The 72089-nt window shown below is 29.1% G+C and overlaps 1 protein-coding gene and 1 long non-coding RNA gene across 2 annotated transcripts; one reads left to right on the top strand and one right to left on the bottom strand.

The window, feature by feature from the left end:
- Positions 1–27919: 27919 nt before the first annotated feature.
- Positions 27920–51994, top strand: LOC132927361 (uncharacterized). The gene is made up of 4 exons (XR_009661709.1): positions 27920–28270; positions 28429–28493; positions 51077–51197; positions 51264–51994. It is a non-coding gene; the product is annotated as an uncharacterized LOC132927361 (long non-coding RNA).
- Positions 51995–64578: 12584 nt separating this feature from the next.
- On the bottom strand, positions 64579–69162 carry LOC132924758 (uncharacterized). Its single transcript, XM_060989204.1, has one exon. It carries the CDS (start codon positions 69160–69162, stop codon positions 64579–64581), a length of 4584 nt encoding a protein of 1527 aa, XP_060845187.1.
- Positions 69163–72089: the final 2927 nt, after the last annotated feature.

The raw sequence follows: 72089 nt of genomic DNA, 5'->3' as shown, positions 1-72089 counted from the left end.
GTTATTTACAAAAAATGGCTTAAAATATAGTACAAGGTAATCCTAACAAAAAAAAAACAGAATTTAAATAACTTAAGGTACGGCATACAAAATAAAATTGAAAACTAAAACTACAAGATTGTACATTTATACATGTATTTTTTTTATTCGATAATTAAATCACGTGTCTTGGAATGTTTTCATAGTAAGTATAGTATAATTCTGAAAAAATAAAAATTGCATTAAGTTGATAATTAAAATAGTAACTGCATATAATATTTGATTATTTATATGAGTAAAATTAATTACAAAAAAGTAATAATAAATATATTTAAGCTAAATTAAGACAGTTGATATTCACATGCACTTTGTATAATGAACCTCAATAGTAATCAATTGATAATAATTAAAAAATTAAAGATAGATTTAAAAATGGCTAATTATTTTAATTTGCTGTAGTTTACCTATTTCTTCTAATGAAAAACTCTTGGATAATTGACATCAAACTAGTGGTTCACTGATACCACACGACTAAAAGTCTTCTTTAAATAAAATTGTTATGAATATCGTGAGTATTCTAAACAAACTTTTTCTACGATTCTTAGTCCTCTAATGGATTTAGCAAGATACATGTCAGAAGTGTAATTTTCTTAAATCCATGAAAATTATTTTTGTAGGTATACATATACATATATATCAATGAACCTTCACCTAAAATAAAATACAATATTAATGTTCAAAATATAAGCATATTGGACTACATGATTTTTTATTGGAATTTATGTTGAACAACTGTTTTAAGTATAGGAATATTTCCTTACATTAATTAATGGTAAATGAATAAATAAACTAAGTACTAACCTAATACAATATCTAAATTCAGGAAAGTTGTTATTTACAAGTAAGCTACATTTAAGTAATATATTATTGGCATATCTGACAAACATTTAAAAATTCTTATAATTTAATGATAATTCAGTAATCAATTGGTGGTTGACTAACAGAAACATATTGTACGTTTTGTCACTCGCTTATCTGTATCTGTTTCTAATCTCATTATGTACTTTTTTTTTGAGATATGTGCACATGGGGGGGGGATAGTATGTCATGTGAGCTTATGTTTGTTTTTAATTTTCATCACAGCTATAGCAAGGTTTCTACAAAAATTGATGATAAAAAAACATGACTTACCGTAACAGATAAAAAAAAGTGAAATGAAATGTCATTTTTTCTACTTTTATTCACTGTACCAAATTTATGACATAAAAATTGGTCTGTGACACTAGACATGAGTTCTCAGAATAAACTAGTTATCCTGAATGTGTGGAATTTGTAAAGGCTAGAAGTATGACTGGAACATCTGCAATAAGTTCAATAGTGAAAGTGAATCATAATTCATAATGATAATATGTATTTGAATAAATGAATTCCATATTCAAAAACTATGTCATTTATTCTTACCGCAATGATGACTATTGATGTAATGATTTTAGATAAATGTCAATTAATGTCATAAACAATTACATGAATCTGATATCCTCACATACTCCAAACATTATATATGATTTGACACATATTTTATTGAAACCTCACTAAAAGAAAGCTTATTCCTCTGTTAAACGTATGATAAAAAAAAAAAACTGATAATTTAACAAAAAAAATAACTTTTTCTATTAATTTAAAAAACAATAATCACTGGATCCCAGTATGTGTATTACTATATTCAATTGCAATTTAGAATGATATTTTATTGATGTGTTTGATATCCCTTGTCAAAAGAATGGTTATAACCTATAGGTTATAGGCATGTATCGAAGCTGAATATTTACTGAACAATGAGCACAACCAGTTGTATCATACTCAACTTTTCACAAAAAAAACTCATTCAGAGTGTTTAGACAACTTTAAGTATATTAACTCCCAGTGAAAATCAATGGGTATAAAAATTGATTTTTACAACATAGATTTTTTATCATGAGTTTATAACACTCATGATAAACGAATCTATATATTCTGCATCGACATTTACATCCACTAACCTTTTCACTGTTAGCTCGTATGCAATTAATTGTCTAAACGATAACATGTGTTCCTGAGAAAAATTGAATGTGACACCCCTTGCTAAATATTCAGCATACGTACATAAAAAAACTCCACAATCATACCCATTCTTCTGATGAGGGATATTTTGTACAGTTAATATTTTCCAACCTTCTGTACGTAATGGTGATCCATTAATTTGGAGATGTGCGTTATTTAAAAATTTGAATATAGTCTCTTGACTTGCAATATTACGACCATGGAGACTGTCATAATATTGAACTTCTTTGGATTCAAGGTTTACACAGACCAAGGTCCAGTGACTTTTTAAACAAATAGGAAATAAAAGTTTTTTTTTTGAAAATAAATCAAATTTTAGTTTTCCTACAATACGTTTAACACCATCATATCCTCTTAAACAGAGGCTTACAAAAAAATATGAGTCAAAGCAATAAACGTTTAAATTACGTTCATTGATTAAATTCATATAATCGTTTATGACTTGATCACTTAAATAAAATTGTGTATGAAGAAAACGTACGTTATCCATACTGCTTTACAAACTAAAATAATTAAAATAAAATTAGAACACAATTTAATTGTTTTAAACATGTTAAAACTAAATACATTACTAACATTTAAAAACAATCAAGTATTAAATTTAAATTATTTAAAATAAAATACATTAATATGTATTATAATATAGGTCTTAATTAAAATTTAATATAGGTATCAAACTATTATTGATAAATGATAATATTTATCAGTCATTATGCTTGGTCCGTAAATACATAATCAACAACATGAATTGATTATTTATAATTGTTTTAGTAAAATAATGGTCTGTGTACATTAGGACTGTCTATCGATATAAATATTGTAGAATGAAAATTATAACTGAACTCATCATTGTAAAAATTATCACAAAAGCTTAGTCTTTTTAGAAATATTAATATAGCCAAAATATTGGTATATCTAATGAATTTTTAATGTTTTATTATTAAATTACTCATTATTTACTTAACCTTGGGTAAAAAAAATATAGGATAATTAAGTCATTTTATAAACATAATAATAGTAAAAAAATTTCATGATAAATATCATTGATAAAGTTTGAATAAAAAATTTAATTCTCAACTTAAACTGATTAAGAAAGATTGGCATTTGACAAATTAGTTGAATTTTATTTACAACCAGTTCAAAGGGCTAATTATTTTGTAGAATTTAAAATTTTGAAATTAACTTTCAAGCAATGGAAATGTTAATACCAAAATTGGATTAAGGCACTTATGAGCTGTTTGAAGACATATATTTCAAATATACATTTTTTAAATATTTTGTACATTGTCGTCATCTACAGCTACTCCAATAAGATCTGTTTTCTATCATAAAAAGATTGAAAAGTTATCTTAGATAACTATAAATGAAGCAATGAATTTAGAAAATATTTAATATAAAAGTTATAACCTAACTATATTTTAAATCTGATTTGGGTATAGGATAGGTTAAATGGACTGGCATTGAAGTCTATTCTTAAGGACACACCCTTCGATATGGATGAAATTATTAATGTAATGGCGCTAAGTCCTAGGCAATTAGATTTTGGTTTGAAATCTCTCAATTTTAATTACAATAAATAGTTAACAGTCTATAAGTTCTCATGTGTTATTTTCATAACACTTAAATATAATTTTAATATATAATTTTTGTAATTATGAATAAATAACTAGGTATGTCAACAGTTCTATAGTTTACTAGTGAACTGCTTATATATCCAGTTAGTTAACCATGGTTTTACTATTATAATTAAGTTTATGATATAAATTAAATAAATAATAAATAATTAAAAACTCAAAATGTATACATGGACTTATAAATATGGTATATTTATTTAATAAAAAGTAATTGGGGAGTGTGAAGAATTTACCCACCCCATGACAAATTTCTAAATACATCTCTTACGGTTTGAGAGCAAAGACAATTTTCATACAGTAATCCATTAATAAAACTATTTTCGGTAATTAATCTATTAACCTTTTGAATTTTTTATGTTAGTTTATAGTTTTTGAGAATTAATAACTTGTTAATTACTTGTTTATTTTTATTATTTATAACTTATTAATATAAATTTATATTCATGACATGATATGTTTATTTTTATTCCAATAGATAAAATCATTAATGAATTGTTTATATATTTTTTTCATATGCTGTAAGAAAATCGAATTCACAATCAAGGAAATCATATTATCTATTTGAAAATATATGACTGGTGCTGAAAGCAGAATAGAACAACAAACTGAAAATACCATTAATTCTTAAATACAAAGTTTTTTTAATATAATATATTATCAATACATCAATGTATTTGAAAGAAATTAAGAAAATAAGAAAATTAATACTATTTATATTATGAAGTAATTTTTATACATATCATATATTATATTTATCTTTATCATTATATATTAACTGATTATATAGAGTGAATTCCATTTAATGTGATCACTGGTTTATGGAATCAACAGTTTATTGGAATAATATTTGAATATCCCAAACCAGATCTTATGTTATTAATGTTAAATTAAACTTTTATTAGAATCACCAAGTACCGGATAATTGAATTATTTTTAAGAACATTCTTATCGTTTTATTGGTATTTTAAACTTTCACTAAAAAAAAACAAAAATTGTTTTGAAAAAGTTAAAAAGATCTATTCAAAAATATGGCAAAAATGTTACTTTTCAGTTATTATTTATTTAATTTTAAATTGGTAATTAAAAATCATGTATATATTATATAAATTGAATAGAGATTTTAATTTCAGGCTAATATGAAAATGAAATTAGTAGATTCTCAAGTACAATCAAAAATAGATAGTTTCTTCACTTTATTTTGAATGTGTTTTATTTTAATTTAATTTTAAACATATACATATAAATATACTCATAAAAAAAAATGTTTTACGGAATCAATCGGTTAATAGAATCAAAATTATCTTAACCAATGTGATCACATTAAACGGAACTCATTAACAGTAAAATTATGTCTAAAATTACGTTTGAATTGTATTTGTATTTGATATTTTTTTTTTGTCAATTTATTAAAATGATATTGATTATGAATTTTAATAGTTCGGAAAATTATTCCGCATACATCGGTGGTTGTTTAAAAAATGATAGACAATATAATTTAATTAGATAAAAAAATTTAACATACCTTAAAATTCTTGCGAGTGCAATCAGTAAGCAACGATTAAAGGCTACCGTCAAGAATGCGTGTTCAGCGAGAAATGAATACTAGGGAGTAGGTACCTCGTGACTATAGTCCGAGTCACGAAAGTGGCGGGTGGCCGCCGCCGTACCCCGAACCTCGCCCACCGCGTAGAGAGTGGTTCAAATTCTATTGTTGCGATCCGGAACGGCGGCGGCGCGGTAAACTATATCACGGACTAAGATATACAGGACTGGACACGACATGGTTGGAGGGTGTGGGGGGTTGACTACGAAATGTAGTTCATCAGGCGGTGTTCGGGGGGATATTTTCCTTTTAGCATTACTAACGCCGTCTTGGTGGATATTTTTGGAACTAAATTTGTAATAATGTGATCTAGTTCCATAAGTCGGCGCTAATAATGCTAAAAGGAAAATATCCCCCCGAACTCCGCCTGTTGTAATACATTTTGTAACCACAATATTCATCCCGTATCCAGTTCATCTTAGTCCGTGTCTGATATTCAGATTCTGATGCCACAATTATTAGTGAACCAGCAGTGACATCAATGTGAAATAAAAAGTTATTACAGTGATGCAGACGTCGGCACTAGCTCGCTACGCTCGCTCGGACAAAAAAAACGAAAATGCGTATATGGGTTAGAGAGAGATAAAGAAAACGATAGACAGAGAGAGTGATTGAGTGAGAGTGTGTGAGAGAGTAAGAGTGAGAGATGAGAGTGAGAGAACGCAATTGTCCCAATCCCGTTTGTACTCTCAATTTATTCTTGCCGCCGTCTCATTTCGTAGACGAGTAATATTTTCAAATATTTATTAAATAAAATTATTTCATGTTATTACATTATTATTATTCAATTATCGATTATTAGCTTGTATATAGAACGTGTATTTAATATAATTTTATAGTGTACCGTGTACCTAAGACTTAACTATTTTCAGTCACTGATTTAAGGAAAGGCGCGTTATTGCGTTAAGATGCTTTAGCCACCCACCTTTGGAAGTGTAATATTTAATTCATCTTAATATCTATGCAGTACATAAGTCTAAAATGTTAACAGATTACATTACGTATTTCAATTAATGATATACTATTACTATATACGTGTCATCCGAGTGTCCAATTTAAAAAAAAAATATAATATAGATAATGAGTATAGTATATTACTTAATTCACGGATTAAAAAAATGAAAATTACAGATAGATAGGTTTGATACAGATTTAAAAAAACAATTTACTACATGTTCCATAAGACTATATTACACATTAAAACTTACCAGTATCGTAATTATGCGTTGGGTTGGGTGGTAAAAGGGTAACATTTTATTTCATAATTTTCGGATTAGTAGAAAATATATATTTATACATGGGTATTTGTATAGTAGAGCCGGGCCATCATTAGCGGCGCTTCTAGCGAAATAAAAATTTGCGCCCCCACAAAATAAAAAAATAAATTTTTTTAAATTTTTTTTATGTAACCTTAAATGTTTTTTGGTGTTAATGACACCGGTGTGATTATAATTTTGATATACTTTCTAGTTTTTTATAAAAGATAAAATTATTATAGTCAATTTCGTAAAATTTGTTTTGCGCAACAATACTGCAATGCGAGATGTGAACTCAATAATTTTACTAAATTATAATTTATAATATTTATGCAACAACAAATATATTCAATTTTAAATCACACCATCGTCTTAAGCACATAAATATACTTCGGATTATGGAAAAAAAATTCTGAAATACAATTTTAAGTTATTAATATCATTGTGTAAATCAAACTACTTTTACGCGTAAAACATAGGCGGCTACTCGGTCGTCGGCACTATGACGTCACGCGGCTATCCATCTACTCATTAAACTCTCATTATTTTGTTAAATAATCATTTTTTTAACTTCAGATTTCAATCAAAACATTTTTCATTGTGTTAACTACAATAATACACCAATAAACTTAAAATTAAAAAAAAAAATAGGGTTTTGATGTCCTCTAATCCAAAAGTACGCAAATTTGTGCGAATAAAATAATAATGAAAAAATAATGGGAAAAATGATACAATATTAATGCTAACAATTTTTCATAATCGTTAAATTTTAAATAAATTCTATTAGAATATTTACCTAATTACCATGTTCTATTTCAGGCTTCACTGTTTAAGAGCGTAGATTAGGTAGGTATAACTCCGTAATGCGCGTTGTCATTCAATCGAATGTCTATTGTAAAATAACCGAATAATTATTATTGTAATTTGTAATATAATAATACGATTGTGTGTGTGTATATTGTATAGCTTATTTCAATATTTTAATATAATCTTTGAAAATATTATTTTGGTCGATTTAAAACTGATAACCATTTTATATACATAATATATCATAGTTGTTCTATTTTTATAATTGTCGGCCATGGGAAACGTTTACATTATTATAAATAAAATATAATATTCCTTTTACGATAACATTCAATAACAGCCATCGTCGATCGTCGCGTATGAAAATTAATTTCTGTAGTAAATGTGTTGCTTAATTATAAAAATTAAGTGTTAAATATATAGCACAATTAATGAATTAACACAGTATTAATCAACTCGCATCTAATAACAGATATTAATATATTAAAATATTTTGGCTTAGATTTTCAAATTCAAATTTTACGATATCAAATTTTGCGCCCCCATTCCTACTTGATATTTTGCGCCCCTGGCAGACGCCCACCTTTCCAGGCCCTAGGCTCGGCCCTAATGTATAGTACGTTACACGAGCCCATTTCATACTTATCGCCAGTAATTATTTATTCTCAACACTCAGACCACAGTGATCTTTTTAATGGTTTATGATTTGAATGAATAAACATGAATACCTTCAATTAAATTTATTGAATTATACTTTTATCCGGAACTATATGTAGCTAGCTGTTAAGGTGTTAGATGTTAATGGTCTCTAGCCGATTACAAAAAAACAGAGAAATAAATTTTATTAAAAACACATTACAGTGATCACACACACACACTCAATGTTTGCATGTTATATATTAAAGTGTATAATGTATTGTAGATGACAACGACAAGGCAGGTTCGATGTGTAGTGTCATCCCTTTTAAACACATAAATAAAAGCACGCAGTACATCTGACTTGCACTGATAATACATAATATATATCCATAATCTCTATTTGTATACGATAGTCTTAATATAATCCATCATAAACGCTATTTCCGATGAGTTGATAAGTCATTGTCGATAATTAATATACAACTAAAAGCAGCCAATAAACTATATTAAGTAGGTATATAAAGCAGGTATCCCGAATGAAAAAGTGATCCAGTAACTACCGTAATAAAATCGTATCTTTATGATATATATAATAAAATTAACTTTATAAATTAGGTATATACCATGTATTCATGTACATGCTTGTACGTGCGTATAATGCGGTATTATTAAGTGCTAACAATAACTAAGCAATGATACAAAATACAATATCAATATTTATTTAGATATTGAAATAAATTGTACTTTTTGTTAAATAATTTTGTTAGACTTATCTTAAAGACTTATTTATTTCATTATATGTAATATATATAAATATGGTCAAATGGACCATAATAATGCGTACTCGTCGTTGCGCACGTTGGGAGTACAAAAATGTATACAGTTTATAACATTCAATTCGGATTCCGGATGCGTGCTGGGTAGGTATATACTCGATACACTAGCTGTTTGTAAAGAATATTTTCGACCATCATTGTGTGTAATATACTATAATAAATAAAAAAAAAAAAATAAAAAAAAAAAAATGTACTATATTATAATATGTGTCAATTGTGTTGTAGGTACACATCAGGCGACGATTTCTCTTTCGATCTTAAACAGAAAGAGACCTCTGAGTAAGGTACAGCCACACACGTGTTTCGGTGAATTTTACCTTACCTCTTATGCTCACAATAATAAATTACTGTGACCGATGAAAACGTTCGGGTACCTACTAAAAAAAAATACGATGGGCCAGGAACGGCAAATAGGCAGGGCGCTCGGTTGTGCATTGTACTCGTCACGCACCATTAATAAAATACATGCCGACCGATATGAGTTTGTGTGTGTATTTATGTATAATCGTAATAGGAAGTGACCAGGGTTGCCGAGCAAATCCTGCATGTGAGCGTTTATGTATGGGTGGTGAGTGTAGGCTTATACTAGTGAACAAATAGCCAATAGTTAACTCGTATAAAAAAAGATAACTCAAATGTAGGTATATAGTAATAATTATTAAATAATATAGTGCAATACAATAAATAGGTTACGGCTCTTTTGGCCCAACGAGTAAAATATATTATGTAAAATAAATAGTCCGACTAAAATGCCGGTTTGGCACAACCTGCAGTATAGTAATAATAATAATACGTAATAATTAACAAGTGCAAGTATATAAAGAAATTACATTCAGAAAAGTATAAATAGTAAATATAATAAATACACGGCCCTTATGACCCATAACAGAATAAAATATGTGTGTAATAAGGTATAATTATATAATAATATAAAAACAGCACATTATCGGTGCACATTATAGCTGCTACCTAGCAACAATAATATTTATAATACAAATTGATACACACAACACACAAATAATTATTGATAATATATATAAAAAAAAATAGGGCCATTAGCGCCGATACAAAATTATACAGTTTTTGTGGCGATTCGCGTACACAATATAATAAGTAAAACAAATTAATGTGATGATTCGAGCGAACACAAAATAGTGGCGAATATCGCCTATATAATTTAACAAGTATTGGCGATTCATTTTCACGCCCATACAAAAATATATTATAAAAATAATAAAATAATGCAGATTTGTACCTATGTATATGATAAAAATTAACCTTTAGGGCTCTCAACTCACAATAATAAGGAAAAATAATAAATTTTCTATTAGAGTAAATACCAAAAAAAATTTGAAATCACATTATATTATTGTATTCACAGATGTTACCGCGACAACATACCGATCGAAAAGACCAGGTAGCCGTGTTATTCCGCGCACCCGGCGAAACGGTGGCGAACGATAGTGCGTCTCAAAATAATATAATTATACTATCATGAGTACATGACGCAATAATAATAATTAAACAAAAATTAAATATATAAAACATTAAGCAAATATGTTGTACGTGTCACACAGCTTCATAATTTAATATCATCATAATACTATTAAATATGCCATTCTCGATACTTAATAAATATATATTGTATAATTTACTTAATTCATTGTTGATTTTTATTTCTTGTTGTGAAATGTTTCATTAATATCGTAACTTACATTAGAAAATTGCATTTTTATTTTATTTAACACCCTCAAAAGGATAAGTTCTCGTCTTGATTCCATTATAATTTAATCGTCGATGTTTACCAAATAAGAAATTATATTAATATGCATTTTCACATCATGGAAAATATGATTACTATCAACAATAGTTAAATAAGATACGCAGACTCAAGTGTACTAAAAAGTAAAAATAATATAACCAATATTTTAGATACCGATTAATCGTATAAACATATTATAGCCTTTGATAATTAATAATAAACAAAAAGGTAAAGAACAAAAGAACGTCGATACCCTTAGCCCCGTCATTTATATTTAAAGATACCTAACTATTAACACCTCTTATATTATTAAAAGGTAAAGTTTCATCAATAAGCAACATACAAGCTTATTTTTGATTCTTTACATTTTTTTTGATTTTAATATTAAGTATGATAAAACTTGTACTAGTTGTACTACATTTCAAGATATATTTTATAAAAATTAAACTATTTGACTATACTATTTTATGGACAATAAAATAAATGGTTGATTTTATCGTAGAATAAAAAAAAAATCTGGAACCCGTAAAATATCCGAAAATATTTTGTCCGAACCGTATTTTAGCCGAAAAATATTTAATCCAAAAAAAGTCTACATTACGCATTGCCCCATTGGCCCTTACTCATTTAAGGGGCCCCGTAAAAACGAAAAACCACACTTTTTTTTATTTAATAATACCTGTATCATATTTACGAGATTACGGAACAAAAGTCAATATGAAAAATAAAAATTAAGTTGTAGGTATTATATGCAGTATTAAAAATAAAATTATTTGGTGGATTTTATGGTCGTGGTAAATAAGACACAAGTACTTGATAATTGTTATAAATTATTATTAATTTTAATTAGTATAAGTAGTATAACTGTATAAGTAAAAAAAGGTAGGCAAGTGGGTGTCGATCTGCTTTACAGTAGGTTACAAGTGAGTCACTATATATACTTACTGGATTATTGTGTTAAATTTGAATTCAACGATATAATATCATTCTATATGAAAAACGAATCTTATCGAAGACAGACAGTCAGCCTTGATATATTATAATATATATTTTTAACTACAAAATAATTTAAAATTTGACAAATTTTTTCAAAATTCAAACTTATAAAAAAAATTGTACCTATTATTTTTAATATTTTTCAAATGCTATTGCAACGATTTGTCTACAGGAGACTTGAATTAAATTTTCACGCTTCTTGACCCAACAAATTTAATAACTAATTTATTAATAACTATGGAATAAAAAATTGAAAAAATTAAAAATGTCCGTAAAGAGCTCAGAAAGAGTGAAAATGTTTTGAAAATTTTATCAAGTAAGCAATTGATAAAATAGACATATAGTGTAAATTATTTAAAATATCTAGGTACATTTATTTGTTTTTTTAATTACAACAAAATAAGAAAATCGCTAGGTACATGATAAATCGAGTGAATACCAATGTTGTAAAAATTTGAACTTTTCAAACACTCATAAAAATTATATTTTAGTTTCTGATAGAGATGATTTTTTTTATAAAATTAGACAAACTTACGAGGAATCTTGTATTAAATTTTCAAAATTTTATATTTAAACAGATAAATTTTTATGAATTTTTAACAAAATAATTTGCACATTTTCTTCATTTGTTCGTATTTTATATTTTGTCAAAATTCGAACTTTAAATGGTTATAAAAAAAAAATGTGATTACTGACTATGTATAAAATGTATTATTAATATTTTTCAATCATTATAATTTATATAAGGCGCCTCGTCCTTAATTTTTAAGTTTTTATTACCCAACAAATAACATTTGATTGACATTCATAGAAAAAAAATAAAAAAATTGAAAACTTAAAAAGTAAATAGTTAAAAAATAATTTTAGTATTTTAAAAATGTTATCGTTCTTAGAAAATTCTATAATATAAACAACCAGTTAAAATGCCTTGTTTCTATGGTCATTTGTTTTAGAGTTACACCAAAAATCAAAATTGATTATGTGATTTTGTCAAAAACAGATTTCGCGTGAAAATGTCCGTTTTTCCCTGTTCTTTAGAAAATTACTAGGAATTTTTTAATTTTGACCTTCCCAATGCACCAACTTGTTTTCGTGTATATGTCATAACGTTTTGAAGGAGTAGAAATAATGCTTTAATTTTTGACTTCAGCCCCTCTTTGAAATGGAAAATGAATCTAAATGATACTTTGGTGAGTTAAATTTCCAGTAGTTCTCAAAAACGTCTAAAAAAAACCTAAAAAAGTAACGGGAAAACAAGCATTTTTACGCATAATCAATTTTCGAAAAAAATCAATTTTTTTATTTTGCTGTAACTCAAAAAAAAAATCATTTTAAATACTTGAAATTTTCACCAAGTATAAATATTTTGACTTTTTAAGCTATTTATTGACAATTGAAATTTTCGATGTACCTATATCTTAGTTTATTTTTTTGAAATGCCAATAAAAAAAATTTAGCACTTAGCGTAGTAAAAAAAAATTCAAAAATTGTTAGTTTCAATTGTTGTTTATAAGCTAAGCATTTAAAGTTCAAATGTTTACTAAATATGTCAAAATCGTGAAAATTTGCAAGGAATTTTTAAGTTGAAAATTCATAATGTTTTAGTGATTTATATCTAAAACCCAATACTAGGTTCTCTATAACATTTTCTTCAAATCACTGAGAAAAAAAACTCCAGCGGCAATGCAAAAAAAAAATGTACGAGCGTTTGAAATCGATTTCGTATACAAAATGATTGATTGCATTCAAATTTAACGCATTCATTATGGTGACCTACTCTCCATCACTGCTATACACAGCAGAGCGATACTCGCTTTTCCACCCTTTTTAAATTTAAATACGGAAATTGTTTTACAAATTTTAATTATTTAAAATAGTAAATATGTTAACGGCAAATCAACGATAATATATTTTTAATATTTTTGTTTTGTTGTTGTTTTTGATTTTCAATAACTCAAGTTAAAATTATTTAGCCCCCCCTCACCATAAAAAACCCCTGGCTACGCCTCTACATTAAAATTTCGATAACTCGAAATATTTGTAGTTAGTCTTTAGTCCGTGAACTTTGAGTTACCGAGAGTACACTGTAATATTGTATTATCATTTTCACGATAATATTTTCAAAAATTTTAATTTGTTTTGAACTGTTTATGGATATATACTCTGCAGACTGCAGTTTCCAACTTTTTAGGTTTTTTTTCTATAAATGTCAATAATATGTTATTTGTTGACTTGTTGTGTAAAAAAAGTTTGAAAATTTAATAGAAGGCTCCTAACAAAAGTTGAAAAATATTAATGATACATAGTCACATTTTTTTTTATAAGCATTTAAAGTTCAAATTTACAAAATATAAAATACGTAAAATTGAAAAAAATGTGCAAATTATTTTATGTTAGAAATTCTTAAAAATTTTTCTTTTTAAATCTATGATTTGAAAATTTAATCAAGATTCCTCGTAAGTTTGTCTAATTTTTTATAAAAAAAATCTCTGTTGGAAAGTCATATTGAATTTTTATGAGAGTTCGAAATCAAATTTTTACGACATTGGATATTCACTCCATCATTTCTCATGTAACGATTTTCTTATTTTATTGGAATTCAAAAACGAATAACTGAAAATACTTGAAAATTTAACTAAATGTTTATATTCTCATTTTCTATACATAATAATATTCTTAAAATATTTTGACTCGTTTTGAGCTATTTACGGACAATTTCAAATTTAAATTTTTTTAGTTTTTTTTTGTTTATAAATGTCAATAAAATTGTATTCGTTGGGTCGAACATCTTGAAAATTTAATACAAGGCTCCTTATATATAGTGTTAGAATATCAGTTAAAAAATATTAAAAATACAGTGTTTATTTTTTTATTAGCATTTAGAGTTCGATTTTTTACAAAAGACGTAAAAATAACGAAAATGTGAAAATTATTTCGAATTAGAAATTCATGAAGAGATTCCTCATAAGTTTGTTTATTTTTATCAAAAACAAAAATCTCTACCGGAAAGTCAAATTAAATTTTTATGAGCGTTTGAAGTTGAAATTTTTACGACATTAGATATATTCACTAATTAACTTGATTTAAAAAACGAAAAGCCTTAGACACTTGGAATGTATACCTATGTAGGTATATTTATCAATTACTATACTTGATAAAATTTCAAAAATATTTTGACTTGTTTCTAGTTGATTACGAACATTTTAAATTTTAAAATTTTTGATTCAGAGCGGAGCAATAATTAATGTATTGGTTTTACAATGCGTTGTTTTTATATACCTATATTTTTTTATTTTTTTGGGGGGTCAAAATTTAAATTTCCCAATAGTTTTTAAAAGCGCCCAAAAAAACAAAATAAAAATTAAGAAAAAACGATAATTTTTACGCAAAATCGGTTTTTGACAAAATCTATAAATGAAAAAATGTTCAAAATATTTTGATTTGTTATAATATAAAAATCCAGTCACTTTTTTTTTTTATAAGCATTTCAAGTTAAAAATTGAAATATTAACAAAATACGTAAAAATGAAAGCAATTTACAAATTATTTTGAGTTATAAATTCATAAAAATATTTCTTTTTAAATCGGAGATTTAAAATGTAATACAAGATTCCTCATCAGTTTGTCTACCTTTATCAAAAAAAAAAAAATAAATGTTTCAAAAAAGTCACATTAAGTTTTTATGAGGGTATGAAGTTCATATTATTACAACATTGCAGGATATTTATTCGGTCTCTCATGTAGCGATATTCTTATTTTGTTGCAATTCAAAAACGAATAACTGTAAATACAAGACATTTTCACTGAATGTTTATATTAGGATTTTCTATACATGAAAAAAATTTCAAAAATTTTTTATTTGTTTTGAGTTGTGTACTGATATACTCAGTTACCAACTTTTTAGGTTATTTTCTATAAATGTCAATAAAATTTTCGAAATTAATTTTTTTATGTTTTTTAAAACAATAAATTCACAGCCCTGATTATAACATTTTTTATACTTATTTTATGTAGGTATTATATGTTTAAAATTAAAATAAGTAAATACACCAATATTTATTAATCAAAACTATTTAAAATGTTGCTAATATTTATTTAGGAGATTAAATTATCGTACAAAAATTGTTTCATGTCACTTATAAGTTACAACGTAAAATACGCAACACTTATACTAAAAAATCTATTTAATCGTAATGAAATTATTATTTTATATGTATTTTAAAAAGTAATTGGGTTAGAAATATAAATCGAGTTCTGGTGTATAATAATTTGTATGCTTAATTTATTGGTTAATATTTTTAAGCAAACAGGAGCTTTAATTAAAAAATAGGTTTGCGACTTGCGAGCTGGTATGATCATACAATTTTGATTATTATTATACTTATAAAAATTACTTATATGATATAAATTTCTGAAAATCAAATATTTTAATTTATTTGAAATACAACTCCTCTCATTAATTTTATTTTTAATGCTACTCTTTAATGCTATACCTTCACTTCATCTTCTTTGTTTAATAAATTTGTTAAATTTACCTATCTTAAATAATAAAAATGTTTTAAGAAAAAAATGTTATCGTTTAAATAAATTTATATATTGAATTTTTATCATAACATATTTAATTTTATTCATTTAATATACTTAAACGAATGTTATATGTTAAATAATTTTATAAAAAAATTAATAATTAAAAATAATTATAATTAGTTAATAATTAGGATGTTTATGCATTTGCATGATATTTCTTTTATAATTTTTTCATAATAATTGAACATCTGTGAATTCCATTTATATTTAAACTATAGTAATTTAGTTTATTGATGTGATCGTAGTCATCAATATAAAACTATTTTTCTATAAATAATTAAGAATTGAATTTAGAATATAAAATAATACATTAAACTCTGTGTATGTATCAAATTCCAAAGTGTTGATTTCACAAAATTTTTATAATTTATACTTATTTATACATATACAAAATCCAAATACCACACTGTCCTATGTTTCTATTGTTTCTCTTAAGCTTAGAACGGCCAGAACCCATGAGAAAAGTATCTATACAATACTTATACACCGGGTCCACAGGGATAACAAAATTAAAACAAAAATATTTGATTTTTTTAAAACAACTTAGGTACCTAGTTCCGTCTGATTTAAAACTTTAATTTTTGCTGTAGATGTAAATTATGTGGTTAATACTGGAAAAACTACATATTTTTGTGATGGTGAACCATATGAAATTAATTTGAAAAGAACGAGATACAGTTTAAATCGCAGACTTAAACCCGATCACATTGTTGGAATAACAAAAATAGATGAAAAATTGACGTTTATAATAAAATGGACAAATGCAAAAGATGAAAAAGTAGATTTGATTGATGCCAAATTGGTTTATGAAAAGTGGCCCAGCTTAGCGTTGGATTATTGTCAAGCCCGTCTTTTTTATAAGTACATCACCTAGGGGCGAAAAACAGACAATGGGATAAACCTAAGGTAAATCTGGAGCCATATAATCACATAAGTATTTAAATTTGTATATATAATTGTTTTGTATGAATTTATTTATTAATGTATAAATAATTTAATCTTATTGCCTTGGTCAATCACTATGACGTTGTCCTAATAAACACATTTAATAGATATATATAATTGCAATAATATATACATTATTATATATCATTATTTAGATTTATAATAAAATATTTACACAGCTGCATAAACAATAATATATCTTTATTCATTAAAATAACTTTAGATTCAATGAAACTAACAAATAATAAATTATTACGAATTAAGTTAATCTTAGATTTAAATAGAATATTACTTGCATAGCTGTACAAACTTTAGTCATTTGGTCAACAAAAAAATAGATAACAATTAATTAAATTACTCTTGGACTTAGTAATATGAATAATCACAATCTTTGCAGCTGTGTCAATATTAGTCATTTAAGTAAATAATATATCTATAGCAACGCTGCAATCTACAATGTAATTACAAAGGCGGCATATCAACATCCATAAAAAGGCACACGACATTATATTATATCCTTTTCACATTTATTTATAGTTTTGTTATTAATCATTTTCTATTATTATACCAATATGTATATTTATTGTGATCGGCCGACTCCAGTCTAATATAATATTAAAATTACAATTTTGACGAATAAAACAGTTTATTTTTGATCTGTAATTTAACTTTTATATTAATTATTAAGGTAATATTATATTATTGAGCAAATTAAATTTATTTATAGCTATTTCTAAACTATATAATTAACGTTGTATTGAGAATTATAATATGATATTTACCAATTTTTTGTGGTTTAATAAAAACTATAGGTACCTGTGTAAAATGTTTATACGTAATATTAATGATACGTACAGAGCAAACTTTGAAATGTGTCTGACACTTAAATAGGGCACTAATCTGACCTAACTTGCATCGATTTGATAGTGAAATATGATTAAAACAGATAATTTTCGAAATACATATATACATGGTTGTTGTATACAGCAGATGGTAGAATAAAATAATACGTGCAAGCGTTTCGTATGGTGGTGCACATTTTACCTACATAATATGTTCGAAAGTGTTCAGATTTCGTAGAGAATTATCTCATCACTGTGGCCATTGGCTTAAAACGCTTTTTAGGATTTGAAAAACTAGTCTGGTGCTACTAATTATCGTGCTCACATAAACATTTAAACGTGTATACGATATAAATATATTGATATATCATATATATATATATATATATATATTGATATTACCCAATCACACTAGGCGATTTTATTAAATATACTTTAAAAATTAAAACGTATACATATTATATATTATATAATAACCATTTCTTTCTGACCTTCAGAATATAAAAAAATATAATACGTTTTTACGTTTCTATTCCGTTATTAACAATTTATATGATTTTAAATTAAATATTGTGATATTTTATAGATAGCGTGTTTAATACACGTCCAAGATATATCTTTATTGATTCTGTATAATGAAACAGTCAGTATTTTTTTTCTACGCATGAAAAATGTTAAATTGACGGAGTGACGGCGGATGTAGGTATTGTATACGCATTTATACATATGGGCAGATGGTATATATACGCACTATTATTTCGTGTACCACCTCAGCAGGATGTCATTTCAACATCGATGTATTATGGCACATATTTTGGCGAAGTCTGCAGTGGCGTCGCAGAGACGACGTTTTTGTTAACATTCTGTATAGACGCCAATGGACATATTATTACAATTTAGGTATATAACAATAATAAGTAGGTGGATGTATTTCAGTGTATATTTCCGGTCAAAAATAATCAATAATGGATCTAATAATACAATACGTACGAATGTGGTATCTTTTAAATCGCATGCCCTTATATGGTGAAAAAGAAAATGTACATTCGATTATATAGAGCGGAAATTCCTATGTATAAGTATGGTTCGGTGAGTACCACTATACCTACCTATATTGTAACTACAGTCTATAGAGGAGTTATAATGGATACATTTAATGCGATAATAATATGATCGAACTACAGCCTATATTTTTATCAACTGGCGTCTGTTGTCATAATGGTACGACGTTTATGTTCTATATATTTTATATTAACTCATGGGAAAATGTTCATCATAAAACAACCATAGGAGTAAATAACATATTTAAAGAATTTAATAATATAAAACTTACTTTAAATATAAATAAAAATGTATTTGTTGCCTTTTCTATTTATAACTTATCTATTCCGTTCAATGACTATATTATTCACTCTTGCAATACTAGTGATTTAAACTTAAAATTATGCGACTGCCAAAAATGAATATGTAAGTGTCACTCGAGTGAAATATTTAGGTCTAATTATTGACTGTAATCTCCGTTGGAAATTGCATGTCGAAAATTTGGTCATGAAGTTAAGATCTATTATTTCCAAACTCTTTAAACTGAACAAACTTTTACCCACAGACATTTTGCGTATTGTATATAATGCACTATACAAATAAATATTCCAATATGGTTTATTACTTTATTAGTTTGGGGTGGCTGTACTGACAATGCAATTAGGCCTTTCGTGATACAACAGAATCTTGCTATAAGAATATATTTAAATAAAAAGGAATTATATAGTTCGATCACTACTGAATATAAAGTTTTTAAAACTCTACCGCGACCGGTCAGATATCTATATTCTATATACAAGCAGTTCTCTATTATGTTTCAAATTGATAAATTTCGTATCCAAAAAAATAACAGAAAGGAAAATAGGTCATATGACATGCAAGTAAACTACACTAATAAGAGTATTGGAAAAAGTTTGTGGACTATTTAGGTCCAACTAATTTTAACTCATTGCCGTTGTATCTAAAAAAATATATTTCTAGTAATGTGAATAAGAATAATTATATAACTAATAAAAAAGCTATTGCTAACTATTTGTTTCTTCAACTATAGTTGTATCTTATCTAGTATTTAAGTATTTTAATATTGTTTGAAATAATAATTTTAGGTTTTGTTTTAGTTTTAATACAATTTATACTTATTGTTGTTATATATAGACTTACTTGTGTGTTAAATAGGAGTTTAAATATTTCAAATATTGCTTAAGTATTTAATTAAAGTTAATCTTTATCACATTTTTTTTAAGTTTTAAATATTATATTGTATACTAATAACTGATCTACCTCGCCACAAGCACAGCTTAAGGAGGTGGATTAAAAATAATGATAGATACATTGTTACATTTCTAGTTTTTAATGTGTACATTTTTTATGTATTATGTAATGTACTCATGTTCTATTTTTCTTAAATATAAAAAAATTAACTATTAAAATGAGTTCATTATTATGTGCTTTATTTATGAATTTATACTTAGAAATGCTCTCAAAATACACGTCTATATTTATATTAAATTCGTATATATCTATAAAATTATAAAACGCTAAAATTGTACCGTAGATATTATAAAAATTTTATAAAAATTATTTATTTACCTCTATATAATAGGTATTGCAGTCAGTTGAAACGTAAGCGAAATCCAAAGCTATTTTAGTGGTGAGTCCAAGTTATGCCTGCAGTAGCCAGTAATTCTTCAGGCGTGAGGCATTTGCTGGTTGACAAAAGTTCCTAGTTGCGGCATATACGCATCTCTGAATTCGCACTTCTCCTGTATTGGTCCTGCTATAAGTAGTCTGAGCTGGTGCTGTAGTACTTTTCTGTAAGAAAAATATAAAATAAACTATAAAGCATTAGTGTTTAATCCCTTTATTAAAAATAACAATTAATAACTATATAATTTTGGCCGTCGTTCAGAACCACACCCCTATATACCTTAATAAATAATATTACTGCATATTTTCCCCAAAACAAACCGTTCAATACCGCACCCATTGATATAATATATTCATAATGTATTAAATAACATTATATCGCTTAATATCGCAAAACCAGTTTTGTTTTACATCATGTTTAATCAATACCTACCACAAATCATTAAAAAAAAACTTTTAAGATTATACAGAAAAATCAGTTCTACCTATTCCAGTATTAAAACAAAATTACAATAATATAATAATTCACAATCTGGATTATGGTTGAAACTTTTTTTTGGTTTGCCACATTTGATTCTTAAGGCGTTTGTACAGATTATGGGTATTTGTCCATATGAAAAACAATTTTATGATTTTGCTGTTTAATTTTTAACTGTGAAAAATGTGTAAGGTATTGAACGGTGGAAAATGTGCGGTTATGAACAGTATAAGTGTGTGGTTATGACGGCTGTTGATAGTTTTCTATTCCTATTGTTTAAGTAGAAATAATTACTAAAGTATAACAAATAAAAAACACCTTATCGGTCATTATCAATATACAAAAAGTGGACAAGTGGGTATCGCTCTGCTGTATAGTAGAGATGGAGAGTAGGTCACTGGTCACTATAATGGATGTGTTAAATTTGAATGCAATGACAGGTATCATTATTGTATACGAAAAACGATTCTGAACGGAGATGATTTGTCAGTCAATGATAATTAGTAGGATATATTATATTATTAGTTATTATTACCTATATTTAAATTGTAATATATCGTTATATTTTACGCGATTTCGTAAAAAATTAAACTTCATACGCTCATAAAAATTTTTCTATATTGACGCTGGAATTTTTTTTTACAAAAGTTTTTACACTTACTTAAAGAAACTTATGGATAACCTTGTATTGTGTTTTTTAACCTTAGGTATAAAACTATAAATCACAAACATTTTATGAATTTTAAATTTCAAAATTCCTTGCAAATTTTCGTGATTTTGATGTATTTCGTAAACATTTGAACTTTTAATGCTTATAAAAAAAAATTGTGAGTAACGATTTTTGATTTTTTTTTTTTACTACTATAAGTAAAACTTATATTAAACCTTGTATTAAATTTTAAAGATTTTTTGAAAAGCCAAATTTTTTTTATCGGCATTCAAGAAAAAAAATTTAGAAAAATCGAAATTTCAATGGTTTATTAATATTAAATATAGTTTAAAAAAATTCTAATTATTTTGAAAATTTAATTGTTAGTATAGAAAATATTAAAACAAACATTTTGTGAAAATTTCAAGTATTTTTAATGATTTGTTTTTAAACTGGTTATATGCGAAAAAATTCCCGTTTTTCCGTTACATTTTTAGGGGTTTTCTTGACGCTCTTGAAAACTACTGGAAATTGTTTACTTTTGACCCCCCCAAAGTACCAACTAGGTGAATTTTCCTTTTCAAAGAGGGGCTGAAGTCAAAAATCAAAGCATTATTATTACTTCAAAACGTGATAACAGACACAAAAATTAAAAAAATAACACATCTTTGTACGAGTAGAATTAATACATTCATATCACTCCGTTCAGAATCTAAAATCTTGATTTGTATTAAAATCCTGTATTAAATATCTTGATAAAAAAAATACAAAAACATACAGATATAACGGAGACTCAACTTTTTAAACGGTAAAAAATGTAAATCCAAAAGGTTTTTTGTAAATTTACCTTTTGATGCACCGAATTTACCGGTAAAATTTTACAACGTAAACTTACGAGACTCAAATCACTATAAAATATATGAACATATGAGTAAATGAAGTAGTATTTTATTATTTACTGCCGTTTGCCTACTCTCAAATTTATTACTATTAAGAGGATGTCAGCATAGTATTAGTTATATTATCTCTCTCTAACCAACATACCAAATTTTACGTTCACAAAAATGACTATAACCAGTATAACCATATTCATTTCTCAAATTAGAGTGAAATGACCTATTATTTAAAGTTAAGAACATTATCTAAGGCATCTCATAAGCGTTTTATTATATTGTTATTTTAAAATTGTAAATTGTTTATACCATCTTAAAAAACTCATAACTCGCTTTAAAATAAAAATACAATAAAACGCTTATGAAACTTCCTAGATAATGTTCTTTACTTTAAATTCTATAATAGATCATTTCACTCTACTTTGAAAAATCAATATGGTTATAATCATTTTTGTGAACGTAAAATTTGCTATGTTGCGCGTGGGTTAGAGAGAGATAACTAATACTACGCTGGCATCCTCTTAAGACTTCTATAAATTTCGGGGACCCAATTTATTAATTGAGGCGTCTGGTGGTGCTGAGCAGTGAGCACCCCTGGGCCCTGGTTACACGCTAGTAGTGGCACTGAGCAAGTTTCCCGGTCTTAAAATAATAAACATATCATTTTTTTTGTATACAAAAAAAAGTATTTATGATGAACACATAATAAATGTATAATAATATTTTATAATAAATATTATATAATGCTATTAATAGTATTATATTTATTAATATTATTGTATTATAATATATTATGTATAATTAATAATCGTCGTAGTATTAATAGTAAATGTGTTTTATTAATAATATATTTTTTTTTCTAATATATTTATATTATAATCTATTAATCTAAGCATTACCGGTTATGGGCCTTAAGTCAAAGTGTACTAGTCTAAAAGTAAACAAAGTAAATTAGACGTATAATATTATATTATAAGACTTTAATATAATTACAGAATTATAAACGTACTTTTGTATAATAATAAAATAATAATTTGTACCAAAATATATGTAACAGAACTCAAAAATCTTGTGAAAAGTTTATTTTAATTTTAGTTATTTTCAGGTTAAATTTATTCATTTAAATTATTTATTTAGTATATATTACAATATAGTCGTTAGAATATACAAAAAAATGGTGTGATATTACGCCTTAGTAATATATATTACTATGTAGTATATATATTGTATATTGTATATATATATTACTATGTAGTATATATATTGTATATTGTTTATATATATTACTATATATAACTATATAGTTATGACGAAAGGTGGATTCAAAAATCGGATATATCTTCATCTTTTTCCATGTCTTTATTTATAGTAAAAATATAATAGTTAGGTACAAAATATTAGTCGAACGCTGGGGTTGTTATTGGTAAATTATCAATAAGTCAATATTTCCGGAAAAACGAAATATTGACGATGATTATCCATTTGGTGGAGTGATTGCCAATTGGTAGTAATATTGTTATAGTTTGTAAATTAAAATGAAATATTGTCAATTAGGTACCTATTATTTTATTTTATTCAAATTATAAGCATTCGTTTTTATTCGTTTGCTCATTGCTTCGTGATTGTTGTGCATCGAAATTCGAGTTCATCGAGTATTTAATGTTTATCGGGTTTATCTATCTGGTATAGCTTGCAGCCCAAAGCGCAATTGTCTCAAAGGTACATACCATAATTATTAATATGTTAATATTAGTGTATACAATTATTATTAGTGTAACTGCAAAAGATGTACGAAATGAATTTATGAATTATTTTGTATCAGGAGATGGAGAACTACCTTGGCAATACAACCGTTGTCTACTAAACATGGAAACTAGACCTTTAAATTTTGCTTAATAAATAGTATTGTAGACTGTATTACCTATATAGTAAGTAAGTAAATTTAAGTTTATTTTGCCAATATATCATATAACAACATAAAATAATACAAACAATATAAAATTATAATACAATAAAGTCAAAATAATATATTGACTCACTTCTAAAAAGCTAAAAGCTTGTGCTTAGAAGTGAGAGTTTCTTACAGTATTAAATATTAACAGAATTATTTAAAATTTATATAACAGTATAACAGTATAAAATCTAATTCAAATTACAATTACAAAATTACAAGTAATAATTAAGTGTAACATTATCAAACTGGTTAAGCTTAATATATAATTTTAATGAGTTAATATTATGTAAATTCATAAGATTTAAACTTAATTTACGACACAACAATGTGCATTTGGAAATAGTACTCTGTGAAGTTACTGTCTTATAAAATCTAATAGAATTAATATTAGAATGACACTTATTTCTAGTATTATAATTATGCTCTATGCCATAGAGTCTATGGTATTCAAACAATGTCTATATTTATATATAAGTAAAAGCAAAGATTTATAATATAATATTGATATAGGTTGAACATTAAAATCAATATATAACTGTTTTGTTGGATACAAAAAAGGCTTTTAGATAATAAGTTTTATTAAACTATTGATAGTTGTAATTAAAGGAGTCAAATAATCTTTTTAAGTACCACCCCAAAAGGGCAATCCATAGTACACTAAGGACTGAACTATAGATATATACATAATTCTCAAATGTTTAAAATCTAAAACATATTTTAAGCTTTTAAAGTTATAAAATAACTTCCTAATGGTATTAACCAACTTATTTATATGATAATTCCATTTAAGTTTATCATCAAATATTAACCCTAAATATTTAATATGATTTACTCTTTGAATATGTTGACAATTACAGGATACAATTTTGTTTTTAAAATTTAAGGAATGCGAACAAATGACAAGATTATTCAATGTAATTGAATTAGGTCTAAGATTAAATAATATATAATTAAATTTTTTAAGATTTAACTTTAAGAAATTATTATCATACCAATTCTGTACACTATCTAATGAGAGATTAACTTCATTAAATAGTACTTCAATACTTTTATTATTAAAAAGCATAACCGTATCATCAGCAAAACTATAAATATCACCTTTTATGGAAACATTAAGAAGGCCATTGACATAAATATTGAACAGTAAAGGGCCTAATACAGAACCCTGTGGGACACCAATTGAAATATTACTTAAATTACTGTAACCCTGACTATCTGAGTTCTATCGCTTAGGTATGAATTGATTAATTTTAAGATATTACCTCTTATCCCAGCATAGTGTAACTTTCTTATTAATAGATCAAAATTTACAGTGTCAAATACCTTTTTTATATCAAGAAAAACACCTATTACATAATTACTTTTATCAATATTATTATAAATATAATTAGTAATATGAAATAAAGCGTCATTAGTGGATATTCCCTCCCTAAAACCAAATTGCTTAGCAGAATATATATATATGTATCAGTTTACTAATTATTATTATAATTTATAATAATTATTTATTTATCATTATTATCATTATATGTGAATTTTTTTAAATATTAATAAATGAAGTTGCAATTTATAATAGATAAATATATGTATTATTTTATTAACCCTTTCACTATACCCACGAGTACCCCAAGATACATACAATTACAAGTGTGATAACGGAACTACTAATAATAATAAAAAGCTGGAATTTGAAAAATATTGTAGCAAAATTTATATGTTATAATAGAATTTCAATGAATACTGTTAAGTTGCAATATTATATAACTTAAAATTTTAAATCTAAAAAAAAGCGTGGTCAAGTGGGTATCACTATGCTGTACATTAAGTTTAAGTTTTTTTATAAGTATTGTAAGCCATACTTATGGAAAATCTATTTAAAATCTATTTTTTTTTTCAAGTATCTTCGACTTAAACTAGTTATATTTTATAAATAATAAATAATAATAAAAAAAAAAAATACTAATACTAAAAAAAAAAAAATACAATTACTTAAAATCGTTTGAGGATAAATCGTTAATTTTAAAATGGTTCAATAATTAAATCGATATTATTTAAATATCTTTACCACTATTTTTACTTATCTTCACTGTTAAAATTATCATCAATGCTGATATACTTTTTTTACATGCATAAACACATTTATAATAATATCTATTGATATATATTATTATAAACATTTTTATTTATATATTATATGGTGTTTGTTGTCGAGTAACGAGTATTTTATACAATATTTGAATAGTTTATACAAAATAGTATTCTATTCCTGATTTTTCATTCTAATTATGGCTAATAAATTAAAACCACAAGACATTTTTGAATTGCTGGACGGTTGCATATGAAATATATATATATATATGAAATTTTATTGTACCTACTGACTACCAATGAAACTTGGTATTCGTTATCTAATAAGTGTATTTAAAATATTCGTTTTTTTAGTTAAAAATTAATGCGGTAGCCGGTGCCCGGTAGTGAAAGGGTTAAAATGTATATTATTTATATATATAACTTATTTATTTACAATACTTACAATAGTTAGATTTCTGACTGTTTTTCTACCAACATTGGCCTCGGTGGATAAAAATTTCAAGGATTCGAAGCATGCTCAATGCTAGTTTCTCAAACCTTGTAACTTTCTTTGGATTTCACCTTCACTTGTGTTAAATGACACAGCTAATTGACGAACAGCATCTCCCCTAGCTAATTTATCTTTGTACCTTACATCTTTGGGATTCCATAAACAGTTGGCACCAACAGTGTAAGAAATTTGGCCTCCGTGCTATTGACGACGGCAGATAAGATGGAAGTGCGACTCGTTTACCTCCACTCGCGAAACAGAGTATTATATAATTATAGTCTTAATATATTATAATTATATTATTGTGCTATCAGCGGTCGACCACTGCCGGAGGTTACCGGTAAACATATTCCTAAAATATCTATTACAAATTACAATATTAATATTGAGCCATGATTAGAGATGTGAGTTTGTATTATACAAGGTATTATACACATAGTATAAAATAATTTTATACAGACAGTATAAAAAAAAAAAATTAAGGCGTTATTTTTAGTTATTACACGATATTAAATTATTAATATCGATAATATAAAATATAATCGATGATTAAGATATTAAACTATTATCATTTATTATCTTAACATGTTTTCCCGTTACGATGTCGTATGTGTACTCATTCTAAAAATATCCATAGCGGCGTAGTTTTATCCTTATCGAATTTACGTACATTATTATATTTATATCTTATAGGTTCTATACGGTATTATACAAAAAAAAAATAAAATACAGTATTTTAACATCTCTGCCCATGATACTATGACAGTATGATTGTATCTATTGTAATTTGTATTACTGACTGATTTCTGTGTTTGCCGTAGTGTCGTGCACCTAACCTCGTCCTCGTGTATGAAATAATTTGTTTGCTTAGTGTAGAATTAAATACAGCTATGATTTAATACTTAATATTGCATAATACAATAATACATTATGGAAAGGAAACCAAAGGGCAGAGCTGAAAAACTTCGTTTAAAAAAACTGGTAAATTTGCAGGCTATTGCCAATGAGTCAAAACAAAATTTATTTTGAACTTATTCGTTGGTAAGTATAAAGAATTGAGTATACTGTATACTATACTTATATTACATCATATATTTTAATATTAAATTGCAGATTAAAATAAAATCTGAATTCATTTTTCTCTTAATATTATTAGTGTATATCTAATTACTTTTTACTATGGTATTCCCAATATTTAGATGATTGTGTAACGCAACCAAAATACCAAAGTTGCTTAACTGTAGCTGTAAGAGAAAATTCTTTGGTGAGTTAACTTTTTTAATTTATATATTACTTATTATATGTTTTCTTATTATATTGTGTATACATTATTTAACTTAATTGTTATTTTATTAGTAGGTACCTACATGTAAAATAATTTGTCATACTTAATTTATGATTTAAAAAATAATTAATAGTCAACAACTCGTTAGAAACATAAGTTTGAGGAACATGTAATTATTATATGTTAACATTTATTTGTTTATTAAATAGTTACTTATTGAAATTGTTTACTAGGTATGTAATTATCATACTACAGATATATTTTATGTATGAGCTATAATAGCATTTGTTAGTTTGTTTGACAGTATTTTTTTTTAATTTATATAAACAATGTTTATATTCATATTATTAAACAGTAATTTAAAATAAAATCTATATATACCAATTTAATTATATTTAATAATTAAAAAAAAAACTTATTATAAATTATTTTTGGATACATTAGTAAAAAAAAAAATTAATTTTACAGTATATATATATGATAAATTACATTTTAAAGAGAATCAAAATTAAATAACAGTATATTCATAAATATAAATATATTTTATTTAGTTAATAATTTGGGAACTAAAAAAAAACATGAGGTAAAAATTTTTTTGTACACTAGGTGTGATAATGCTTTACGTTAGGGACAATTTTTTTTGCAGAACAGTTGGCCGATTGGGTCCCAGTCCGCCCCTGTATTTCTAATAAATACTTATTTTATTTATTTAAATTATAACTCTATATAAAAAACTTTGTTTAGTGTTGGGTGTAATTAAATAGATAGTCCACATGAGAAATTGTAGTATGTGATTGTGATATCATGATAAGCTAGGGGCATTACATTTAGTAGGTATGACATTAACATTTAATAAGAAATAAATAGTAAAATCATATTTTATAAATTTGTAAATTATAAAATAAAATTGTCTATAAATATAAAAATTAACAACAAATTAATTCATATAATACCTATTAGATTTAAGATGATTTGTATATGTATCACAATAATATTTTGTAAGCACCTAGTTCTATACCTAATTAGTCAGTAGTCATAATACATGTACATGTCCAATCTATCTGCATGCAGTTTTTTTTTTTATTAAAAGAATAACAAATAATTTTAATCACTTTGATAATACTGTTGGGAACATCTTACCTAGTAGTAAATTTTCTTTATTTTTTCAATATTTATTTAATACATTTCTTGTACAAAATACTTAAATTTTAATTTAACTAATCGGAACTGATGCAAAAACCAATATTATGAACCAGAACTCTATTCTAACGCGTTCCGGTCAATTTAGCATTCTTAGAAACAATTACTGTCCACCATAAAAGCAGAAATATAACCATCAGCCTTTGACTAAAATAACAATTATTTCAAGATGTCTTTCTATTAAGCTCAAGAGAACCAATTAAATAATTAAAAATATTTAAATTTGCAAATGTATTTTAGTTTATTAATTAATATTAAATTTCATTAAATTATCAAATTATTTACATTATTAAATGAATTATTTACAGCTTTAATTAATTTTCTAAAAAATACAACATTTTCAGAATCTGAAACAGAATAAAATAATAAAATATATAATTATATACAAACATTCATAATCTTATACAAAATTCTATAAAATTTTTAAAGTAAGTAAAATAAGCAAACATGTTAAGTATTATTATTCAATATTTGTCTGGCCAGCACACATTTTTATTTTTTGTAAGCATATGCAGTGACAAGAGTAAGTAGAGATTTGTTTAGCAGAGAATGCACAGAAAAAAGATTATGGTGCATTTTATAGTTACATCATATTAGAAGATATGATTCACATATTTAGGAAAGATTTATCAAAAATATAATACAAAAGTAATTTATTATTGTTTGAAATCTTGATATTTAAATTTTTTTGATTATTGGCGAGTAACTAATTTTTTTAATATAATTTTAAAATAAAGATTCCTTTTAATGGTTTATTTGTTTACTTGGTTATGTAGTTTTTCCCATGAAAATGATTCATAATTGGAAAAGGTAATTTTGTTTATCTTAATTATGCTTTATAATAAAAAAATATCATTAACCAATTTAGCACATTATCGGTATAGCTACATTAAATTAGCATCGCGATTACATAACAATGTTAAAAGTAAAGTTTATAATCATGCATAAAAATGGAAGTATTACTTTGATAGGTACTTGACTGAATTATAGAGCTGTATAATAGATATTTAATAAATGTGTTTATTATAACAATGTCATAATGATTGACCAAGGCAATAAGATTAATAAATAAGTTTGTATAAAACATTTATATATTCAAATTTAAAGACTTAAGTAATTATATGGCTCCAGATTTACCTTAGATTTATCCCATCAATCTTTTTTCGCCACTAGGTGATGTATAAGTTAGACGAGCTTGATAGTATTCAAACGCTAAGTCTGGCCACTTTTCATACACCTCTTTGGCACTAATGAAATCCACCTTGCCATCTTTAGCGTTTTTCCATTTCATAATCATCGTTAATTTTTCGTCTATTATTGTTATTCCAACAATTTTATCGGGTTCAAGTCCCCGAGTCAAACTGTATCTCGTTCTTTTTAGATTTATCTCATAGGATTGACCATCACAAATGAGAGTTGTTGAGCGCCAATTAACAATTTCATTGATGTCAACTGTCAAGTTACTGTAAAAAAAAAATTTTATTAATACTTATTGAAAATAAGACTTCAATTAGTCGGTAATTGTATTATTTAATTAATTTATTAAATAATACTCAAATTCAATATTAACTAAAAATTTTAATTGTTAAAATTGGACATTTAATTTCATCTATTAAGCAAAGAAGATGAAGTGAATGTATAGCAATAAAAATAAGATTAATGGGAGGTAGTTCAAATAAATTCAATTATTTGATTTTCAGAAATTTGTCTTATATAAGTAATTTTTATAATTATAATAATAATAAAAATTGTATAATCATGAAAAAAAATAATTGTTCTATTAGTGGTGAATTTCTATGTTGCAATCTTAGTTTTAATCAATTTATAATTTCTAAAAAAAAATTATTCTTTAAAAATTAATTTTAAGTTTATTGCATATTAATTCTGCCTTATTAGAAATCAATAATTAAAGGTAATGCTGAGTATGAATGTTTTAAATGTGGTAAATTATAAATTAATTCAATAGAGTTAAATTTAATTTAAAAATAGTTATTGAAAAAAATTCTAATTCAAGTATTGTAAATTAAAATTATAATTTTAAATGTAGAAATTATTGATCTGATTGATGACATTTTATTTTATAGTAAAAAGTTAAAACTAGCGGGATAAAAGTTATGTTTACTCTAAAAAATATTAGAATAATAAAAATATTTATTGAAAATCCAGTAAAAATAGATAATCAGTGAATTTAACTAGCAATAATAGCAAATACTATTCCTATAGTTAAAACATAGTGAAAATGAACTACCCACTAGATAGTAAGTAACATGAAGAATTATATCAATAGATGAGTTAGCGAGAATCACACCTGTTAAACTTTCAATTGTAAACAAAAAAAATTTAACCTAAGAACAAATTGTTGATGGTGAAAAATTAATTTTAGATTCATACATATTAGCTAATCATCTAAAAATTTTAATTTCTGTTGGAAGTCCAACTATTATTGTTGGTGTATGTTCTTGTATCAACGTTTATCCCAATTGTAATTGTATGATGCGCTCAAACAATAAATTCTAATAATACAACAATTAATATAACATAAACTTATGGGTATCCAAAATATTGAAATTAATATGTATTAAGGATAGGGTCACCTCCCCTGCCAGGTCTAAAAATGATATATTTAAATTTCGATCAGTTAATAATATAGTAATAGCACCAGCTAATGATTCGGTTAGGTACCTAACCCTGATAACGATAAAATTAATTATATAGCTGTAATTAATATTGATAATGGAAATAGTAGTATTTTATTTTATTTAATATTTTTTGGTATTATGTTTAAAATTTGTAAATAAAATTAAATACTCCTAAAATTGATGAAATTCCTGCTAAATGTAAATAAAAGATGGTTAAGTCAACTGAATAATTATTAAGTTCAATATTAATTGACAACGGTGGGTAAATCGTTCATCCAGTTTCTGTTTCATTAATAATTATTATAAATCTACATATCATTATCATTAATGATGGAGATAATTATCAAAATCTAATGTTATTTAATTGTACAAAATATATATCAGGACATCCTATTATCATAGGAATTAGTTTCCAAAACCACCAACAACAATAGGTATAGTTATTAAAAAATTATAATAAAAGCATGAATTGTAACAATTACATTATATAGTTGATTATTCTTAATGGTTTAATTAATTTGACCTAATTCTAATTGACTTAAGTTAATAAGAGTAGATTCAAATGATTCAATTATACTTGATCAAATACCAAATAAGAAATATATTGTACTAATATATTTATAATTAGTTAAAAAGATTCATTTTATTGATAAAAATGGCTGATAATTGGTTATGAATTGTAAATCTATCTATATATATTTAAAAATATTTTCATCATTAACTCTATATTCAAATTATATCATATTAAATTGCAAATTTATAGATATTAATTATTTAATTTAACTTAAAACCTTAATAAATAAGTAAGTAATTAAAAAAATAATCAAAAAAAAATTATAGTTATTATTTTTAAAATTAAATAATGTAAAATAAGTTATTTAAAAAAAATATATATAAATTTAAGTAGTTAATATAATATATATTATTATAATTATCTTTATACCGTTATAAATTAAAATTTTAATTAGGAACCTAATCTATAGGGAAACGAAAATTTGCTAGTTGACATTTTGACGCAACACTGGTCCGGACCGGTATTGACGACCGACGCCGTGCGGCGCGTCAAACGCGGGAACGGAAACCAAAAATGTATTGTCATACGCAAAATACAGATTTTTATTAGTTATTATTAATTTATTAGTGTAATTACTTAATAGTTATTATTAATAAGGAATCGGATTTTAAAGCATAATAAAAAACAAAAAAAGCATAAAATTAATTGATTAAAGAAGCTTATTTATTTGAAAAAAAAATTTGGCCAAAAATTAAGATAAACTAGCTATAATAACTTATTATTATTAAAATTCACCATCACATTAATATTAAATTTTATTACCCATCGTCAATGAAGTGGAATATCACGCAATCGGGAACGTTTTTATGTGGAATTTTAGATTTGTCTGGATTACATTTCCAAAAAGCCATAGTTGATGTTCGACTAAACTGTTAACGACAATCAAGGGTAATAATATTGTAGATTTTATTAAAAACAAAATAAAAATATATTAATGTAATAAGTATTACCGTTAAGTAAGCGATGACGAAGTGCAGAGTCGGATGAGACGGACAAGGACACGAGGTTCTGTTGTTGGAGATCCGTTAGGTACTGTAGCTGCGCGTGAAGTTGTCAGTAGTGGCGATTGCGGTACACTGGGACTTCAAGCGTTATTGAGAAGGAGTGTAGGAACAGCAAAACAAATAAGATAAAGAAAATCGGCGGTTAGCTTAGGCAGGATAAAGGTCTGAATATGCCTACATGACACGGGACACAATATTTTAGGTAAACGAGCCACTAGAGCGTCCTGCACAATCATTCTATTGTACCCACTGGCGGGCGTGACAATAGTAGGTATCTCTCCACATTGTAAAATATAATCATAATGGTATAGTAAGTTATAATGTATATCGTATAATGTTGTATAGTAGTGTGTCCAAAGAAGCTGAATTAAAATGATCTGTAGATATTAACCTTGTTCCGTAGATACGAATTTGTCCGATGAAGTTATGTAAAATAAAAAAAATATTTAAATCACTAGTACCTAATTTAAGAATGGATGTAGACAAGTAATAGCCCAACTTCTTTTATACGAGTTTCACGTATACGTTCGACCGTTGTTTTTAGAAGTTTTTTTTTTTTTATGTAATCCTATCTAAATCCTGTGTTTTTTTTGTGTTAATGGCACAGTCCAGTGATATTAGACGAAAAAAGGGGTCGGAAAAATTCCCACCTACCTGTATTTTGGTACACACCATTATGACATCGTTGTAAACAACGTGTGAAAAGTCGCCATCTCTATCATGTACGCGTCAAAGGTCACGAAATTGGCCTTTTTTTAATATCTCGCACTTTATGAGTCGTACTATAAAAAGTCTGAGTTATAAATTATAGAGGAAGTAATTATCTACAAAAAAGGTCTTATGACGGACATGTTCACGTACAAGTTATAGTTTTTGCGTTATAAGGCCATCAAAATGTACACTTTAAATGAAATATGAATTTTTTGCTTAAAACAAGTAGCCCTTGCATTAATATCTCGCTTTATACTGGTTGTACAAAAAAAATTTTCGTACAAAAATTGTAGAAGACAAAATTATCTACAAGATGGTTATACATATATATATCCAATCGCACTTTTGGTATACGAATTTTAACATTTACCGTACAAAATGACGATAATATTATATATTATATGTAATATTTATATAATATAATAACGATAATAAGAATGCATTCGTTTCCATACCACCATTGAGGGAGAAGCGGGGCGTGTTTTTTTTTCATGGTTCCTCAGTAGGCCTAATCCATGTAGTTAATTTTAATTATTATTAATCATCTACTTCGCACTCGTCTTCTTTCATTTATTCATTGTTTTCATTAGGAATTGCTCGATTACCATATCACTCTAGGTTACATAACTAAATTTACTACTGTGACTAGTTGTAAAAAATCTGTTGGTAAATTTTTTAAACGCCTGTTCATCCATATTATTTTTTAATTTGAGCATATACTCAAGATATAAATGAGCAGGTTTTGCATACAAAAAATGTCCAGAAGCGTGGAAATAGTAAACTACTGAAGTACTATACTGTAAACGTGCAGCAGACATAATGAACAGTTCAATGGTATTTATTATTTTGGAAAAAATACAAAATCGAAGACCAACGGTAAAGTTATGGGTACTTACAATATTTTTATATGGTATCTATAGTTAAAGATTTTATTAGATCTGAAAGACTAGGAAATTGGGTTGGACACTTTAATGTTATAGAAAAAAATGCTTCCTTTTTTCCACGCTTTTGGACATTTTTGTATGCAAAATCTGCTCATGTATATCTGTAGGATATGCTCCAAGCTGAAAACCTATTATCACTGGATTAACTGGTATGATTACAATTTTGATATACTTTCTAGTTTTTTTTATAGTAAATAAAACTTAAAATTTGTTTTTCGCGGTAATGCAATGCGTGTCTCGAACTCAATTATTTTACTAAATTATAATTTATAATATGTACGCAACAACAAAATATATTAAATTTTAAACCACACCATTTACTTTAGTACATGAATATACTTGGGAAAAACGTTTTTCATTGTGTTAACTACAATCATACACCAATAAACTTAAAATTAAAAAAAAAAAATTGTTGTGATGTCCTTTAGTCATTGTAGGTACCTAAGACTGCAAATGTATTATTATTTTCATTAAATAATATTCTTCTTATTGACATTGTTATGTTTGATGATACTTTTTTATTTTAGTTTAAAGTGATAAAATTTAGCAAATTTCAGCACCTAAATATTAAGAGATGTTAATGTATTTAACATTATTTTTCTTAAATTCTTGACTCCTAAGTAATAATTTCATAGGATTCAAAAGTATACTTAATAAATATTTGCATGTATACATTTTCAAAATATTTTGACCTTTTTTAAGTTACTTATAGACAATTGAAATTTTCGACTTTTCTAAGTTTTTTTTTTTTTAAATGCCGATAAAAAAATTTGGCTATAAAAAATCTTTAAAATTTAATAACATTTTTGTGATTTATACCTAAGGTTTTTTAACTTAACACAAGGTTCTCCATAACTTTTTCTTCAAATAGCTGTAAAAAAATACTTCAGCGTCAATATAGAAAAATTTTATGAGCGTATGAAATTTAATCTTTTACGATATTCGCATAAAATAACGATATCCTAAAACGATTTAAAATATTTGTTGTTATTCAAAAAGTATTAGTCGTAGAAACTTGAAACTTTCATCAGTAGCTGATAAAAATAAAATATAATTTAAATATAGGTAATAATATAATATATCCTAGACTGACAAATCATCTTCGTTCGGAATCTTTTTAGTATACCTCTACTATACAGCAGACTCAGCAGAGCGATACCCAATTGCCCATCCTTTAAAATTGTTATACTATAAATGTGAATAAAAACGTTTTTCTATATTCCACATAACTACACAAGTTATTTTTATAACTATATACAAATATTAATGATACTTGGGTATTATTATTTTTAATTATTTGAAGTTTAAATGTTGACAAAAATCGTCAAAAATACAAAAATTATATCTTAGGTTATATTATGTGGTAGAATTATCGTTCTTGTATAAATGATTTTTTAAGATTGATAATTTAACCGTCTGCTTTATAGTAAGTTAAGATTTAAAAATATGCATATCTAACGCTGAATATAACTAGCAAAGCCAATACAATAATAATGCAATTTCAATTTAAATTACTTAGGTAAATGTAAATTAAAAATTTTGAATTATCAAGTATTAGAACTTAAAAATATTTTTCTCTTGTTAAAGTTACAATTATTTTAATCATTTAATATGTACTAATTAATTAACTAATTTGATTTAACATATAAATAGACATATTTAGTAAAAAGATTTTATGTTATTATTAATTGTATACATTAGAGGAAAAAAATTGATATTTTTGCAACAAATATTTAGGTACAAATTCCAAATTTAGTGTTACTAGTAGGTACAAATTATAGTACAATTAACGAAAAAAAAAATTTTGTTTTTACCTAAAACATGTTATTTCCAGGACTAAAGGTCCAGTTTTTCCCAGGACTAAATTTTTAATTATTTATACCATTTATTATTTATTTAGAATATAATAATATAAAATATTATAAAAACCACATATATTTTAATTTATATATTTTTTTCTGTGACTAAACTGAATTTGTTCAATTTATTTTATGAATGATGTTGATTAAAAGCCACTTTCTGGGTAAAAAAAACTTGAAAATTTAACACAAAGCTTATCATTTGTTGTTAATTTATTAAGTAAATTATCAAAAATCCATTGTCACAAACATTTTTTATAATTGCGAAAATAACAATCTATTTTGTAGTTAAAAATGCATAAAAATTTTCCTGTTTGTATATAATTTTTTTAAATTAAATACATGATTATTTTTTTTTTTAACATTTTAAGTTCAAATTTTGACGAATCTACTTATTTAAACAAAAAATAATTGTATTTTTATTATTTTGTTATAATTTAAAAACATTATTCGTTGTAATTTAAACTTGTATGTATTTTATATTATTATGAATCTTACTATACGTCTATACATATAGCATTTTTTACTTATTTAAAAATATTATCTTATATGATAATATTAATAATAATAACAAAATATAGTATAATATATGTTTTGTTGTTTTACCGCGGTAATCACCGATAGATGTTATTAACTTTTAAGTCATGTAATTTTATATCATGTGGTATTAATATTTATTAAATATTAATAATAATATAAATGCAATATTTTCGGAAAAAAATGTATTATCCTACTATGATTCTAAAAGTAAAATCAATTAATTAAATAGCTATGGCATATAAACATATCACTATTATCACTTACTGGTATAAGCTGTTCACGAGTTCACGTTCATATAATGAATGATATGTGAACGTCATTCGTTTTTTTTCACATAGAACGTGAACGACGTTTATATTTTTAATGAATTTGATCGATTTTTAAGACGTTGAATTTATTTATCATTTAATAAATATATTATAATAATAATGTTTTCCCATTATAATTCCTATGATATTTATTTGATTGTAACTCAAATAACATGTCAGATATTAAAAATATAATTCAGATACTTTTAAATTGTATAATTATTATGCTCTAAAGTCTAAATTGTATTTTTATTTTTGGTTGAGTCGTATATGTTTATGGGTTTTTATATTTACTGCAGGTTAACAATTCATAAAATTAAATAAATGATCCAATGAACGCGTTCATTTTTTGAAAGAACACGAACTTGAACGCATTCGTTTGAAAAAAAAAACGAACGTAAACGAATTAATTTTTTAAGTGAACGTTCAGAACACTGCTACAATGATATATTGAATTCAAATTTAGCATGAGTACATATAAAAGTGACCTACTGGATATCTAATGTATTGCTGAGCGGTACCGACATCTCACTTGGTGCACTTATTTACCTTTTTAATCATTATTAAATGAATAATTGTACAGTTAAATTATAATAGAAATAAATTGTTCAGTTGGTAATTATTATAAATGACAATTGTTAATCTAAAAATCTGTTTTTAATGCATTTAATTAAAATATCGTTTTCCGCAAAACACTTCATAAACAATATTTGATTTAATATTTTTTTCAACAACTATCTTTATTGTTTTTCTTTTCTCGGTAGTGTGAGTATTATTCACTAACATGTACAAAGTACAAAAGTTAAATTTCTATAGGCTATAATAAAAATTATAGTCTTGAAATGTAGGTAGGTGAATGCTAAACAAATTTCAAAGTTATACCCTGTGCGCCGATAGAGCGAAAGTCAGCGACGATCAAAGCTCGTCGTAGTCGGCGCTTCTCCCACCGTCGGATGATTGGCTCACATCGTTGGCCGTCGCGTCGTCGTGACTCGTGTAAACAGTAGCCACTGCCTTACGATAGCGCGCGGTGGATTATGACAAGTCCACTTGGTGGGAGAAATTAGAGTAATTAGACCTCAAAACCACGGATCAAGTTCGGCGCAAAGGGTATGGTGATTTGTGAAACTATTATTCTCCGAGTGGTAGATAAGAGGCCAAAATTATTTACTACACGGGTAAGTGGTACATTTTTTGGTCTCCACTGAATAAGTACAGTATACACTTTAAATCTATTCTATATTTCTGTACAGCATATGGAGATTCCAAGTTGTTATTCAATTCAGTCAATGTTTTGTAAAAATAATTAAAAAATGATACAATATAATAATAATATACGAATACGTCGAAATCGGCTTATTTTGAACTCCTTCAGAGTATTCACTATAGTTATTGAATTGTATACTTTTATATTTTATAAATGAAAAAAATAACTGTGGATACAATAGAATACGACTCTGTAGGACATCGAATAACACTATATAATACAGGGATTAATATTCCAGCACTGCTATTGAACTCTCTCCTACAATAATATATTGCAGTTTTACAATAAAACACGTACACGGACTATATTATCATCTCAATGCTGAACCCAAAAACCATTTATCATGTCAGGCGATGGGTAGGTCGCCGCCCGCCGGCGACAATGGTGTTGAATTAACCCATTCATACTAAAGAGTTACAGTATTATAGCTTGTACAGGACAAACATTTTAAACGTCCATAATATTGTCATAATGCTCGAAAACACGTAGTTTGAATTTAGTACGACCAACCTTAACTAAAACGATAATAATACAAACATAAAATAATAATATTAGATTAAATATATTATAAATTAATAATTATTGTAAACATCCGAAATCGACGATAGCAACAACAATAATAATAAAATAATTTAAATGTTCATAAAAAAACAAATTTAATACTTATTAAAATTTAAATCACTACATAATATACTGTTATTCAAATCTGTTATCTACCAACAGTAAAAACAAAAATACTTGAAATATATTAAAATTATACGGCCGTAAGAATTTTAGAAATTGTAAAAAGAATTATAATAAATAATAATATATTTAACTTTTAAATTTTGAAAGGTATTACACACAATTTTAATCTCTATATATAATATAGACATATATCATTATAATGATGATAATTATTTATACAGATTACGCATTAAACAATGTTATATTCAGGTTTAAGATATTTACTAATTCATTTAAAATTATAATTATTTTTCAATCCAGTTTACGGGCACAATTATTTGTAAGCCACTGTGAATCATACTGATTCTTTTTATTATTATAAAGATAACCCTGTGGCATCACTCATACTCATTATTAAGGTCCTTTGTGTGTTTTTAATCAAAATACCGTAACGTTATTAATGACCTTTGGCTAACGATAATATAATTACGAATAGATAGTTTTTAAGAATTTGGAAGTTATCTAAAGGATTTATACACACATTAAGACATTAATGATGAAAAAACTAGTCTTATAATTTGTCACACAAGAATGTAAAATGATTAAAATTTTCTTTGTATAAATAAATAAAAAAATATTATAATAATAATATAAAACAATTATGTGAAAAAGATATTGTGTAGGAGTAAATATTGATATTATTAACTTCGGTATATCAATTTGCATCAATTCAAAACAGATTCTATAGTGTAATAAACTTACAAATATGAGAGTTTTTTTTAAAAATGTGTATTTTAAAAATGTTTTCATCATTACTTTGTTTTTGCTAATGATAACTAACATTTAGGTCCCATAGAGCCACAGCATATAGTTATTTTTCGAAATTATTATAATTATTATTAAAATATTTTAGCCAATTTATTTAATCCAACATTTTTATTTAATTAAGAATTATCTAAGTAAATAATAATTTAGTAGATTGATAAAAATAGCTATTTTAAACTGTCAGTTTTGAAGAATTCAAATTAAAACATAATAATTTAAATTTAAATATAGTTTATTAAAATGTAATCATTAAAAAAAAAAATGTGTACTTTTGTATTTTTAGAATATTGAGATCTGTTTATTTTATTTCCACCTTCAGAATTGTATAGACAATTAGTACTCCACAAATCCTGTTTCTCATTTTTCGGTTCAACATCACATTTGAAGTATAATATAACATATAACATCATCTTGATTTTTGGTATTATTTAAATATTTGTTTAATACAATCAACTATAATATAACTACAATATAAAATTAATTTTCATATAATATTCAAATATTATATTGCTTGAAAATATCCTGCTGGCTGCTTTATAGATGTAGGTAAGGTACCTAATACGTAACATGGATAATATATTTGGTAAACGTGGTCTGGCCTGTCACCTGTATTATATAATTTAGCCAGAAAACGCAGTTTCGTAAAATATTTAATTTCAAACGCTCGTACATTTTTTTCCGTATTTAAATTTAAAAAGGATGGAAAAGAGAGTATCGCTCTGCTGTGTATAGTAGTGATGGAGGACAAGACGGTGAGGTTTTTAAGAAAATTAAAAAGTTAAAGGTTATTTAAACATTTCGAAATTTTCACTAATTCTAAACGGTTATAATGAACGTTATATTAAAAATAATGGAAAAATCTCATCGTCTTGCCCTCTGAAATATTGTCATATTTTAATTTTATAATAAGTATTACTCTAGAATCAAAATTGAGCGAGTTATACTAAGACTGCGTAAACGAATTTTACATATATCGTACGTGTGTAAGACTGAGACAACACATGCGGATGCGACGTCATCTTAACAAACAATTTAGACTTAGTTGCGCCTATGTAAACAAATAATATGTAAGTATATTATATGACTCGATGGGATATAAATGATATAATATAATATAAAAAATAATATAGTACGATTAGCGCATTATTCAAAAAATGATATTTAAATAATAATAATAATAATATTGGCAATATGAAACCATAGACGACACTACGACAGTACGACACCGACTCGACTTAAAACGGACGACGGATGACGAAAAACGGTGAGATTTTTCGGACTAGCTTAATTAAATGTTTATTATACCTTATACAATAGTAATATTCACAAATACGCATCGGACGGCGGTCGTGTTATTTCGCGCACCCGACGGACGACATGCAGGTAGCTGGAAACACTCGGGCCGCGGGACGAATTTCCTACACGAGACCTAGCAGGTAAACAAGATACATATGTTAGTTCCTACACGATAAAATAAGGTACATATGTAAGTTCCTACACAGTAAAAAACAGGTACATGTGTAAGTGGTTCATACCCACTTTGCCGAATCCCAATTCGCCGACAACTCAGTTTGCCGACAAATATACCAGTTTTAAAATATTTTTAAAATATTCCCTTTTTGCCGACAGTTTAGTTTGCCGACGTCTTGGTTCACCGACAAATTATTAATAAAGTTTCAATTTTTACGATTTGCCGACAGTGGATGGTACATTAAAATCCGCCCCCCAATTATTTATGCAAATATACATATTACACTGTTTTATAATGGGTGTTATAGTGCCAATGGGGTTATAGTATGTTATTATTTCAAAAATTAATATATATATTAACATATTATATAATATATATCTATTTTATATTCATATTTTTATACATTATAGTATATTAAATTTATATATTTATGTATATTTAGTTTTATGCTCTTTTACCGAATAAAAGCAATAATACTTATAAGAGAATGTTCAATATAATTAAAGAAGCTGCCTTGAGAAATGATTTGGCTTTTAAACTAAAAACATTTCAAATTGATTTTGAAATAGGAATTATTGTTGCCAAAAAAGATTTATTTAGATATTACACAGAAATAAAAGGATGCCTTTTTCATTTTGGGAAATCTATATGGCGTCAAGTACAAACATTTGGATTAGTGTACGATTATTATACACAATGATGAAGTAAAAATACTGTTCGAAGAATATATGCCTTAGCTCTATGTATAATAATATAGCATAACCTACTTTTATTTTTGTATAATATATCTACTGACAATGTATTAATAACCATTTATACATGACAAATTTATATATACTTTTATTTTTTAATAAGTCGACAAATTGGGATGTCGGCGAATTGAGAGTCGGCGAACTGGGGTGTCGGCGAATTGGGATTCGGCGACGTGGGAAGTCACGGTGTAAGTTCCTACACGGTAAAAAAAGTTACACGTGTAAATTCCTACACTAAGTATATTATAAGTTATCAATCTAATATTAGTTATATCATATTATAATACTGTCATACATTTTAACCCTTTATTCTATATAATATATTATTCTTTATAATATTTAATAATTTACTTTATAAATATTATCAATTTAATAATTTTAAAAATAATAATTGTAATAATATAATAATAATTCGTCATTTATTGTAAAAAAAAAAATAAATAAATAATGCATTCTATATAATATTTATTATTACTTATATTTTTTTTTACAATTATGAATTATTACAATTATTATTATTTTTAAAATTATTAAATTAAATTAGATAGATAGCTTATAAATTATATAATATAAAGAATAAAGAATTAAAATGTATGAAGGTATTATAATATGATACCTATAACTGTTATTAGATTGATAACTTATAATATTCCTAGTGTAGGAACTTACACGTGTGGGCGCATATCGATTCCGCCGATTTTATATTGATTCCGCCGGCTATTGATTCCGCCGGCTACCGTTTATAATATCTACTTATTGATTCCGCCAGCTACTGTTTATCCCCACCACTTGTAATTTATAAATGTATTTATTTAAATTATACATTTATAAAATTATTATTACCTATCATTTTATACAATAATTTAGACTACCTATATACATTTTAATATTTTATTATATATTCACATATACGTATTAATTATAGAATACATATTTTAATTATACATTTATAAAATTATTATTACCTATCATTTTATACAATAATTTAGACTACCTATACACATTTTAATATTTTATAATATATTCACATAAAAATTGTAAAATTGTAATATTATTTTTTTTTTAGATTATGTATTTGTAAACGTAAAGTAGAATTGAGTTATTTCTGTCTTTAATATCAATTCAACTTAAAAAAAAATTTTGCACATATTTTATTTTATTATTTTGAAATCAATGTTTCAAGGCGGGCGGCATGTTGCGTACCTAGTAGTGTGTGACTTCCTATAAATATATTTTATTATCAATTGTATTGCCGCGACGATCTACGAAGTCGTGATCGACGCGTTATCGATTTACGTAGCCGTCGTCAGTCGCTTGAACAACACGGAAAGCACACTACGAAGTGCGCGACGCGTCCTCCGTGCCGTTTATAAAAATTATTCTTTATTCTCAAAATCTCAATTATTATTCAAAATAGTTAATCTTGGAATACAGTCCACATATATACGAATAATTACGTTTTTCTTATTTATTTATTATCCTTGCTTACCACGTCCCAAAAATTCTTATTATATACTATATAGTATATATTTTAAAATAAATATACAAGGGGAGGGATAAACAGTAGCCGGCGGAATCAATATGTAGATATTATAAACGGTAGCCGGCGGAATCGATACAAACCTTTTTCTTAAACAGGTAGTTTCGGCGGAATCGATAATTCCCCTACACGTGTACCTACCTTTTTTTACCGTGTAGGAACTTACACATGTACCTGTCTTTCGTCGTGTAGGATTTAACATACGTACATTTTTTTTTCGTGTAGGAATTAACGTATGTAATTGTCTACCTGTTACTCTCGTGTAGGAACTTACGATTCCCCGGGCCGCGCGCCGTGCCATACCGTATTCCCGTTATCGGCCGACTACTATTGTTGAATCGCGGAAAAAAATGTCAAAATTGTATTTTTTATCTAAAAATCACAATCATGGTTTTTAATATGGTTTTCAGGCAAATAATGTATGCATAAACAATTTTCGTATTCGAACAATTTCCGCGCAAACATATTAGACGCCCCCGACGCCCCGACACCTACTAATTACTGTACAGCAGAGCGAGTTTCCAGATTTTTATATTATAGACTAAGATTTTTATTCAAAAAATGTATTTCTAATCATATTATATACTATATTTTAGTATAATTAAAAAAAGTTATTTACCTCGTGTTTATCAGCTATATTGACTATGGACTTTTCCAATTTGAGAATGTCCAATCTCTAAGTCCGTGTACATTGTTCCGCGACATTTCAAAGAACGTTCTTTTGTACATCTCCATGTTATACGTTTACGTCCGTGATGTTTTATTATATATGTATATCCTCTCCAACAAATTTTGTTCCCATTTTTGTTGGACTTAATAACATCCATGTTTTACAAAAAATTATGGAAAATTAAATATATCACGAATATAAAATATATCATCATTAAATATATTAATATATTTATTAATTAAAAATTAATAAATTAAATATATCACGTATTCACGTCGAAATGTAACTGACACAAAATCTATGGATATTTCAGTATTCAGTTTATATCGATAATCCTACCACTGTTATCCAAAGTAATACATTTCAAACCCAATATTATACCCAACAATAAAAATGCCCGGCCTGTAATTGTTGTTACCTATAGTATAATAATAGTACTATATACTATATTACTTATTAGTTATTATAACTTATAACTTTGTCGTTTTTTTCCGTGTCGTTTTTAACCGATTACCACTATTGTTATTATTATATGAAAATAGATATACAAATTACATATTATAATTTATTTCACCGGTTTCGACCATTTAAAATCAAAATTTTGAAAATCGGGCCACATGGTGACACTCAGGAAGGTATTTGAAACAACTTTGTGAAAAAAGAATTGGAAAAACTTAAATAGCGTCGTCACAAAATGGGAATAAAATGGCCTGTTCTTTTATATATATATATATATATATATATATATATATATATAGAAGGATAATAATTCACGATGTCAAAACAATAATTAAACAAAACTAAATATACAATATACATTAAACCGTGGGTACGCCCGAGTGCATGTCGAACGGTGGCGACATCATTTATCACGTATTATTACTAATTATTTATTATTATTATTATTATTACTATTTATTTCATGTGTCGCCGCCTGTAATAATAATCGAATATTTCAAACACCTAAGTATAATCACGAATATAAATATCAGAAAATGCTAAAAAAACACGCAAAAATAATATTCTGCGTTTGAAACGAACATCATTGTTTCCACCTCGACCCAAACTCATTATAGTCAAAAACGACAAAAACTAATACAATTATAATTTATATTCATAAATATATAGAATGCTTGCTAACAGTCATAAACACAAAAAAAATATATAGAATACCCATTGATCATTTTCAGTCGGACATTATACAGATATTATGTCACCCGTCGTTTACTATATTCCGCATCACGAAAAGTGGCGGCCAGGGCCGTATTCAGAGCAGGGCAAGAGGGCATGGGCTAGGGGCGCAATTCAAAGAATTCTAAGAGGGGCGCAAATTTCAATACTACTTATGTAATATTTTTCACATAATATTTGAAAAATGTATATTTATTTTAATGACTTATTATAGAAGACCCTCGATCTATTTTTATTATACAAGAATTATTTATGTTAATGCGCGAGTTTCGACCGATTTTTGTCCGCCGCCCGATTCGTTCTTAGGCTGGATAGAGTATTTGTATTATATTTTATACGTATGATTTAATATTGATATGCAAAACATATTCTCATAAAATAGATAAGGTATGTACGTATTTATAGCATAACTATTAACTACTGTACGGTCTGTAGGTATCCAAAATGTACGTTTCCTGTTATTCAGATATTAGGCATTAGCAAAATGTTTATTTAAACTTCTATTAAAAAACGGTGAACTACGTAATTCTTAAAATAGTATTATTGTTTTTTGATGTCGGTCGTCGGGCCAGTCGTATTATCGACTTATCGCTATCGCCTTATTATAATATTTTTTCTTTAAATAAAACCGTCGTCCGTCAACAAATTATTATTGTCTACTATAACAAAGATATATAAAGAACAAGACACTCGAATTACAACGGTTTTATTTTCTGTTGAATTGCTGCCGAGTATCGACGTAGTTTCTTAGACGTAAAATTTACGTGAGTACAATATTATGGTAATTCATAATTCTAGCTTTTAAGCAATCGTACTCGTACGAACTAAGAGTCTCGGTGCCGGTTTTCCAAAATGTCAACAATTTTATCGAACTTGAAAATTAAATTTCATATTTTAGTTACTACCACAATTATAATGCATTTTCTATAATCTACTGCCACTTACCTATTTTTGGGAGGATGGTACGATGTATTATATAAACAAAAATGACTTCACAGGAATAACTTTCAAGCCTCGTAGAATTGTGGGATTTAGATCTCTTTTTTTATATGATAGAATAAGACTTTCTACAGGCCACATCGACCTCCAATTTTTTATTTGATTTCAAATAATCGCGGTATAAAATAATTTGTAAAAAAAGCGTAAAATTGTCGTATTTAATAAAATTTAATAAAATATTGAAAAACAGAAATCGATGCGGGCTGTAGAATATTTCTCTCTAGCAATTAAAAAAATTTTATGAAATTTGGTTAATTCTAGAAGGCGGTATTGTTATTCCCGCAGAGTGTTTTTTTGAGGACAAAATGGCATCGGCGCCAGTTGCCTTAATTTAAGCTATATTAAAGAGTATTTAATGCGTAAGTAATTAGAAAATTTTCACTTGATTTGATAATAAAAAATATTGATGAGGAAAAAACACTTTCATATATAATAATATAATATATAGAATTTATATATTTTTTTTTTTTATATTTTATATATTTCAAATGATTTTTTTAAATTAATGCAAATTTTTAATTTGGGAAGAGGGGGGCGCAAATGCAGTGATTTGCCAGGGGCGCCACCAAACCGCAATACGGCCCTGGTGGCGGCTGACCGCCGTGATCCAAACGGGTTATTTATTGTAGTGGTTATCAGACTACAATATTGTTCGTTCTTCACCGCCGCCGTTCTAGATCGCAACATTAGAATGAGAACCATGGTGCGTGAAGTTCGGGGGGTACGGCGACGGCCAGCCACTACTATTCATGATGTGAACCACGATGTATAGAAGAGAAGGTGATAACACTTCATGAAAAAAGCGGCACGATTTTTGACGACACAAATTTAGTTAACATAAATACCGCCACATTACTCGAAGGCCGGTCACATTTACTATTTTAGTGCATTGAATATAGACTTTATAATAAAATATGAAATTTAATAATAATTAATAATATTTAATATTAGTGTTTAAATTTCATAATTTATATGAAATATGATTATATCATACTAGCAAGTTGAAATAAAGAAAAATGTTATATATAGGCACCAATTCTTTAAAATAAATATATAGACTTCCAAACTCCAGTCATAACAAACCACGGTATATTATAATATACCATGTAACAAACAGTATTTAAAATAAAAATCATCTCCCAATATTGTTCCAAATTTATTAGATTTATTGTAAGAACTATAACTGTCCATTTAAACGTTTGTTATTGACTATTGAGTTATTGAACAATAATTTATATTTTTTTCAAAAGTTTAATAAGTAAATTTACTTATTAAAAATGCCAAATAAATGTTTTGTATCAGGCTGTAAAGTGGAAGTGAAGGAAAAATTATAACATTGTTTCAAGCTCTAAAGGTACAAAGATCACAATAGGCACAAAAAAATTATATGATTATTTTTAAATTTAAAGTAGATAATTACTAAATAGTTCCACAATAATATATTATTATATGGTAGTATGGTACTAATAATTTATATTATGATAAATTATTTGTGCATCCAATCATCATACAATCATTTTAAGTAATTTTTAAGATACTAATATTAATACTTTAAATATTATAATTTAAGATAAAAATTATTAATAATATTATATTATAGTATTAGTTATATAATACTTTTATAACTTTTAGCTTAATTTAAGATAAACACTTAATTGATTGGTATAAATCTAGTTTAGCACCCCCTCGAAATTTCGATATTTTTCTTTTGAAACCTATGTATTTTAATGTTTTAAAAATGATGGCGCAAAAAGTTTTTTTCGGTTGTCAACACGATTTTCGATGTTTTGCGCACGCATAGTGGTGATATAATATGATTTAGGTTAAATAATAATATAATACGTAATAATACCTGTCGTAGCACTCGTAATTATACATATCTGTCAAGCCGGCGATTTAATAAAAAATATATTCTACTGGGAATTTATTTGAAGTTTCAATTTTTATAAACAATAAAAATATAAAATAGTATAAAATAATTTGCATTCATAATATTTTTTTTATATATAGTAATTAAACATTTGTATTTAACAATTTAACGTATAATCACTGCACATTCTATACGACATAACTTACCCTGTGATCTACTTGAGTCTTGAGGTGGTGTTGCATAGCAAGTCGAGTGATATTTTCGATTTGCGGATCGGAGCGACGGCGCCGAGGAGCGCAGCGACGAGTGCTGCTAACAAGGCAAAACTGCCCATATTATACAACATAACTTACCCTGTGATCTACTTGAGGTTGTTTGAGGAATATTTTTTTTTGTTTTTTTTTTTACACTTAAAACCATATAATAAGGATATAAACGAAACCATACAGTTCATATTTTATCTTATCTTATAATTTTTATTTGTCTGAATACTGTGTGTTTATGGGTTATAATATAAACTGAAAACTTAAATTAGCTAAATTAGCCATTTACTTTGGCGCCATCATTTTTAAAACGTTGATCTACCTAGGTTTCAAAAAAAGGTGAAAAATTCGTGTGGCCACTAAACTAGATTAAACTATTGTATAATTTCAAAACTAATAATTTCCGACAATTTATTTTTACACCATCGTTATAAACTCATTGAAGTAAAAAGGTTTCCCCAAAAAAATAATTTAAAAATTCGTTATATAAAAGCGGTAAAAACGTAAAATACGTAGTGTCACGCATATGAGTAAAACACCAAAAATCGTGAACTTAACGTGGCTATAACTTTAAAGCTAATGATTTCCGAAAAAAACTTTTTGCACCATAATTTTTATAACGTTAAAACTTAAAATACATAGGTTTCCAAAAAAAAAAACCAAAATTTCGAGGGGGTACTAAACTGGATTTGTTCCGTTAATTAAATTTAAACTTTTGTAAAAATGTATAATATACTAATTTTTCTTTATTATAATATTCATATAACATATTTAAGTTTAAGTTTTATGTTTTTAATTTACTTAATTTAATTTCACTTTGCGTACAATAAAGGAAATTCAACTAGACAAAAAAAACAAAAAACAAAAAAAATTATCAGAACAGTCAGTTGTAACTACTTATTTAATATAATATGATAACTACTTACTTTTATGTATATAATTATTATTTATATTGTACATTATTGTAATATTGTAATATGATTGCATAATATTTACAACATAGATGGGCGGAGGATGGATGCGCGATTCGCTTCAAAAATCGGAATATTGCTGACATGCCTATGTATTTTGTCATGTACTTTAGTACGTTTTTAACATAATAACATTACACCGTTGAACACGTACATTTGTGTCGATCCACCCGCCTTTAAAAAATATTTTGTGATTTTTATCTTTTAATTTTACTGAAAGTCACCAACTAAGGTTTCGAGTTTATTGATATTATTTTATTTTTTTGACAATTTTTTATTTTTAAAATGATAACATTAGCTGTGCGATTTTCAATGGTCGGTTTTTTATTACCACCATCATGGAAAGTAAGAAGAGGCGTGGAACTAACTCTGAATACGCCGACTACGAACGATCTAATGGATATGTATGGTGCACACAAGTAAGTCTGTTTTATTTAAATTTAAATTTTTACAATTTTGTTTTAATTTAATATTTTATTTTTAAGTCTTATGCAAACTGTGACAGCTGCGACTCGGGAAAATCGTTATTACGATGAAACTTCATCGGAGTCCGACACAGATGATGGAGAAATAGAACAAGAAGATAATCAACCACCAGATTTTGGTACAGCAGATCCAGGTTTTGTGTTTAATTTATTTAGTAGATTTACGTGGGAAAATACGGATTGTTATACCGATCATATATCATTCAGTGGTGATATAATGAAGTATATTGACAGATGCGTATTTTCAAATTTTTCTGGGAGGGGGGTCCTCAGTTTATACATAATTAATCTATGATAAACTATAATATATGAATAATAGTTAATATACTATAAACTATGATATCTTGTAATAGTAACATCCTTATGCAGTTTTTGGTGGAAGTTGAACAAAATATATGATTGTATTATTATAAATGTATAATTTCTATACTTATTACTTAAAACCATGCTGAAGGAACATATGTTGCGTAACGAATTTTAAACTATATTTTATATAATATTTTGTTAACGGGAAAAAAATATGTCCGCGTGTGCCTAAATAAATCGGGTTCTGCAAATAAGTAAGAATTTTAGTTTTTTTTTTTTGAGAGTTTTTGGGGGAGCAGTACCCCGGACCCCCCTCCCGTAAATACGCCGCTGAACAATTATTTGATTTTTTACCTGTATAACTGTATCTTCCTACGTAAATCGTATTTATCACTTATTTTTTTATGTATACATTTTTTTAATTTTTTTTTATTTAAATGTAACATTTGTGTTCTGATTTTATAAATATAAGTTGTTATAGGTCTAATAAAATATGAAATTTGGTTTTTAAATTCTTGGGTATTTTTATTAATATTTTCAAAATATACAGAATGCATGTAGGTACATGAAATATATTATATAGAATGCAATGAATGCATGATACATCTGCGAACACAAAAGTGTATAGAAAACCTATTGACCATTGTCGGTCAAACAATTGCAGGCAGGTCAACCGTCTATTAATATAAACCTAATATTTACACATACTTTGACTGCCAAGAGAAAGTATTTCTATACATGAGTTACAATTTAAAGTGTTTAACTTTTAACAATATTGGTTTTATAATAAATGGATAATAATAAAATGTATAGAAACCTGACGACAATTTTCGACGCACCGATCGACAATTCAACGTATCAACCATCGAACTGTTAATATTATCACACCAAAAACACTTCGTTAAACTCTGCGAAAAAAAAAGTTAAGTTAAAAAAAAAATTAATTTAGTAATGATTAAATCTATAAAATACGTAATATATTGTGGAAACTAAGTAAAATGCTATTTTATACTATTAAAAATACCTATGACGACAATTTTATTATATATTATAAAAATAATTCATGTATAAAGTTATATTTTTATTAGAATATAAAAAAATAAAAGTAAGTATAGTAAAGATAATATTACAATAATTTTCTGCGCTTTTTCATTAATGCAAATTTACTTATTATGTTATTAAAATTGGTTGTTTGTGCTATGTTGCTTTCTATACTCAATGTTGCTAAATACGATAGCCAGTCTTCAGTCATAGTTGAGCAAAGGTATAATATTTTTAGAAGTTTTAGTCGGCTAAAATACGTACGCCACCAAACACATTACATTAATTGATTATAAATGTAAATTGATATTTTATTATTATTATATTATTATAAAACAAATAATATACAAAGTGGTATTGAAATATTAACATATTATTAAGTATTATTTTAGATACTATAGTTAAATTTTCTTATATAAGTGAAACTATGATAGTATGATCGTTAAAGGATTTTTATACATAGGTAACTATTACAATTTAAAGCTTAAGCCTCCGCTCAGTATTAACAAATTTATTTAAAATGTCTTCTTTGTTAAGAACGTTTTGACAAATCTCTTTCAATTGCTATGATAGATAATTGAAAATCGATTTGGTAACATGGTTGACCTTATATGTAAATGTTTATTCGACGCATTGCTAAGAATGTTGTAATGATATACCTATATAATATATATCATTATTAATCAGTTAAATATGTAATTTAATGTTATTAATTATATATAATTTAATTTAGGATGAATAATGATATATATATATATATATAAATAATATGTCATTATTTAATTAATAATATGTAATTTATTTTAACATTTACATTTAAGATTAGGTACTATCAAAGTTCATATACATAAATGCTTTATAAGATGCCCTGTTTAATAGCATAGGCAAAATCCCACAATTTTTCATATAAAAGCACAAAACATACTAGATAAAGCGCTTAGTCGTACACCTAATCTATATTTTGTAACTGCTCATTATATTATATTTAGTTTGTTAAATTAAAATATTGTTCACAATTCACTTTTGTATTTCATTAGTTCCTAATTCCTTCAAAACTCGAAGGTTCAGTTTAAACATCAAGATTTGCAAGATTTATGTTAATATATCTGTTGCCACTTGGACTTATTACGATGAAACGCCTGGTATGGTTGGCATAGGCAACCCAATGTTCGCTGCGTGAAATTGACGGGGCAGGCAACCCAAGATACGACGACGAGGACTACGATAGGAGACCAAAATATACTTAAATTACGGGACTAAGGAAGTTGAGTTTATGCACGGAAATAAAGGAGATGAGTTTAGTTAAAAGGGGAAATGTCTCGGTGGTCGGAATCGGTTTGGTGCAATGACTACCGAGCTCACACAAATCGGGTGAATACTTAAATCTATACTTAAAATTAATATTTGATGATGATGATGACAATGATGATGGTAACGTTGACAAATAACGGACGACGGCAGACGGACTTGAAGACCTTGTCGGCCTCTCACACACCACGGCGGGTGCTGGCGGTCTTACGCTGCAGTGACTGCTCAATCCCGATCTCGGTCGATTGAGGAGCACCGTCCAACGTTGTCTCAATGACGAGTTGGTGTATACAAGTATACATGACACACACACACACAAATAAAATAAAACTCACGTAACTGCTGTTATTGCTGGTATTTTATTGAATTATATGTATCAACACGGCAACGTTTCTCGTCGCAATGACTCGCTGGTACACAGGTGTCGCAATGGCAGAACAGATAATGATACTTTAATTTTCTTGCCGCCGTGAAAAGAGAACGAAAGAAGAGTTGACTATTTTTTTACAGTGGTATGTAGTACGTGTATATATATGCACAGACTTAAAAACTAACGACAATAATAAAAAAGGGCGTTTGCCGCGTAATCACAGTGAAAACATAATCAAAAACAGACGACAATAATACAAAACAATAAGACGATAACGATAGCAATAAATCAATTTACATAAATACAGGTGATTATAATTAAAGTACCTAACGAGTAACGATTGATAATGATTAATGAGGAAGAGGGATGTGGCGACACCGATTGTCACCACTTAACTGGTCGACCTGTCCGTCCGACGTTACCATATTCGATACGTGAATTATACCTTTTATATTATATTCGTCTTCAATATTTGAATTATATTCGTTTTTATATTTTTACATGTGTGCGACCATTGTGAATTTTATATGTGTTTTTATCGACGCGACGCAGCGATCGCGCCCCCACTCCGCGCCGTACGCGCAAAATCGTCCCGCGAAAGGCTACGACGCCTATCGCGACGTACGTAAAGCTCATCCTCTTTGCTCACGACGTTCGACCGAGCCACATCAGCGACAGTCCGACCGAACTTTTAACCGCCGACCCGAACCCGACGTTCCGCGCCATTTTACACGTGGGTATGGACCACGACCTCGCGCATCGACGATCGCACTTTCGAGATAAAATGACCACCGACACGACATGTCCGGTACGCGCTACGACGCGCACGGTCCCGTTCCATCTCGCGATTCCGCGACGAACGAGCACTTTCAAGCCGAACTTGGCTTCGACACGCTCTCGTCCCGTCGACCAACACGTTCCCGGTCTCGCGACCCGAACTCGACGACTTTCGCGCCCGCACGCAACCGCTCTGCACGAATTACCGTACGAACTCGCGTGCGCCCGACTCAAAGGCATTAATTGTACGGCTAGTCACATGCGACTTTTACTTGTGTCAACGACGTATATCATCACAATAAAAACGACTTTCGACGCACACGCGTCTGACACCAAAATTACGTGTTACAATTTTTTTTTTTTTTTTTTTTTTTTTTTTAAGAGGCTTCAACAACTGAGGTTATTAGCCTTGTAGGTGTTACATAGTGAGTGTTACATTAATTTTGAATTATAAAATACAAGTTATAGCATATAAATATTTTTGAGACATATAAAATTTTCATAATGTACATGTTGAAAATAATGATTTATAAGTTATTTATAATATTAATTTTTGTGAGGAAATTTAATGTTTTTGTGCTGTAGTCTTCATTTAGTGCTTCTTCTAGGTTGCCTGGTATCGATAGTGAGTTTCGTATGTTTTGGAATGATGGGCAGTCTTGGATGATATGCTGTATGGATAGGTTTTCATGACATTCTTCGCAAATAGGTGGTGGGTCTTTACTTATTAGAAAAGCATGTGTCAGAAAAGAATGTCCAATTCTTAGTCTGGTTAGAGCAACTTCGTGTCGTCTGCTTAGGTTTTGCGGGATGTGCCACTTTTTTGTGCATTTTTTAATCTTTTTAAGTTTATTGGAAGGTGGAACGGAATCCCAGTGGCTTTGCCATACCATGTTTGTTTTTTGTCTAATTGATAGTATTATGTCATTAACTGGGATGTCAGTGATTGTTGGGAGGGCGATTGTTTTGGTTGCTTTATCTGCTGACATGTCGGCCATTTCATTACCGGCAATACCCATATGTGATGGAACCCACATAAATTCAATTTTTTTTGTTGTAAGGAATAATTCATTTTGGATGTTTTGGGTTATTTCATTGGACGAAAATGGGTTTTGAAGAGCCTGGAGAGCACTTAGAGAGTCGCTAATTATGAGTATGCAGTTATTTGAGATTGTCAGCTTTGTTAGTTTGATTGCCTCTAATATGGCGTAATTTTCTGCAGAGAAATTGCTGCTTTCTGGAGGGAGTTTATGTAAGATTTTGGTTTCATCCATGATGATTGCAAAGCCTGTTCCATGGGTGGATTTGGAACCATCGGTGTAAATTTGTAAGAAGTTAGGATATTTGTTTTGGATAATTTCTTTAAAATGGGACGTGATAATTAATGGGTTTGTTTCGTGTTTATTGTACATTGTTAACTCAGTGTTGAGTTGGATTTTCCAATTCCAAGGTGGACATTTTGGGAATGTTATTTTATTTTTGACAGATGTGTGGATTTTGAATTTGTTGCATAAGAGGGAGAAGGTGTCCTGTATGGATGGAATTTGTTTTCTGATCATGTTGGTTGGATTTGTATTTTGGTTGTTAAACGTGTGGTTGTATCCTATATGATTAGGGGTGCTTCTCCTTTTGATGCCATAGTTAAGTATATCTTTTTCTCTAAGGAGTTTAAGGGGCAATTCTCCGGCGTAACATAGAATGCTGTCGATGGGGCTTGTTCTGAATGCACCTATTGATATACGAATTCCCTCATTGTGGATTGGATCTAATATCTTGAGTAGATTTTCACTGGCTGTGTTATAAATGATTGACCCATAATTTATTTGTGATAGTATTAGTGATTTATATATGTTTAGAAGGCATTTGGTGTCAGCCCCCCAAGTGTGGTGGGAAAGTGTTTTCATTATGTTCATCTTGGTTTTACAAGAGCTTTTGAGTTTTTTGAGATGGTGAGTCCATTTTAGTTTATGATCGAAGATAATACCTAATATGCGTAGTGATTTACAAAAGGGTATTTCGGAGTCTTTGAGGAATAATTTGTGATTCCCTATCGTACGAGTGTGAAAAGATATACATTGGCTTTTCCCTGGGGAGAATTTGAAGCCAGTCTTATTTGGCCAGCTTTGGAGGGTGTTGAGTGCTTGTTGCAGTATTTCCACTGTGATTTTAATGTCTTGTCCGCTGCAATAAATATGGCAGTCATCGGCAAATAATAGATGTTTTGTAGGTTTAGGTATTTCTTTAAATATATTATTGATGGCTAGCAGAAACATTGTTACACTGATTACTGAGCCTTGGGGGAGGCCATTTTCAGTTAGGTAGCTGTTTGATAGTTTATTGTGGGCTTTGACTTGTATTGTACGATTATTTAGAAAATTTTGGAGGAACTGGAACATTTTACCATTTATTCCACATTCTTGAATGATTTTAAGGACTCTATTTCGCCATACCATATCATAAGCTTTTTCCAGATCTAAGGCTATTAGTATTAGGTGTTGATTCTGGTTTTTGGCGTTAGTTATGTCCGTATGTAAAGAAGAAAGAGTGTCAAGGGTTGAATGGTTACGGCGAAATCCACATTGTTCGTTTGTTATTATGTTAGATGTCTCCAAGTACCAAACGAAGCGTTTGTTTACCATTTTTTCCATTGTTTTGCTTAGCGTATTGATGAGGGATATGGGCCTATAGTTAGCGGTGTCAAATTTATTTTTATTCGGTTTTGGGATCGGTATAACGATTGCTTTGCGCCATTGGTCTGGGTATACTCCTTTATCCCATATTCTGTTATAAATTTTAAGAAGAGTTTCGTGACCTAACTTTGGAAGATTATGAATGAAAGAATATGGTATCCCGTCTGGACCTGGACTTTTGCTTTTGCATCTTGATAGAGCGTTGTGTAGTTCCGTTATATTGAAGGGTTGATTGAGCGTGTTTTCTTGATGATGGAAATTGAGTTCGAGGTCCCTTTTAATATTTGCTTCTGTTTTTTGTTTGAAATTTATAAATTCATATTCATAATTTGAGTTGCAGCTATTTTTAGTAAAGTGATGGGCAAATGCCTCGGATATATCCGTGGGGGATGATAGTGAGATACCATTATGGTTTAAATTGAAGGGTAATGATTGGTGAGGTATTCCTTTGATGGCTTTGATTTTGTTCCACATGTCCGTTGGAGATGAGCTTGAGTTTATTGAGTTTGTGTATTTTTGCCAAGATTCAGTTTTACTTTTTTTTGTGATATATTTTGCTTGTGCTCGAAATTTCTTGAGAGTTATGTGGTCATCGATAGATTTGGTCTTTTTAAATTTGTTTAATGATTTTTTGTAGGCTCTAATAGCTGAATTACATTCCTTGTTCCACCATGGAACTGTTTTCTTTTGTTTTGTGGTATTTATTTTGCCAATGGTCAGCTTAGCGGCCTTTAATATAATGTTAGAAAAATTATCGATCATTGAGTTTATTTCGGTTTGGTTGGATGAATTTCTTAGGTTAATTGGGTGATCAATGAGATCTTGGCTTATGATGTCTCGGTAAAGTTCCCAATTTGGGTTATTTAAGTTCCAGCGGTCGAGTGAAGGGGTTGAAGTTAATTGTTCAAGGATTTTTATGGAAATTGGCCAGTGGTCGCTGCTGCTATACTCATTTAGTACGTTCCATTCTGTTTTAGGGGCAAAAGAACTATTTGTTATTGTGAGATCTATAGCTGAAAAAGAGTTATGGGCTGCATTGTGACGGGTGTAATCTCCAGTGTTTAATAAAATTAGGTGTTCATTTTCTATGAATTTTTCCATGGTTTTGCCTCTTTGGTCTGTGTGATGCGATCCCCACATTTGATTGCGGCTGTTAAAATCTCCGAGAAAAATAAAAGGTTTAGGTAATTGTTTGATGATATCATTGAGATCGTTTAGTGTTAAATTGGTACTGTCCGGTAGGTAAATATTGCAAATGCATAAGGGAGTTTTTAGGCGTATAGAGACAGCTATAACTTCAAGTGGAGATTGAATGTGTATTTCCGTGCTTTCGATGAGATCAGAGGTAAAAATCGCGACTCCGCCGCTGGCTCGAAGGTTCGTTTGACGGTTTTTGAAGAATCCGTTGTATCCTCGTATGGGAAAGGTGGTGTCAGGTCTTAGGTTAGTCTCTTGAAAACAGAAGGCTATAGGTTGGATGACATTTTTGGCACGGTGGATTTCGGTGTAGTGTTTTGTTAGTCCATTTATATTCCATTGAATAATTGAGTCCATGATTAAATTTTATAAAAGGTATAGAAAAGATTTGGGTGATTTTTTGGCGCGTGTGTTTTATTAGGTGTTTAAATTTAAATTGCACTTTATTGGAGAGGTTGGGTTTGGAAAAGCAAATTTGAAAGCTTTGTCAATCGTGTTTTCATTGATCTTTCTTTTGTTATATGCCTAATTTTATCAAGCAAGTCCATTAGAGTTGGTATGTTTGTATTTGCATTTTCAATAAGTGTGTGTATATTCATGGCTTTATTGTTGAAGTTGTTTAAGATATATTTGAATTGGAGATAAGTGACTGGTAGAGGGTCATTGGCCGTGAAGAATTCTATGATTGGTTTGAGCCCTTCATCCAGCTTTGTATCTATGCTCTCTGAAGAATTTGAACGCGATTGTAGTTTGGGTTTTTTGGTTTTTTTTTCTTTATTAGTGGTGGAAGATGATAGTAAAAAATTTGGAGAGTTTGGAGGTTTAGAGGACGATGAGTCCGATTTCAGTCTTTTATGTGTTTCCTTAGGTGTACAGGACGCACTGCAAGGATCCGCAATGTGGCTTTGGGTTGAAGGGAAAACTTCAGTTTCTTCTAAAACTTCGTTCAAATCGTTTTCAGTTTGGTCAAGTTGTATATTATCTAGGGATGGGTTTGAGGGAGGGGGGATATTTTCAATTAATTCTGTTACGTCTTCAGTCGTGACATCAGACTTGTTTAAGTCATTTGTGTTGGATAGGGGATTTTTTTCCGATTTGTCTTCGATATTTAATTTACAATTGTTTGTTGTGTGTCCAGTAGTTTTGCATAAAAAGCAAGTTAATACATCATCGGTAAAAAAAAATTCTGAACTGTGTTTCATTTAGTGAGATTACTAACGAATTTGGAAGTTTGTGTATATCTTCGTGTTTTAAAAATACTTGTCGTCGGAAACTCATAATATGTTCATAGCCTGCTATATTGATGCCAGCTTTAAGATGATTTATTTGTGATATGGGGTGTATATCGAGGTTTTTAAGGGCGTCTGTAATAGCTTGATTGGGAATAGATGGGCATACATTTGATATGATGAATCTTTTGGCCGGGTTTAATAATCTACGTATTTGTATCGTATGTTCGTTTATATTGATTGTTTGTGTTGTTTGGATTAGATTATCGAGTATTTGTTTGCTGGACAAGAATATGCAGAACCGGTTATTAGATATTCTAGAAATAAAAGTTATGTTCTTAGGAGAGACGATTTTTCCTATTGCTAAAATATATTCTTTTTGAGGTATACCATCAATTGAATTAAACACTAGGGCTTGTTCGCGGCTTGGTATCTTTTCCGTGGCTACAGCGGTTGCGAAGTTTATAATGTTCGTGGTATTTAATGGAGATATTGTCGATCGGTCCATTATCGGCTGGTCATTAGTAAATGTATTATTAATTGCCCGAGGAGCGATAGTGTCTGTGGTGTGTGTATTATCGGTTGACGATGTGGTTGTAGCGGAGAGTGGTAAAGGGGTCTTGATTGCGATGCGTGAGGCATGATTACTCGTTGGTGTGGAGGGGCCGCCGGTATTGTGTTCGGTGCCTGGCCCGACTTTATATTTAGATGATTGTAGATTCGACGCGGTTTTGTAAAGTGTTTTAGAAGAAGAAGTTGAGGTTGTAGTAGGTAAGATATTATTTTTGGTTTTGTTTAAGGTAGAAGTGTTACAATTATTTACCTCCAAAAACCTTCTATTCACGAAGTCAGATCAACGACGATATTTAGGCGGCAAGTGTATTGGTCCGGTTGGTAAAACTTACACCGCAACCGCGGTAGACCATACACTTGTGTGCCAAAAGTATATAGATAAAAATAAGGTAATAAATGTACAGCTTGAGCAAATTTAAGGGAACTGTGCAGTTTGTTTGCGCAGTTTAACTGAGCGTATAATCGGCCAACTATTATAATATATAATAAATGGCTGGACTATATACGCACGCGGCGTGTTCACTGTTCAATCGCGTTTTCGTTGTTTGTTATAGCCTATAGGTATTTAAAAAAAAAATGGAAAAATTACGATTTGTGTATTATACGATGACGTAGTATACTTATTAACCAAGCCGAATCTGGTTTCGACACGCTCTCGTCCCGTCGACCAACACGTCCCCGACGTTCCCGGTCCCGCGACCCGAACTCGACGGCTCTCGCGCCCACACGCAACCGCTCACGAATTACCCATCATCGTGAGCATCGAGCACCCGACTTGAAGGCAATAACTGTACGGCTAGTCACACGCGACGTTTACTTGTGTCAACGACGTATATCATAACAATAAAAACGACTTTCGACGCACACGCGTCCGACACCAAAATTACGTGTTACCATTATTTACCTCCACGCCTGTCTAGCCTCCAAAACCTTCTACTCACGAAGTCAGATAAACGACGACATTTAGGCGGCAAGTGTATTGGTCCGGTTGGCAAAACTTACATCGCAACCGCGGTAGACCATACACTTGTGCGCCAAAGGGAGATAGAGATAAGGACGAATCACCGCCGCCGTGTCGTCGTTATGCATATCGCATAATAGTAACAACGGTGTGCCGCGGTAACAATATCTATATTTAACATATTATACTCTACATATATTTTTTACATAAAATGAAAACTCTCTTATTCACACCCGAGTTAAATTTACACATTAATAAATATATATATATATATATAAAGTAATGAGCTAAGATTCAATCAATCTAAATACCATAAATTAATGTTTATATACTAATATTAAATTAGAACTTTATATCATATTTTTAACTCATTACAATGTTCTTTCACAAGATGCGAAACTCGTTGGAACTGAAAGCGGTAAGTGCTTAAGTGTAGCATTTTGTATAAACTACACAACATAATACGTCTAACATTGCAGTTACACGGGGTCATTAGTCATTAGTCATTACATACAAATACGAGGTGTTCTTTTATCATGAACCACTCATTATTTCAAAAAGTATTCATGTTTTTGAAAACATTTTTTTACATAGTTTCAAGTTGTTAAAAAATTATATTTTTAAATATTTTTTTAAGATTTTTACTTTTTTGAATGACAACATAAAATTTTAATTTCATATTACAAAGCAGAATAATTTTTTGAGTATTTTGATACATACAAATCGAATTAAGGGCGAGCAGTTTATGAGTTATACGTATTTAAAGTTTAGACAAACGGAGTAGTGGACAAACATTTTGCAGGGTAACCCCGTACCACACCAATCCACACATTAAAACTTTAAATACTTATAAGTTATAACTACTACTTATAAACTACTCGCCCTAAATTCGATTTTTATGTATCAAAGTACTCAGAAAAATATACTTCTTTGGAATATGAAATTAAAACTGTTGTCATTCAAAAAAGTAAAAAACTTTAAAAAAAATTATGGATAAAAAATCTTTAAAAATAATTTTTTTTAAAAAGCGTTGATTTTTTAACAACTTGAAATAATGTAAAAAAATATTTTCAAAAACATGAATACTTTTTGAAATAATGTGGCTCATGATAAAAGAATCACCCTGTATAATGTATACAATAATACGTATAGTTTAATAACCAAAAAAAAATAAATATTTTTCCAAGATATTAATAAAAAAAATGATATTTTAAATAAAGATTAAAAATTTTACTACTGTTGGCGAGAGTGTGGGACTAGGAATTATCTCCCGCCATAGGAGGGACTAAAATTAATGTTGAGGTGGCTAAGTCCCCCAAAGTTCCCTTCTAGTTACGTCTATGACTGTTTATTATACGCATGTTTTTCGATTTAGGTATATTATTTGTTGATATGCGCCGGTCGCACGATTTTGTACTCGATATTAATTATACTTCAATACCTACCCAGTCTTCACGTCTTTCTATACATTATAATATATTTATACATTTATAATTATATATTCTATAGAAATGTTCTTGAGTCTGTGTACATTTTATAAATTATTATTATTTAATATTACCTATTTCATTTTTGATTATTAATTATTATAGTACCTATTGTGCATATTTATGTAGTTTGTAATGTTCAGGGGTGTACGGGCCGGGAGCATAAGATAATAATACGCGCGCCCGGTTACCTAATTACTTCGTGCGCTGCACTAACACACCGACCGACCTGTGTAGATGTGTGTATGTGTGTATACTGTATAGCGACTCAAAGGAAGTGGACGGGGTCGCCGAGCAATACCAAAGAGTGCTAGTGTGCGGTGGTGTGTGTAGATGTGTATTATTGTGTGTGTGTACTTAAATGCTAAACGGATATAGGTAACTCTAGTAAAAATGGTAACGCAAATTGTAGGTATGGTAAAAATATATGATATAATAAAAATTACGGCCCTTTTGGCCCAACAGGTAAAAATAATAATATAATAGTTGCCGGTTCGGCACAACCAAATAATAAATAATAATATTATACAGCTAAGTATTAATAATAATGTATAATAAAATTGTAATTGGCACAACTTTAAAAAATATAAATAAGATAATAATTTAGGAAAAACTCACAAATTGTCGGTGCTCGGCTGGCCAGCTGCTACCAAATCTATCCTATATGAATAATTTCACACACACACAAACAATAAAATAAATAATATAATAAGTTAGACGATTCGCGTCTACGCATAAGTAAAAAAGACGGCGATTAGCGCCAATATAATATTATAAAATGCGGCGATTCGCGCCTATAAAACATAAAACAACTGACGGCGATTAGCGCCAATATAATATTATAAAATGCGGCGATTCGCGCCTATAAAACATAAAACAACTGACGGCGATTAGCGCCAATATAATATTATAAAATGCGGCGATTCGCGCCTATAAAACATAAAACAACTGACGGCGATTAGCGCCAATATAATATTATATAAATAAGTGGCGATTCGCGCTCACAATAATAATTATTTAAAAAGTGGCGATTCGCGCCCACGAAAACAGTATATTTGGTCCGCGTAACAATACGAAGGTAAGATCGAGACTGATCGTAATTACGGCGGCCGTGTTACACTGCGAGCAGATAACACGCCGCCCTCATTTAAATAATTTAATGTTATAAAACTCACGGGACAAATAATAATTATAATTAACAAAACAAACAATATAAAAATAGTGGATGGTTGCGCGTGAGTGTGTGTGTGTGTGTGTCGGCCGGCGGTGGCTATTGCAACCGGAACGCGCATATATAATATTACGTAAAGTCTAAATAAATATCTATTAGGCGTGAACATCCTCCCCCCCGTTGAAAAATGAAATTTTTAAGTTTTTCAACTTATTCCTTCACGAGCCATGCTTGAATCGCAATCACTCAAATATGAAGCTAACTCTTTCTGCGCTCCTATAAAGTTAGTACCATTGTCGCTGCGGATTGTTGTGCATTTTCCTCGCCTCGACATGAAGCGACGTAAGGATGCTAAAAACGCTCCACTCGTTAGCCCAACAACCGGTTCTAAGTGAATGGCCCTCGTAGAGAAACATACGAAGACTGCAATCCATGCCTTTATCCCTGTTTGGCGCCGTATACCACTTCTTATTGTCAGAGGTCCAGCGAAATCTACACCGCTGACGGCAAATGGTCTTGTTGGGGCTACGCGTTGTTTCGGTAACGGTGCCATTAAAGGGTACTCAAATTTTGGCCTTGCTCGGACGCAGATCACACAGCGTTTTATAACAGAGCGGGCCATGCTTCTTCCTCTGATCGGCCAGTACCGTTGTCTAACCTCTGCTAGCAGTGCTTGAGGCCCACAGTGGAGAAGGGCCTGATGAATGTCTTCGAAAATTAACCTGGTAATTTTGTGGGCTGCGGGCAGCACCATAGGGTGCTTTTGATTCTCTGTAATCTGTGCGTTCTCCAACCGTCCTCCAACCCGTATTAAGTTGTCGCTTTGAAGCAGCGGATGTAATCCCTTTAATTTGCTGCGTCCCGACACTTCCTTGCTACTGCTTAGTGCCGTATATTCTGCTTGAAATTCATGCAACTGTGCTTGCCTTATTAAACCAGTTTCAGCTCTCTTTAAATACAATACACTTAGATATTGTGTTACTGTGTTAGCTTTTTTTGTTCTTTGGAAATCTATAAACTTCAGAAACCAGGCGGCGGCTCTCACAAGCTGGCGCCAACTCGAATAGTGTTCGATCAATCCGCTAGACTGGTTAGTCACGGCGAGTGTGAGCTTAACCGTTCGTATTTCTGGTAATGTATCGTCATCTGGTAGTATTGTAGTTGAGTGTTTCCAACCATCATCGCCGTTGCTCAGCCACTGTGGTCCGTTCCACCATAGTTCAGAGTCTTTTAGTTCTCTTGCCAGTACACCTCTGGACAGCATATCCGCCGGATTATCTGCAGTTCCTACATGTCTCCACTGCTGTGCATTCGTCAGCTCAAGTATTTGGTCTACGCGGTTCGCCACATATGTCTTAAATCTGGTGTCCTCACTACGGATCCAACCCAGTGCCACCATGGAATCTGTCCAAAGGTAGAAATCCTTGATATCCAATTCCCATGCTAGTGCCACCTTTTCTGCCAACTGCGCTAACACCAGGGCGCCACCAAGCTCTAGACGTGGTATTGTGGCCCCTTTGACTGGCGCTACTCTTGATTTTGAACATAATAAACGCGAACACCACTGTTCATTCTGACCTTTACTTCGCACATAGATGCATGCGCCATAAGCTTCTTCTGAGGCATCACAAAAACCATGCACCTCAACATTATAGTCACTCTTGAACGGCTTGCACTTCCTAGGAATCGATAATGACCTGAGTTCCTCGAACTGTTTGTAGAATCGGAGCCACTTCTCCTTTATGTGTTCCGGTATTGGTTGGTCCCAATCTATCTTTATTTGCCACAGCTGCTGTAGGAATATTTTACCTTTTATTAGTACCGGTGTCAAAAACCCCAGCGGATCAAAAATCCTGTTAAGGTCTGATAACAATATTCTTTTTGTACATTTTGGACTCTTAGCCGCGGGCACAGCCTGATATCCAAGCACATCCTGTGTTGGTTTCCAACATAAACCGAGCGATTTTACTATCTCATCTGCTTCTATCTTGATTACAAATAATGGCTCCTTATCGACTGAGTGAACGCCTTTGAATATCTCCGCCGAGTTTGAGCACCATTTTCTAAGCGGTAATTTGGCTGAATCTAAAATGTTGCTGATTTGCAATTGCAACATCTTGCATTCATCTATAGTCTCAGCTCCAGTCATTAGGTCGTCCATATAAAAGTCCCTACGTATTGCCTTCGCTGCCCTTGGAAATCTTAGTTTTTCTGCTTCAGCAAGCGACGCTAGACATTGAGTTGCCATAAACGATGCGGATGTGGTACCATAAGTGACTGTTGTTAACCTGTAGATGCGCAGCTTCTCACTTGGATTCTCTCGCCATACTATACGTTGCAAATCCTGGTCTTCTTTGGAAACCTCTACCTGACGGAACATCTTCTCTACATCCGCAGTTATAACATACTGATGCGCTCGAAATCGTATCAATATACTAAACAGCTCCTCTTGTACTGTAGGCCCACACATAAGAACATCGTTAAGTGAGACTCCAGTGGAGCTTTTGGCCGACGCATCAAAGACGACTCGTAGCTTCGTTGTTAAACTCGACAATTTTACGACTGGATGGTGAGGTAAATAGAAAATGTTTTCGGCAACTGGATCATTGCTATGCACCTCATGCATATGACCTGCATTTTCATACTCCTTCATAAAGCTGACGTAAGCTTCCTTTAATGATTCGTCTTGCTGCAGTCTACGTTCCACGCTTAAAAACCTTGATTTAGCCATACTTAAAGTATCTCCTATGTTTTTAACCTCAGATTTTAATGGTAATCGTAACACAAATCTTCCATTCTGATTGCGTTTCGCAGTCTCTTGAAAATGTCTTGCTGCTGCCTTTACGTCTAAAGCCTTTCTGCTCGTTTTAGACAAGTCATTGGCATTTGCGTCTTTACTATTTTCCACTGCAACCCATCCATCTTCTAACGACTGACCAACAGAGTTGACGTTTAGCAGGCATACTGCTCCAACCTCTCCGGTGATGACCCAGCCAAACTTAGTGTCCTGCAAACATAGCGACCCAACGCTTAACCGAACACGTCTAGATTCTAGTATGTCGAAAAAGACTCCACCTCCTATCAACATGTCTATAGCTCCTGACGAATGGAACAATGGATCAGCCAATTGTGAATCGAATTCCTTGGGTATTTTCCAGTCGACTATGCCACTCGGGTGTGGTGAAAGGTCATCTACAATGGTCGGTAGAACGTGACATACTAGAGCAACTTGAAATTCTTTTATTCTGGATAATACATCTATGGTAACACATGCTGTCGAATGCACCCGGTTGGCTCCTATCCCAGTTATCGGTAGTTCGACTTGTTCGCGAGAAAGATTTAACAGCTTGGCCATCTTCCTCGAGACAAAGTTTATCTGAGATCCGCTATCTAAAACTACTCGGCATGGTGTTTTTTCACCATGTCGGTCCAACACTGATACTATAGCGGTGGCTAGGAAGACATGATTAACTTTTTGTGCTGCCCAAAGCGACGTCGCTCCTGGATTGTCTTCCTTTTCAATGGTATCTCCTTCATTCCCTGCGACTTGATGTTCATGCTTTTCATAGTGCAGTAATGTATTGTGTCTACCATTGCACACGCGACAGTTGTATTTTGATTTACATGTATTTGCCATATGTATGTTCGAAAAACAATTAAAACATAACCTTGCTTCTCGTACTATCTGTACCCGGCTTCCCACTGGCATTTCTTTAAATTTGCTACATGCGTACACTCGGTGATCGCCTGCACAACATTCACACTTCACAACATTATGATTAGCTGTATAGAGAGCTTTTCTAGGATAATTATGAGCATTGTATTTCAAGTTGGAAGCCTTGGCTGTTATTTTCCGCTTATCTTCATCGACGGTGTTCTGGAGCGTTTCCGCACTCTCCAATGCAACGCAACGACTAGACAAAAACAACTGCAACTCACTATACTTCGGTAGCTCTGTGTTGGTTCTTCTAACTTGCCATTCATGACTGGTTGCATAATCCAGTTTTCTCAGAACAACTGTAACAAGCCAGGCATCCCACTGGTTGACAGGTTGACCTAGTGCTTCGAGCGCTGCGACGTGAGCGGATATATTTGAATACAGGTCTTGCAGCTCTCTTGCTTGGCATGCCTCCGCCCGTGGGGTGTCCAGAATTGCACGGATATGCGATTGGATTACCAGACTTTTGTTATCAAATCGCTGCTGCAGCCTTTTTATTGCGACATTATAATTAGCATCTGTAATTGGTATGCCTTTAATTATGTCCAATGCTTGTCCCTTGAGTGTTGATCTTAGATATGAGAACTTCTGAGCCGAGGGGTATGAATCATCGTTGTGCACCATTGCCTTATAGCAGTCAAAAAAGGACTCCCATTCTAATATATCGCCTTCGAAGCTTGGTAGAGATATTGGTGCAAGTCTGGCTCTTTGAGTATGCACAGATGAACTCGCTGAGACATTATGCGGCAACGAAGTATGGCCTTTTTCAAAATTAATTATTTCTTGCATTTCTGACCTGATGGAAAAGTAGTCACTCTCAAAAGCTTCTCTTTCAAGGTTAGACTTTTCGTCATCATCACAATTTATAAATTCAATTTCACTTTGAATTTCATCAAACTTTTTGTTGATATGCGGCAGCTCTTCTTGTCTGAACTCTAATAGTGTAATAGCATCTTCCCTAGGATTAAATTTGGTAACAAATGTACGAATACGCGTTAATGACGCCCTTATTACCCCTCTCTTCCTAATCAAATCACTTAACGTCTTTCTCTGCGTTTCGTCTAAGGGCATTTTATATTATATTCAACAAATAATTCGTTTTGACTACAAATGAGATAGCGACAGTGCAACAATATTCTGCGGCTTACACAAAGGCGTATGTTAAAATATACAAGATTAATAATAAAATAAGCCTGACCTTGTGATGGCACGCGCTGTCGAATAAAATATGATAATAACAGAAAGCAGGACTTTATAAATATAACAATGTAGGTAACAAAAAAAACTGATTGCAATTCGTGCAATGCAAATTATGTAACGGCAATGATGCGCCGTAAATTAATATTAAAAATCACGTCGAGGTCACCAAATGTACGGGCCGGGAGCATAAGATAATAATACGCGCGCCCGGTTACCTAATTACTTCGTGCGCTGCACTAACACACCGACCGACCTGTGTAGATGTGTGTATGTGTGTATACTGTATAGCGACTCAAAGGAAGTGGACGGGGTCGCCGAGCAATACCAAAGAGTGCTAGTGTGCGGTGGTGTGTGTAGATGTGTATTATTGTGTGTGTGTACTTAAATGCTAAACGGATATAGGTAACTCTAGTAAAAATGGTAACGCAAATTGTAGGTATGGTAAAAATATATGATATAATAAAAATTACGGCCCTTTTGGCCCAACAGGTAAAAATAATAATATAATAGTTGCCGGTTCGGCACAACCAAATAATAAATAATAATATTATACAGCTAAGTATTAATAATAATGTATAATAAAATTGTAATTGGCACAACTTTAAAAAATATAAATAAGATAATAATTTAGGAAAAACTCACAAATTGTCGGTGCTCGGCTGGCCAGCTGCTACCAAATCTATCCTATATGAATAATTTCACACACACACAAACAATAAAATAAATAATATAATAAGTTAGACGATTCGCGTCTACGCATAAGTAAAAAAGACGGCGATTAGCGCCAATATAATATTATAAAATGCGGCGATTCGCGCCTATAAAACATAAAACAACTGACGGCGATTAGCGCCAATATAATATTATAAAATGCGGCGATTCGCGCCTATAAAACATAAAACAACTGACGGCGATTAGCGCCAATATAATATTATAAAATGCGGCGATTCGCGCCTATAAAACATAAAACAACTGACGGCGATTAGCGCCAATATAATATTATATAAATAAGTGGCGATTCGCGCTCACAATAATAATTATTTAAAAAGTGGCGATTCGCGCCCACGAAAACAGTATATTTGGTCCGCGTAACAATACGAAGGTAAGATCGAGACTGATCGTAATTACGGCGGCCGTGTTACACTGCGAGCAGATAACACGCCGCCCTCATTTGAATAATTTAATGTTATAAAACTCACGGGACAAATAATAATTATAATTAACAAAACAAACAATATAAAAATAGTGGATGGTTGCGCGTGAGTGTGTGTGTGTGTGTGTCGGCCGGCGGTGGCTACTGCAACCGGAACGCGCATATATAATATTACGTAAAGTCTAAATAAATATCTATTAGGCGTGAACAAGGGGCTATATTTTACTGAAAAAAAAAACTGTAGGTCAGCTGACCTACCAAACCCTCTACTGGGTCCACCCCTGACTCCTGAGTCTACAATGTTAAATAAATACAAAATAAATTATCTTGTATATAATAGACTATAACGGCATACGAAGTTTGAATACTCGTTTTTTTATTACAGAATCACATACCTCGAGCTCGAAGAAAGCGAATATCCGCGGATTTTAAACCAATCTATATCAATGTATATAATTATATGAACGTATCTATTCGTATCTATAGTCACAAGTCACGTAGGTATACCAGGCGAATACCTATAGTCTATATTGCAGACTATACTTAATTAAACTATATACCAGCTGATAACTTCAGCCTCCTAAAATAATTACTTTTTTGAAATTGTTTCGATCAATAATGTATCATTTGAGCACCAAACATATTCGTCGTTAAAAATAATTTAAATTTCATAATTAGGTAGAACTTCAGCAGAGTTCAGATACATAACAGATTGAATAAAGAAATTGCCTAACGTTATGAAAATATATCATTATGTAGGTAACATTAATATTATAGGTACCTATAATAAACGTACCTACCAACCAAGTACCAACTGCTCTCTGTGTCGACGTCTAAATCGTGCCAGTATTATTATACTTATGTAACCCGGTAGTCGCATCATCAACATCGATCATGGCTTTAAATATTAATTAAAACATATACATTGACGGGAATCGGTAACCCGAAGGCCACTGAAACGTATTTTTGCGGCCCTCGAGTTTATTTAAAAAATTTTTATTTTATATCTCAAATTGTAAACGGGTAAATATAAAATTAATATATCAATTCAATTTGTGGCTATAATATTTTTGAAATGTAAGTGTGCTATGAACTTACCTGTCTCAGTAATTGATGTCGAGTTTCTAATCTAATTATATATATAAATATAATATATATATAATATATAGGTACCTCCTACATATAGTAATATTATACTTGGTGGTGACATACGATTGGATTACATCGACTACGACAAAATGTGTTTCTGGTTGTCGATGTTTTAAAAGTTTTTATAGGTTGTAGTTATAAGCCTATATAATTATATTTACCTATGTTTTTATTGTTTTCAGTGTAGCTTGTTTTTATACTCGCCGACAAAATGGCATAGTTTGATAAGGTTTAAATTAAATAATCTGAAGTATATTATAAATTATAATTATCGCAATTTAATGTAAAAAAAAAAAAAGTAAAATAGGTACTTATGCGATGAACGCCGTTTAGGTATATTCGACGAATCACGGACCGATTTATATATTTCTTTTCGAAAATAAAGATAAACTATAATTATGTTTAATTTGGCGATTCACGATTCCACATTACACCGGCGGAGTACGATTACGTGCGTTTTACCTTTTTAGGTATACGATTGCACGCAGTGCCAGAA

The sequence above is a fragment of the Rhopalosiphum padi genome, chromosome 3, assembly GCF_020882245.1.
Source record: "Rhopalosiphum padi isolate XX-2018 chromosome 3, ASM2088224v1, whole genome shotgun sequence".
NCBI lineage: Eukaryota > Metazoa > Arthropoda > Insecta > Hemiptera > Aphididae > Rhopalosiphum > Rhopalosiphum padi.
The sequence above is the reverse complement of the archived record's forward strand: the minus strand, read 5'-3'. Positions and strand labels throughout refer to the sequence as shown.

Bases quoted from the DNA above. Each gene is read 5' to 3' on its own strand.
- LOC132924758 (XM_060989204.1), bottom strand. From the start codon at position 69,162: ATGCCCTTAGACGAAACGCAGAGAAAGACGTTAAGTGATTTGATTAGG.